Source organism: Tympanuchus pallidicinctus, unplaced genomic scaffold (assembly GCF_026119805.1).
Source record: "Tympanuchus pallidicinctus isolate F22 unplaced genomic scaffold, pur_lepc_1.0 scaffold7, whole genome shotgun sequence".
NCBI classification, from domain to species: Eukaryota; Metazoa; Chordata; class Aves; order Galliformes; family Phasianidae; genus Tympanuchus; species Tympanuchus pallidicinctus.
The window spans coordinates 13,530,573-13,587,688 of NW_026294791.1; the positions used below are offsets into that span (position 1 = coordinate 13,530,573).

Sequence of the window (57,116 nt, forward strand, 5' to 3'; positions counted from 1 at the left end):
TTGCAGTAAATGCATGCATGACAGAAAAACAAACTGCACTACAGTAATATCTGTTTAGTTATCTTAACAGTAATAAAATTCATTACAACCACTGTATCTAGAACACTTGGCCAATACCTCTACCTATATTATTCTTAAATGTAAGTCTAAAATAACTTTTTTTAAAAAAGAGCCAAATTTTCTTCTAACATGCTGAAAGGTTTTAACACTCCTGTATACTACTGGCTTTTTCCTAGGCATATAGCAAGCTTTCTAATAAAAAGAAGACATGAAACAGTATTAAATAAAATGCAGGTGCTTGCAGTTTCAGAATAAGAGGCAAAAACTACACAGTTCACAGTACAATTGACACTTTATTCCATTGTGATGGGGATATATAGTATTGAAACTGCAAGAGTCAAAAAGGGAAAAAAAAGTGCAAATCTCTATTAGAACAGATTATGGAATGTGTTGATGTTTTTGGCACAGAAAGTGGGAAAATATGTACTGCAACAAGGTTTTAAGTTTAATGAAATGTAACATTTCTGTTTAGTAGTGGTATTTGTGCACTGCAGAACAATACAACATAAAACAGTGACCAACAATTCACATGCAGCTCTATACAAGTTACATCATACATCCAGTTAAACCTTTTCTGAAAATACATGAGGTCCAATTATACTTTGTTCACAATCACTTAACAAATACCATTCTTTAAGCGGTCTTATCTTTTCAGTTTCCTTATTGATAAAAACAAAAATAGCGTCTTAAAGAGTAAATTATTTTCTCCAAATAGTTCCACATGAAAGCTGGTATTTTATGTTGAAGTAATTTGGCTCTGCTTGATTAATATAATGTTCAAGAAGCTGAATGACATCAAAAACTGATTTTTCCCATATTTTATCTCCAATTTACTGTGAGCAAACAGAAAATCAGATTCGTTGTTCTGCATTTCACTGAATGTTTATTTTTAAAACTCCGCTTGGTGGTACTTATCACCTCTGTACCTATGACCTCTGGAATTCATCCAAAAACCAGAGAACAGCTTCATACAGTGGCAGCTATTTAAGACCAGAAAGGAGTGTATTAGCATGGAAACAACAAAAATGCCGAAATGGAAGCATTTGAGATTATCCTCTAAGTACAGTACACATTCACATTTTCATTGCAGAGAGAGATACTGTGTTCACATTTTGTTGAAGAGAGAAACCCACATATCACAGCTCTTCCTGCACTAGCAGTGAAGATAATATCTTTTAAAGACCTTTAATGCATATTCTAGCTCTTTCATTTGATCTAAGCTAAACTGCTTGCTCAAAATGAAAAAACCTCTGACGAGTAAATTCAAACCCCACTGCTGAGCTATTAACCACAAGATCTTCTTCACTGACCGGCTATGTCATGCAGCCTGACAGTTGTTATCAAATGTTTTCTGTGGGCAGTTCAGTGTCTCATCTCCTTTTTGTTTGGTTTGGGATTTCATTTTATTATTTCTATCAGTCAAGGATGATGATTTACATCTGACATCTGAGAAATGTCCTAGTGACAGGATGCATAGGGTACCCATTAAATACGTACGTGTTACAGCAGGAACGTCCTTGCAAAGAAATTATTTGTTTGGACAACAGAAAAAGTAACAAACAGCAAGAAGCACCTGGCATGATTTTAGTTCTTAGTACCATACTGCAAATGCACAAACTGAAGTGCTTCAAGTGTTTTTGCTTTATTATAATGACATAATAAAGAACAATGCTACAAGCAGAGAGGTAAGGGCAATTCCACTAACCAGCTTAGGTAACTTTGGGCATCAGACTAAGATTTAATTTTGAACTTTGTTATGAGCCTATAAGACAGAGACAAAGCACGTGTGATTTAAAGCAACCAAATCCTGCCCCTAAAGTCAGAAAATTTATATACAATTTGAAATCATCACTATAGGGAATTCAGATCCCTCAGCCATTCCCCTGCTCTTTCCATATACCAAAATGCAGCCTTGAAGGCAGGGAAATCTAACTAGCAACAGGTGAAAGACCAGCCTCACCTCTCCATGCCACGGGGAAACCAAGGAAAGCCACTATCACCCATTCAGTTGCTTTCAGAGACATAAGCTATGAGCGGTGTCTACCATATTTTGTCCTAAGAAGTGTCCTCCTTGTTAATCCCTACGTATACTGACACTCATCTTTCACTCAAAGTAAGAGCAGACCCCTTAGTTCCTTCTCCCACCTGGCACCGACACAAGAAGGGAAGGAATTTAGGACAGTCTGTTATGGAGTGAACAACAAGGAGGCAGAAAAAAAACAACTGAAGTAGGAGAACTAAGGCAGCAGGAGGAAAATTTTCTTTGAGGCTGAAAGAAAAAAGCATTCATTATGCCACAAAAGTAGAAACTATACTCTGAGGAAGAGAGCTTGAGGCATAAATGGAATGGATACCCCACAGCCCAGTGGTGGCACAGGACAACTCCCACTCCTGGATGAGATGATGGAGGAATCAAGGGAAAGGGATGGGAATGAGGTGTAACCAGGCTCAGGAGCATGGACAGGGCAGGAGGGAGGGGGCATGTGGCCTTCATATGACAGCTCCCACAGATACGGATGTTTTAAGGTAAAGCTTGCCTTTAGACGGTCACAGTTAAATACTGCAGGGTTACTTTTTTGGCACAGAAACTCTGCTGAGTATCAAGTCATTTTAAAATGCAAGATGCTTTATCAGATACTTAAAGAGCACTGAAAGAAAGAGGGAAAGATTTCCCACTGCAATGTTTACATCCTTAGAGCTTGATCATGTGGGTCAGGCTGAAATCATGGTGCATGGGAATGGAGGAGACAAAGGGGAAACCTCGGGAGAATCCTTTGGGACAGCACACAGCCATAAAACCATTTTGTTTGCTCGTCCTTGTCCTCTCTCTCATGACGCTTCTTGTCACCGCAGCATGCAGACAGTGCGACACGTATCCTGGTGGCTGACAGGATGTTTGCTCCACATTACTGCTAGGTGAGGTGAGAGTCGCACTGTGGAGTACCTACGGATGTACGTACTTGTGTTTCCTCCCTTATGACAGCGTGGAAAAACACGCAGGTTTCCAAAGAATACTGAAGTATGTGCTTGGTTAGTGCTATTTGCTGTGCTACAGACTGACTCCCCCCGCTCACTTCCGACTGTACCTTAGCGCCATGTCACAAGTGGTTCAGGAAAGGTGGAGGAGGTGCCTAGGAAGTTGAAAACACGTTCTGACTGTTTGTAAGTGTCCGGAGAGTTCCCGCTGCTGTCTCTATTTGGGAATTTCTCCATCCGTAGTTTACAAATGATTTAACAAGAAGCATGTGAATACAATGGGGTATGCTCTGCTTTACTGTGGCAAAAAAAAAGTATGACTCAGTGGGTAAACATGTTGTGGAATTTGCTACAAAAATGTATTTGTTTTAACTGAATACCACACTAAATATTCATGCAATTAAAAGTTAAGATGGTCATTGTTCCAAGGAAAACTACCCCAAGGGCAAATTACACATGCCAATCTTTCAGGAAACAATAGCTTCCCTTATTCATGAGCATAATCCAGGAATAACTGTCCTTCAACTCATTCTATCAGCCTTTCCTTTTGAATTTTGCTAATATGTGGCCTTCAAAAGAGGACAAAACAACAGAAAGGAGGAACAAATTAAAAAAAAAAAAAAAAGAGCAAACGAATAATAATTTTAAAAGCCTAAAATTTTTTGATTACTTTTTATAGCTTCAACTTTACTGAAAGCATCTGAGATCTTCATTTTTGTGGTCCAAATGTTCCCCAGGACCTGGCCTTTAAAGAAAACTCTTATTCTGTTGTCACCAACGTGTAAAACAGAGCATTAGCAGCAAAATGCCACCTGAACTTGCAGGTGATGTCCTGTGTGGCTGCACTGTGAATTCTTTTTATGTCAAGTTTCCCAGGCAGGTACTGCCTTCAAATGCTCCTGTCAGAGGAGGCTTTTCCCAAAGCTGCTACCTTGCATCTGAAACTAACAATGCCCAGCCGCAGCGCTGTGATATGGCTGAGACTGAGTGAGTGTAGACTACTGCCCACTGTTTCAGCTTCCCTACCACAGGAAATACCAAGTTCATGAGTCCCCTGAACTTTTTTCCGCCCCCACTGACACTTTGCATCATTGAAAGTGAGAAGAAACAGAGGTGAAAGACTAAAGGAATCAAAAGAGTAGATCAAGGAAGAGAAAGAAAAAACACAGGAGAAGGGAGCAGTGCAAAGACAACAGAGGTGCTTGAAGTGTTGAGAATTAGTCGGTCTTCTTAAAAATTTCACACAGGTAAGTTAGATTGCTAAAGCTTGGGGTTAGCCATTGTGATTTTCTTCTGCCAGCCCACAGGACTAACACACTTCAGAGTTATGTTCCCTCAATGAGAGCATACATCCACCTTAAATACCATCTGCAAGGACATCATAAAAATACACAAAGCAAAAAATTTGTAAACAAGGGTTAGTAGCACAGTGGTACAGTAGATTGTCAATAAAAACAATAAAAGTGTGGATACAGATTCGTCTACCTTGTGTGTAACATTATTGCCAGTTACAAGGGAGGGACTTCTGTAAACTCATAATTCTGAAGTTTTGTTAATAAGCACAGAGCAACAGGTGAGTGCCCCATCTACTTTCTCCAGTTCTGTGTTGGCTATTGGGATCAGCATGTGGTCCTTCAGTTTTTCAAAAACCTGTTTAGGAAAGGAAACGGCACAGAAACAATTACTTTTTACACCTCCTTATTTTCCCTTTTCCCTGTATTCGGAGTAGTCACGGATTGATCAGTGGGTGCCATGCTTCTCACTGTAATTCAAGCTAACATTTACAGTTTATGTGGCCATTTGGCTGCGGCTCTCAGAGGGTTGCAAACATTAGTACCATTACTGCTTCCAGTTGGGCAGAAGAAGCACAAGGGGCACACAAAACCAGTGGGGACACACACAGAGCCCAGACCTCCCACCTTTTGAGAGCTTTCACCATCTGATATTTCCCATGGCAGGATGTCACTCTGTAAAGCACTGAATTTCAGTTCCCAGCCACTTCCCGGTGATGCTGGGATGCTGGCAGTCTCCCAGCTGCCCCCAGCACATCCCTCACCTTTGCACTCTCTGGGTACTCCTCAGGGGCTCGGTGCAGCAGGACGTGCCCTTTGCTGGGAATGTTTAAGTAGATGCAGTTTGCGGCGGCATCGTCGGGCACCGTCAGCTTGTCGTAGCGGTGGTCGCTCATCTGTTGCATGGTCTGTTGGGAGACACAAAGCACAACTATTGACCAAACACTGTAGTGGGCCCAAATAAATGCAAGAATAGAGTCTTCAAAAAACACTCTAAGTACGATTGCCAAGCCAGCCAAGAGACATTTTGCTATGCAGCAAGGAGACCTGCTTTTATCTCTGCCTTCAAGGAAGAATCCACTAACCCTACCCAAGAACAGCAGTAGAAAACCTGTCAAATGGTTCCTGCAAGTGGCAGGATTAAGCAGGCTGCCCAACGGACAGTCAGCGGGGTCTTTTCCTTAAGTAGCACACATTGAGTATGCAAACCTCCTGCTCACATTGATGAAAACTAGAGGTGCTCAGCCACCTTTGAAAAAAGCAGCCATCATTCAACACTCATCAAACGAGTATGAATTAGCACAAACAGGACAAGAATGGTTCCCAACTTGGATATCAGCCCAATCTTAACTCTTTTCAAGGACCTCGTTTTTGCTTTCCAAGCAGTTACTCTGTCACCAAGCACCTGTGCTGGGGAGCGAGATGACATGTCCGAGTTAATCCTCGTTCCCAAGGGGACAACACAATAACCTTGTCAGAACAGCAGAGCTGGTGGTTTTCAGAAGGTTGGTTTATAAATATAAGGCTCATACACAAATTTGGACCCTGGCTGGAATTTCAGAGACAGAGACTGTCAGCACACGAGAAGCCTGAGATCCCAAGTTTTGGATTAGGCTCAACTTTTTAGTAAAGATGGAAAAAGCCTGGAGACAAGAAGCCTGACTCTCCATTGTATCATTCCAGCTTTACACCAGCTTCTCTGACAGAGACCTAAAATAAAGCAGAAGTGAACAAAGCCCAAAGCTTTGGCTCTGCCCAAAGCCTAAGCAAACTCAAGTGCTTCAGTTTCCCTCCTAGCTCTCCTTCGTTCCCACACACATTACAAAGATCCGAACAGAAATAAAAGCCTTTTTTTTTTTTTTCAACTTAGAAGTACTCACATTAACATTACGTTAAAAACAAATCACTATTCTGTTTACAAAATTCTTCAAGGGAATTTACCCTTCTCAGCAAAACCCCACAGATCTACACCACAGAGCAGACTTTGATCTGTGGCACAGTTAAATTTATCTTCAAATTATCAGCAGGGTCATTTGTACTACTACTCATTCATGAGAAATACCATGTGGAACCTAATTATAATAACTACATCTAAAACATATTGTGAAGTACCAAAGCAGTACATACACACGTACTGCTACAGTAATTCCTTTCTAGGTCTGGATGCATTTTTCATGTCACAGTCTGAGTCATGCACATCCCATGGAGAACGTGAAACTGGTAATGAAGGATGCCACGCATTCTTGAGGAAGCCTTATCATTTCTTGTTCTTTCTTCAATTGTGAAACTCTCCTCAGTTCCCAAGGTCGCAACTACCTCCATAAAAGGTTGCTGTGCTTTGCTGAGAAGCAATCCTTGCATCTTAACTTCACCGGATGTGTTTTTATTACTGTATTCCATGTGTTTGACTTCCCTGTTTATGCATTTGCTTCCGTTACATTGTCGTGATGCATTTGTTCAAGCTCTCCTCGATGTTGCAGGCATACAGCAGCAGGTGACATGCCAGCAGAGCTGCTGTTGCTCTCCCTGGTAACAGCCTGCAGACTTGTCTTCTGCCCGCAGCCTCCTTCTCCTTCCTAACATAATCTGTTTAAGTCTGGATTAAGGGTTGTTGTTATTAAACTTGCACTGAAATATATGCAGCAGCAGAAGAAAAGCTACCACCTGGATTTCACTCAACTCCCAGAAAGTTGTGCTTTGTCCAGACCTCGGTGCTGCAGGTTTTCTACAGAAAACAGCTCATTCATCAGAAATGTACTGACTCACTGGGTAACATTTCCATAATAAATTACAAATGAATTCTCAAATGGAAGGGTATGGACACATCTCCCATTCACTTCCTTCCATAAAATGCTTCAGTTAGGAACACTCACAGCAAATTGAAACGAAGACCAAATGCAAGGCCCTAACTGTGCTGCAGGAAACACAAACCAGCTTCAGGAAAACTGAGCAGATGATGGCAAGGCATGCTAGAAGGATTGCTTTCAAGACTAAAAAGCTGGAAAGTGGTGGCTGAATTCATTTAGAAAGAAACAAAGAAAAAACGAGCGAGAAAACAAGACACAGAATCATGGAATCTTAAGTCCACAGCTGCAGCAGTGGGGATGGGATCTGTTCACTACAGTATCAGCCTAAGAAAGCAGAACTAGCATTCTGACAACACAAAATTGCTCTCTCTTCCTCACCTTTTAAAATAAGAAGAAAATCATATATGCAAGCTTTCATCTGTTTTAACAATGTCTGCATATTGAAGTAAAATTTAAAAAATCAATCTGTTGAGAGTGCGCAAAGGCAATAAACCCCAGACCTGTGCCACAAGGAGTCTATGAACAAAGCAGAAATGTGCAGAAATGATGCAACCAGGCTATTTTAAAGACTCGTGCTCTTGTATATTTCTATGGCAAAAAGTCACTGAGCACGTACAGCTGGCCAGACAGGGCTCCAGGGCAGAGAAAGAGATAAAAGCAAGGCTCTTATTTTTTATCAGGTACTCCTGCAGAATACACATTTTTGGGAAATGAGCAGTTTACAAAGCCTGTAGCCCTTGCACAGTGCATCAGTGGAAGGCTGGCTTTCTGCCCACATGCATTGTATGACCAGCTATGTTAACAGTCAGGCATTTCCCGCATGCCTAGTTTTCTGGGAATTTTCTTCAGCCCGGAGAGGGTAATTTTCATTGCACATTCTCTCAGCCCTTAGTCATGCTTTCCTTATGTTGAAGTCATTCTCATAGCCTAAAATGCCTTTCCTATAGTTGGTTTTTTTTTTAGTGTGTCCTCAGACAACTGAGGTAATGGATAAGCTAAATAATCCTAAATATGAAGCAGCATTATGAATGAAGGAAAAATGTGTATGTGTTCAGGGCCTATTATCTCAGCAGAGCTGAGATGACCACATGCACTTTTAAGGCAAGCCAGGCTCCACCATGCACTCTGCCCCCTCACTGCCATGCAGGGCCTCACTGCCATGCTTGGGTGAGGGATGCAGTGATCCCCCATATCCACACCCCCCCAGGCCAAGCCCAACACACAGCATCTGCTATTCTTTGCAATGTCACAGCAAGCCCTGTGCCATAAACCAGAGATGCCTGGTTTAATGGGCATCTCTCGCCCCTTCGTAGCTGTCTCTTTTCCAGGTGACAGCCATAGCTTGCTTAGCTTATCTCTTTATCCAATACAAGGTATTTTACAGGCTACAGGTATTAGTTCACCTACTCCTCTTTCCTGAGCCTCTCCATCTCTGCTCTATCTTTCTTTGGACGAAGGGATTGTGCATGCAAAGGGCATGTGGCAGCCAACATACAGACACATCACAGCTTTAATTAGTGGCATAATGATGTTTTCTGCCTGGCTCTCAGCTTAGCTGACAGTCTCAGTGAGTAGCATCTTATTTCTGTGGTAACCATCAGTCAGGGCACATTATTTCATACGTGAAGTTCACTTCATCATTCTCCCAGCCCATGCTGGTCATCATTTTACATTTATCTACACTGACTTTCATTCACTGCTTTATTGCCCTGTCTCTGCTTCTTCAGTTCCTCAAGTTTGCCTCTTCATGTCTGGAGAAATCATCAATAGCAGAGAAGGAAAACAGCATTGTAGAGATGAAGAGGGGCCAGAGGGCCACGCTGCTGTTATGCCAGCCTGCCCATGCACTATGGCTCTACAGAGCACACGGCTTTCCAGCATATGGAGACAACAGTGATGGCAAGCAGGCAGAGGGGCAGACCAGAGGGCAGAGCTGGAAGAGCCTGATCTGCTCACATGTCAGACCTGTCAGAGGAACACATATGCCCTGCCAACCAGCAGCTGCCCAGGCTGCACTGTGTCACTGGCAGTGACAAAGACGTGCTTAAAGGGACACCTGCCTCACCTTGTTAAGAAACACAAACAACCTAATACAGCACAGTCTATTCTATAAATATACTTTCGAGTCTGGAACTTCCAAAAGACTCAATTCTCCAGCCTGTTTGCAAACTGAACAATGCTGATACTCAATTATACAGAAGAAATTCATTACAACACCCGACCTTAATTAAAAGAACCCACAAAGAGTTGTCTTATAAAGCAGCAGGCCATGCGGTGTGAAGACCTGTGTCCCCTGGGACACCCTACGCCCTTCACTTGTGAAGTAATGGAAAGTCAGAAGGAGCTGAAAGTATGCAGCGTCTCACAGGACCTGATCCAGAGTGAGCAACTATGAGCTAAAGGAAAGTGTTCAGAATCTTAAACATTGACTAATTTTCCTATCTATAAGGCTGGGAGCAGCAAATGACGTCTCTGTTTCTGAATTATACTAAGGAGCAGGTTGACAGCTGTTCTCTGGATTTTATTACCTTCTTTGCTGCAGCATTACATAGATGTCCACACTCATCTGTACTTTCTGCTAATCCCCTACCTGAAGTTGTCCTCTTTGGATTATTAATATTAGCAATCATTTCCACAGCAACCCTTTGTGATATCATAAATAGAGGATGATGACTTCATATGGGGAATAAGCAGAGGTACAAATGATGAATTCTTAAGAAATAAGAGACAATATGTTTGTTCTAACTTTTGCATTACTAGAAAAGAAAGCCCCTGTACAGACAAGTGGTTGGACTTGATGATCTTTAAGATCTTTTCCATCCTGAGCAATTCCATGATTCTATGACAATAGCAAAAGCAGCTCTTCTGAGCCTTTCTGTTCTGCCCAGGGGTAGAGGATGCGTTGTAAGCACATGGGATATATGATGCTTTCCCCTAGTTGCCCATTCCAGAGGCTCTTCTGCAGCTGGGACAGAAATTCCATAGCTTGTATGCAGGCACTGCACCCCTGTTGCAATGCAGGCTAACAGCACTCTGCTTCTTAAAGCTGGCACACTGCAGGGACTAGGGTTAGCCAAGCCACAGTGAGAACAAAAGGCATTTAATCATGGGGATGGGGTAACTGCCAACACTCTAGCAACTTCTTGCACCCAAGTCATTAAAAGCCCTGCTGTGATCACAGCTTTGGATACGGACCAAGGGCCCAGTTGCCCAAAAGAGACTTCCTTCTTTATGCTTACAATGTGGTTTTGGTAGGCCTCCCTTGGCCTCTGTCAAAACAGTGGAGTTGTTTTTAAATAGTGTTCTCCGGGGAATACATCAGGAGATGAATGAACAGCACTGCTCCCAGCAGGAGATACTGCATCAGGGAACCTCTCAGGTACTCTGGGATCGCTACTGAGCTACTTGTGAGGGGACAGGGTGGCCTGGCCATAGACAAGTTCCTAAGCTAAAAGTGGTGCCCATCAGCACCATCCAAGTCCTCGCTCACCAGGGAAAGCAGAGGGACCTGTGCTCTGTGCCATCCAACAGGACTATGTGAGGGACACAAACACAGCCTTTCTAGTTCACAGCAGATGCTGGGTCACCGTTCTCCATGCAATCCTATAATTTGCCTTTGCTGCTGACCTGACTGGCCGGCTCCCATCTCCTGTCATCTGGGCCAGAATCTGGGTTGTGCCCCATGATGGGCAGCAGGGCACCAAGCCGTGCTGACAGCACTGTGCCCACTGCCCGGCCCCTCCAGCACCACAAGACTGGAGCCCAGAGATGACACTTCTGGAAAGCTCTTGGCCCCATCGACGGTACAGAACCCTCCCCAAGGCATTATCTGCCCAACAGCCTTGGCAAGCATTCAGCTACAGAATTACAGATGGGGTTAACTGCAAGAAAGAAATGTGCCCTGCGTATAGCAGAGGGAAGCTAATGTTTCAGATGTGGAAGCAAGGCAGGCCACGGTACTTTCTGTAGTTAATTTGCCTCTCTCTTTCACCAAGTTTCCTCGAGTGCCGCTTTTCAGCTGCAGCCCAAATAAATATTCTATACTTGCCAGAGCCTGAAGAGGATTTCATGGTAAGAACGTCACTTGTGATTTATTGCCTGCTCCTAGCATGTGCTCTATAATCCTAAACTCTGTGCACTCATTTTATAGTTCATTGGCAGTGCTCTCTGTTACACACACTACACTAAGCTCATGATAAACTGCGCTCTGCAATAAGCACCAGATTTCATTTATTCTCTTATTTTTAAGGAATTGTGTGGACATCAGTTGCAATGGCAAATGGCAAAGAACAATCAAGAAAAACTGCTGCCTTTCAAACAAAAAAACCCTATTTTAAGTATAAATGTTAGCCTAGCCTAGCACTACAGCTCACTTGTTGGCCACCAAGACACACTGGAGGACAAAATGCCTTGGGGAGGGTGCTCAAAAGCAGCTCAATTGCTTTTTTTGCTCAACAGGATTTCCAGTGCAGAAGGCAGCCACCAAGGAGAGGCTCCCAACAGCAATCTCCTACAGCAGCCACACTGAGAGCTGCCTCAGGCAGGTGACCCAGAGGGAGCCCAGGGACAGTGGGGCCACACAGGGCTGGAGGAGAGGTGGACAGGCACTGCTATCACTCCATTCACTGGCCAAAAGCCAGGCAGCAGCTGTTAATTCTCAGTATCAACACTTTATAGAAATTGCAGTTTTATTTCCACAAGGTTGCAAGACATTGATCACTTACTGCAATATTTTTTCATCAGAGGTAAGTGAACAAACACAAAATTCACTTGGGTCAAAAAGCAGGAATTCAACAATTGGACAAAGCTGCAATACGCAGCACTACCACTGCTAGCATTTCCAAGGGAGACGTATTACTTACATGTTTTCAGACAATTTCTCTGAGAGCTCCAGCTCGCAGCATGTGAGCAGATGTAATTGCACACGTGAACATGCTACTCAGTCTTTGATTCACAGAAATACACTGAAAACTGGCATAACTGATATATTTTTTTAAACGACAGACTGCTAGTTTATCTTGTCAATGAGCACATCCTCTTCAAAATAAATCTGTTTTCCACTGTGCCTTGATTAATGGTGATATCTACTTGACGGCTAGTTATCAGCATCATTTCATCAGTTTATCCAAAAAATATTTTTGGCTACAACAGCTACATTTATGCACTGCAACATGATTAGCCGAGCTGGGCAAAAAGCCTTAATCAGAACGATGAGTTCTCAGATTAGTGCTGGCTCAGGTTCAAATTGCAGCTCTGAGCAACCAGTATTGTACTTGAATTTTGCTCATGTTTATAAACACTCTATACAAGAGTAGGGTTGTCTGGATATCTGCAAACTTCATCAGGCTGCTGCTCACGAGGTGTTTTGAGCCTGAGCCTGAATATCTGGGATTGTGCATATTTCACAGAGAAAGATGCAGGGCACTTTCCACCCCAGACTAAATCAATCTCACAGCATCAGGAACATCAGACCTTTTCAACCAAAGCCATTTGTCATAAATTCCTCAGGGCAGAGCAGAGGCTGGGAATGTACTCCTAGAGCTTCGTGCAGCAATTTCTAATGAGACAGTAACTTCCACAGCACGTTCAAGTGAACAAACAGACTTGCAGCTACTGCAAGCCACGCGGGGATCCACAGGACTGTCCTCCTGTTTCCTCCTGTTTGAGAGGAAGCTCCCTACCTCCGCTCACACTCACTGCTCATCAGAGCAATCAGGCTGCTATCCTATTCCCTCATAGCCCTCAGGCTGCAAATCTAAGGCAGCCAGGATCACACTTTCCCCTCCTCCATAATTCAAGCAGCATCCTGCAGGGGAGATCCTGAGCAGATTTGAAAAGTTGGTTTTATCTCAGCAGGGCACTAAGATATTTTAAATCCTCAACTGTCACAAGAGAGAGAAGGAAAAACAAACAACAAGTCTCTGCTGAGCTCTGATGGAATAAATGATGCTGTTGGGAAATGTAAAGTCCTAGGATTATGCCCATGAAGGGAATTCATAAACATTGGTAGGTAAATATGCAAGAAGAAATAGCTGCACAGTAATAAGAAAGTTTTCAGGCTTCCATCTTGCAGACAATTACAGACGTATCAAAGTAATAAGTAGTTTGCAGAAGCCAAGGAGGTGTATGCACCACAAATGCAGGATCGGTTCCAAAGCTCTTTAGGATGAAGTGATGTTAATATCAGAGCTACATGTTACTCCCATAGTACATATTCTGTGTGGCACAGATTCAGATTGGTAGCCTTGGGCACCGATAGCATTGCTGTTTTTTAAAATAAATTTTGTATAATTAGAGCAAGAGACATAAGTCAGGTTGAGTAAGGTGCCTTTCAACTGAGGACTGCAGAGGACTTTCTCACTCCAGCTAAGCAGAGCTACTTCCACTCCTCCCCACGTACAGCTGATTTTGTCCATGCATTAGTGATGACACTGCATCACTGAGGCTTCTGCAAAACTGAAGAACAATGCATGCACTTATGTTCTTATTTAGTGGCAAAGTAATAAGTGTAATCAGAAGCTGAAAATGTGGGACTTGCTGTCATCACCAATAAGTAAATTTTGGTTAAATCTTTAAAGGCAAGTACTGATTAAAAAAAAAAGCTCCAGTGCTTTCAGACACGCTCTGATTTACCTGCATATCAAAACAAAGAGCACAGGATGGCAGGATCCAGTCTGTATCACAGAGACAAACTCCCTCAAGCTTCACATCAGGTAAAGCCATGGCTACGCTTTGCTGTTTTGGTGCTTTGGCACAAGCTTCTGCTGCAAAGCATCAGTGCCTGCAGCTGTGCTATCAGGCAGGAGCAGAGATGCTAATCTCTCAGGTTACCTACACATGTAACGAGATTCATGGCCTCAGGCACCTCTGTGCCCACATCTCCAAAACGCTCTGAACACATGCAGGGGAAGCCACTGAGCTCAGTACAAACCACAGCAGCAACTTCCCATGAACCATGACAGTGGTAGCGCAGTGCTGACCTGCTGCACAGTGTGTTACTGGCTAGCAAGCCTGTCAGCAAAGAGATCCAGATTCACAACCTCACTTCAAACTGAACTGTTCAAAGCCTTGAGAGAAGGGCAAGGCTCAGGTGAACAGCTCTCCCTACTTTCTGCTGGAGCCTCACTGCTATGACATGACATCCTGATGGGATCCGATAGGAAAAAGCAAAATGAAAGGACCTTGACTCTGCAGCCACCTGGTGGAGGGATGGGGAGCTCTGGCCCTCAAGCCCTGTGGGTGCAGTGACAGAATTATTTTACCCTGTGAAAAATGCACACATGGGCCATTCGTACAACTGGGTCTATTCCCCTCTCCCTCCTCCTGCTATATCTTTTACATCTTCTCTGGCAATTTTAAAAGTCACATGTTCTCACAGCAACACCTGAAGTAAAGACAGAACCACAGAGTGGTTTGGCTTGCAAAGGACCACGGGCTTCACTTTCCGCTGGAGCAGGTGACTCTAATGTCTCCTACTGCTCTGATATCTTCTTCCTCCCTCCTATCAACAAATTGTCACTTTCAGACAATAGAAGTGTAAATAATAACCCACGTATTCCATTTTATAAACTAATGTACGTAGCTTGAGCTAAATTAATATCACTGTTCTCTTATCCAGTATAAACATACTCTCTGGCTTGTATATACAAGGCAGGCACCGATTTCCTCTTTCATTGATGTGCACATATTTAAAACAGAGATTAAAAATCCTTGAGCAGAGATTAAAAACTAACCAACCAAAGTTTGCCGTTTAAAGAAAATTTTCATACGCTCTTTACCTTGAGGGCTTTCTGTGCAGCTTCACTTGACCCGATAGCAATCAGATTTGGCCCAGCCATGCTGCAAAAACTCTTCAGATGCAAAGAATCATGAACAGGGACTGTGGAGACAGCATAATCCTGTGTGGGAGCAGAAAATGGGTACTATAAATATTTTTAAGCTGTCCTATTTCCTTAATTATATTGAGACATTCCATAATTAATCGTATTCTCTACAAATTAACAATAGCAACGTATCCCAGAGCATAGTGTCAACTGCTTATGTATGACATACCCCTCTGGACCAGCTTGCCTGATCTTGTGAACTGGAGTAAAATCCAGAGCACATTTCAAACAATACTGTTATTGCAGCTGTGAAGCAATACGTTACAATGTGCAATCAGACGGTACGTACATAAAAACTCTCCAGGGACCTGCATTAAGAACAAGGAGCTGACAGATGAGAACACTAAGAACATGTCAATATCCTTTCATTCTCCTACTACCCAAGTTACTTTTATGCAATGATTCCCCATTTCAGATGCAACTACAGTATACTAAGTCAGAGGATGCTTACACTTTTTCATTTTTTTCATTAATTTCTACTTTTTAAAAAGAAATTGTAAGAAAACCATTTACAAGTATGACAAGCATCTTAGCCAGTACAATTTTTCAGAGGACAACTTATACTTCCTGTAGCACAGGTCAACCTACAGACCTTAAATGTGTCAGCCAGAATTTCTGCCCCACGTTGATTTGTCCGCTTGGAAAGGCCTACAAAAAATTCTCTGCCTAGAATGAAAAAAAAAGGAATGAAACAATTACAGATTTTATTTTTTAGCAGCTCCAGTCAAACAAACCACTTTCAAAACCAATCAAACAAAATCAATTTCAAAACCAGGCCAACTTTAGAGACAATCTGAGGCAACCATTAATGGATGTAATTTCCTATCTTGCCCTTCTTAAGCCGAACCATAAAACTCAGTTCAGGAGTACACAACCTACAATCCCAAGCTGATAATGCAAATCAATTATCTTCTTCCACACAACAAGTTTTGCTGGAAACACAAACAGCTTCCCCTCCTAACGAAGTGCTCATGGAGCCAGGCAGGAGAACAGCTGGGCTGGATTAGCACAGCTCTGATGGGCGCTTCCCCTTTCCTCTGAGGTCTCCTCTGGCCTCCAGACAGCTCTGCAGGCACTGACTCCAGGGGAAATGGGCCAGCACAGGACCTGCACCATATTAGGAAGGCCTTCCTCCTCGGCCCGCCACTTCTGGGACCCTTCCTGTCCCCTTGTGACCTAAGACAAGCAGCCAGCCTGCTGTGATGCTGATCAGAATGAACAGGCTCATTCGGCACAGGTGGGAGCAAGCGTACATGCAGCTGATGTGAGAAAATGCCTAATGGGTTTAGTGACATAAAAAACACTGTCAGTATCTTCACCCTTGAAGTCAACCATGCATAAGAGTTGTCTAGCACATGACATCTGGCAGGCAACTCTGCCGCTTTCTCCATAAACTAAAAGGCGTTTTTTGTATTTGATTCACTGAACCAGCGACAACTGCCTGCATCAAGCTTCACAATTCCTGAAAATGAGTCCGTGTGAGCATAGCTGCTTGTAATAAGAAATATGAAACAACTGCAGGCAGCTGACTATTGAAAGCATGTTTCTTATTGGCACTTTACAAGCTAAAATAAAATTTGTATGCACAGTACCGTTCTTTGTACTGTGTGTACTGCTGCTTCATTTATTCAGGCATTAGACAGGACACTGAGGGCTGCACTGAAAATTAATCTCTCCGCTACCTACGTGACATTTAGCAAACAACTGATTTAACAAGCCATACGAACAACACTTTATTATGCAGACAACAGATAACATGCTGTCTTCTAAGCAGAATATTTAAACAGCAAATTTACTACACTGTACCTGTAAATAAGACGTCTCCACCATCCAAGGTTGCATTTTCATCTGCCATCTCTACCATGTTGAGGTTAAGACTTTCTAGTACTCTCTTCATGGCTTCAACCTGTTCAAGAAAAAGTTGTTTAGAACACACTTTGCTTGTATCATTGAAAAACTTAAAATAACCTACATGAAATATTAATCTTTAGTAAAAACAAAGTTCTGTAACAAACCAATAGCCAGCTTGACAGCAGAGCCCCTCATCCCTCACCCACCACAGCTCCCAGACCTCGCGAATGGGGTGCCAAGCAGCCAGGGTTGGGCCATCACCTTTGCAGAGAAACCACATCCAGTGGCACACATGGTCCAAAATTTATGTTAACTCCAGTTCTCTCCTGCATAGCAATGCTCTCTCTCACAAATGCTTGTCCCTTAGATTTGAGCAGGAAAGAGTGGTGCCAGAGAAGTGATATTCTCTCCTTCTGCCACACTCAGGCACAAGACACAGCTCTGTCAGCCACAGAAGCAGAAGCTCTACCCTAGGTCTCCCCCGTCAGCCAGTGAAAGAAACTGGCGTCAGTAAATATTCATTTTCCTTATAGTTTTCCAACTCTACTGAGTGCCCGTTCTCTCTGCATCATGGAGCTACTACACCAGAGAACTTCAAGACTTTCCATTTCTGTGCGCTCTTTGTGTGTATTTCACTTCTGCATGTTGTCTGTGCAGTTGTTTGCTGCTTTGCAAGCTGCTGTCAGGAGGTAAGGAATGCTCCAGGGACACCATCTTATCTTGGATTTAATTTGATCTCTGAAGCTGACTCTTTACCGCATTCATATTTCACAGTTGCTCTATAGGCAAAGCCCAGGACAGCCTGAGGTTGAGCAGGATGAAGGCAGGTCTGTGGGCCACCTGTAGAATGCCGATGAGTTACACTGAAGGCAGAACCACGTGTTCTCTCTCTGGCACCAGCAAGATTTCTTTTTCTGATAGCAGAAGACCACAAGAGAAAGCACCATGCAGCTGCCAAGCCAGAGGTTGCCCTGGCCCCTGCCCATTGCCTGCACGTGGGCTATGCAGCCTTTCCTGCACTCAGAGGATGCAGCAGGCATTTCAGCCTCCCGCCATAGACCACCACAATGCGTTGCCCTGCAGAACGAGTGACCACATGCCTTGGCTATTCCTGGTTACCAACACAAACAAAAAGGAAAGACTGCTTCATTCTCTGCACCACCCACTACTATAGGTGGATGTGGAGAACGCGCAGCCGCGTCTGTCTGTACCAGGCCTTCATCACCTGTCCGAGGCACCTACAGACCACAGCATTGCAACAATGTGAAACAGCCATGCTGCCTTAAGAAGTGACCCGGATGCAGTCAGCAGTGCACCTCAGCAGAGGTAAGGGGGGGAGGAAGCAGTGAGAGAACAGGAAGGTGGGTACAGTCGGCAGGGCTGGAGCGCATCTCCAGGCAGGTGCTGCACACAAAGGTGCCTGCAGCTCCCTGGGCACGCAGCACTCAGCCACACACCGTTAGCAGCCCCTATCTTGGAGAACCAATTGAGCAAAGCACCCAGCAGATGAGGATAATGGAAGGTAAATGCTGACTTGGTGTTTGTCGTTTCAGCCATACGTTTTAATTACCAGATGCTGATTACAATTTAACCACCAGGCTACGTCAGAAATGCCTTGAATTGTTTCCTTATTTAATTTGCAGAGGTTGATGCAGCTGCGGCACAGACATTAGGGAAAGTTATCGCATCTAAAAAGTTGCCCAGAATCACAGAAAACTGCTTTAATTTGCTCAGTGATTGTTCCAAGTTTTGAAGATATACATACACATGATGCTCAAGATGATTTTCTCCAACAGTTGAGCTCATTTTAACTTCTGAAACCGCATTTAAATTAAAAAAAATGACTGCCACATAAATAGTTGGATCTTTTTTCCACCATGGGTGTTAATGCATTCATGTCTATGGCTCCACGTTTTGTAGAGCTTTTAAGCAACCCGCAGAAATACTGGGAGACTTAATTGGAAAGTAACGTTCACACGGTTGGTGACATATGCTAAGAATATCTTTCAATATCCACAGCTTGTGTAAAATAAAAGTCTCAAGTTACTGGGGGTTTTTTGTTTGTTTGTTTTCTTTCTATGAGCAGCACCAGGATCTTCATTCAGTAGAAGCAGAAATGAAAAAAGAAGCACAAAGAAGACAGAAGGGAAGACCTGACATTAATGAAAAGTCTGCCAAGAAAAGAGAATTTGTAAATATAGAATTCTGGAAGAATAAAACCAAAACTTACAGCCCTTCTGCCTTTGCAAACAGCTGAGTCACCTGCACAGGGAGAGCACAAACAGGCATCATCCCTACCATGACATTTTCAGAGCAATACTGCAGCCTTGCATAGGTTCTCCCATGCAGCATGTTCAAGGTAAATGTTAGCGATCAAGGACACGTGGCTGTCTTGGAGACCAAGCATACCGCATCACTGAATGACTGAGCTGATAGCTACTGCAGTCCACACAAGCTGCTTGTTTGTATCTCGTTACTACAAAAGGGAACTGAGAGCATGGCTCCATCCCTAAGCCTTCGTGAGAGCACTCCCAAACCAGGAAGGATTGCTGTCACTTTTAACACAGCTCCTACCCAGAGAAAGCATTAGGATGCCATCTCTGGCTAATGAGGGACAATTGATTGCTACCCTGAAGTTAAAAATAGGGAGGCAGGGAACAGGTTTGATTTATCTTCCTTGCATTTCATTCTCCCAAAACAAGTGATACCAGTTTTTATGAAACATGGACCCTTAAGGCATATGGGTGTGATTTTATAAGAAAGACAAAGTCACAGAGTTAGCTTTGATTTTGAACAAACCACCACCTCTTGCTTTTTTTCCCAGGAGAAAAGTGAAAAAGGTGGATGGACAAAGTTCTCTGTGAAGCCACACTACCCAGAAGACAACAGTAAAATACCTTCAGAATTTAGAAATGAACTGACTACAAGCATATTCACAATGAGGAAGACTTGGCATTTTTTTTTTCTTTTTCAAAGCAGACGAGAAGAAAAGTCACCTTCCCTTACTCTGTCTCCTTTATTTGAAAAATAAAACCCCAGGTAGTCAGAGTTGTAGCACACAAAGAAAACACTCATCTGTACCGTTTAAGATTTCTGTATCATATTATCTCAGGTCAGCTTAAGGTTTGTAACACAATATTGGGTTTTATTGTAAATGTACCCATTAGTACATCAGTTGAGTGTTAAAGCTTGTATGCTTTGTGTAGTGATATTTTTTCTAATAAGCACATTCCTGGTGTGAGACGGGATGTGTCTAATCCATAACAAAGCTGATGGAGAGACAATGGACTTCAGCCAGCTCAGTTCTGTTTCAAGGAAAGAGGACAATAACTGCATTTGACATTTATAAGAATCTAATTTCCTCGTGCTTTACAAATGGAGCTCATTACTCTCCAGACTGCTGGTTCCACCAATTATTGTAACTGATGTGCCGGGATTTTTCCTTCTCTATATTAGTATTTGATGCACTCTCACTGAAGGCTGTTTCCTTAATTATTTACTGGTATTCTGTGCACTAACCACATTATGAGATTCATGCAACTGACAATAAGAAGGATCTTTTCTAAGGATGGTGGAGACAAGGAAATGACTTTGCAAGAGGGGCCTGAACCCAGCGCTGAGCTACAAAGCATGGGCTCATTCCAGCAAGAGCACCTCAGCAGGAAAGCTGCCCAGTTAACACCTGGGCTGGCTGCTGGGACATAGGCATGGCTTCCCCAAGGTTCCAAAATGCTACTGAGTGCAGGGGTACCACTGGATGCGGGCAGAAGCTGCGTGTGGTACAAAGGAAGTATTCCTTAATGACTGCAATTACCCATCTGCCTTTGTCTCTGAGCCTCTGAGCTTTTGGTGAAAGGGGGAAGATGTCTACAGATCTGTTTCAAACGAAAAGATGCAGAGAGATTCCAGGGCTGCAGATCATCCAGTGAACTACTTATTAAATTAGGTTTCTAAAATAGCACAGTTCAGCTTTAAGTGCTAACAGCTTGGTTCTCTGGAGACCACAGCCTTCACTAAAAGGCCTCACAGCCCAAGAAACACTACTTCACTGTCTCCTGTAATTTTACATCCACCATCATTTTCTCTGGTGTGGTAAATTACAATTACTGGGTTTCAGTCTCCACTTCATTGTCTTTTAAACTATTATTTATAGCTATGCCAAGCAAACGTCAGACTCAATATATTCAAAAGTCATATTTTGATATCTCTGAGGTGACCGTTTCGGGAGCCATTAGTTCTGAGTTCACAAAGTTCCGCTGTCAATATATAAAGCATTTTTCAGCAAGTCTCTGAGTGAGAAATATAAATAGAGATGGACAAATCTGGAGCCAGGAAAGGGTAGACTTCAGCTCTGCAAAACCAGATACCAGTGTTGGTCACAATCCAGATCCTAGCCTGTCTGCATCTGCTCAGCTGGGAGGTGAGAGAAGTATGTCTCCTGCTGATGATAAGCACTGTCATTCCGGGTTTGCAGAGAATAAAGAAAATAAAGCAGCACTGTAATAGTTTTGAGCTTTTTTGAAAAGAGAAACCCACCACCAGTTGTTTTCTCACTTTAAGTAAGTGAGATACATACCGTAGTGTATACTGATCTCAGAAATCAGTGGGATGCAGGTTATGGAAGAGTTTCCAACTCCTGCTTCCAGCTTTGGTCCCTTCTCTGCTGACACCAGAAATGGCCCTGGCTCTTGAGATCTTAGCTAGGAAACACAGGAACAAGATGATGCTCCAGTGCATCCTCTAAGCAGATCAAACCATAAAAGCACTACATGCTGGATAAGTAACATCAGCTCAGTCCCAGCAAGCAGGACCCAGCACTGCATGATAAGGACATCCTGTAGCTGTTACCACCTGTGCCAGTTGAACTGCAGTTTGCTTTGACAAGTGATTCAGGGATCTCCTAGAAAGTGGAAGGTAACAAAGATGATAAAGGGCCTGAAGCACCTCCTGCATGAGGAAAGGCTGAGAGATCTGGGGGATGTTCAGCCTAGAGAAGACTGAGGGGATCTGATCAATATTTACAAAAATCTGAAGTGCAGGAGGCAATTGGGTGAGATCAGACTGTTTTCAGGTGTGTAGTGATAGGATAAGGAGCAATGGCCAAAAAACAGAATGTAGGAAGTTCCGCTTAAACATATGCAAGAACTTCTTTACAGTGGCAGCGATAGAGCACTAGAACAGGCTGCCCAGAGAGGTTGCAGAGTCTCCTTCTTTGGAGATATTCAAGACCCATCTGGACACCTACCTGTGTGACCTGCTATAGAAAACCTGCTATAGAGGGGGACTGGACTCTATGATCTCTAGAGGTCCCTTCCAACCCCTGCAATTCTGTGATTCCCCTTTCCACGCAAACATCACATCTCTGACAGCTCTTTGGCAGCACAGGAGGAGAGCTCCAGCCTGGCACATTTCAGGAGGTCCTATGACCATCCCCTCCCCCAGGTGCCCTAAGTGCTGGTGCCACATCTGCTTGCACATATACTTGCATGCACCAATGCAGCAGGCACCTCTAATCTCATGCCCACTCTCTGGCAAAGAAACTGCAACAGGATGACTCCATAGGAAAAAATACATAATATGGATATTTCTCATGAGTGATATTACAGGATTTCAAATCTTTATTAAAAAAACTGCATTTGGAACCTGGTTGTTTTAAGTGCTTTTTCATGACAGCCATGAAAATAGATTTATGTAGATATAAGATGCAAGCAAAATGACCAAAAGTAATCCAGCAAGTTTCTACAGTCATCAGATGGAACACGTTGTGGAAGAGCTCTACCCTTGGTCACTGTCACTCCATTAATTTGCAGCATCTTCAATGTAGTTACATTTGTACATACAGTAAAAAACACAACTAAATTGGATGCCCTTGATGTCGTGCTTTCACAGTTTAGCAGAATTGAAGTGCATGAGAAAACAGTACATAGCTCACCAGAACTAAAGTATGTCTGTCTCTGCCCTTTCTCTTAGAACACTTTGAAATGTAGAGACACCACTTCCCACAAGGCAGGAGCCAGCAAGCTGCTTACTTACTAGAAAAAGGCTGAAATTTCAACCCACAGCAAGTAGAAATAATTTCAATCAGAAGTAAATTGTTAACAGTGAAAGAATGCTTAAAAAGATTGAGATTTAAAATCACTAGAAAAAAAAAAAAGGCTCACTAAGATAGGCATAAAATGAGGTTAGTGGAAAAGTTTCAGCAGCGTGAATGCATTGTCAGAGAAAAACAGCGAAGATTTTGCTGGATAAAGATGATGACATGAAATTTAAGTCGTACGCTGGCATGCTGAGAAAGTAACGTTCTAAATACTTTCTGCTTACGATTACAAAATGATCAATTGTTAAAGGTTGCACGGAGAAATATCTTCCACTCTGCCTGGACATGCACAGTGGGCCAAGAATGCACCTGGATAAGCCAAGCATTCATTATCTCCCAGACACTCAATATCCCATAATACCCACAGTGGCTGCCAGCTCCTTGTCCACTGTTGACCACACGCCATGTGCCCCATTTCACAGCTGAAAAGTATTTAAAATTCATGAAGCTTGTTGAAAGCTCGACTGTCACATTCTGCTCATTCCACAGGGTATGGGAAAGCCGAGCAGAAGGGACATTTCAGCTGGGGCTATTATGGCTCCTGAATAACCAATATTCTATTAAATTGCTAATAAACCCACTTGAAGATAAGTTGATCACAATCAAACCATACAGTAGCATTCCTTTCCTTTAACGCAGAGTTGTCAGGTTTCACTCTGTACTGTACTCCTGTTTCTGTGCCGTTTGTTCACGACTTGACACCGAGCATTCATGATGCTTACTTTGTCCCAGGCCATCTAAATGCCCTATTCTAAGGAGGCTGAAAGATCTTTGGCAAGGATAATACTCTGCTTATTTTAAGGTAGCAAGCTCTTTTTAAAGGAAAATCTACACTAAAGAAGTAAAAAATAATTATACCTCAACCAGGATTTTTTTTTTTTTGTGTGTGTGTGTGTAACCTCTTGAAGAGGTGCTCACAGCCTGAATGCAGCAGTAAATACCACTGGGGCTTTCTGCAGAGGAGCAGCTTCTGGGGCTCCCATGCACCCGGTCAGCTTGGGTCTCGTCTGCATTTTCATTTCAGCGATTCATTTCCTTCCATCTTCACTGAATCTTAATTTTAACAAAGAAAATAAATATAAAAGACTTCTTCTAAAGACCCTGTAAGAGTGTTTGTTTTGCATTAAGATAGATTTTGCTGAGATTCCTCAGTTAATTGCCAAAATACTGGCAAAGCCCACTACCACCTTCTGATCTTGCTGTGAACGTACCATTTTGCCAAGAGGACTCCAAATCTTGTAACTTCTAACAGTAAAAAGCATATCCATCTCCTTCTGGAAAGTGGATTTATAAGTTTCCATTTCTATTAAGTAATGCTGCTCTGCTGAGAAGCAGCTCCCACCCAGCTCCAGCCTGGCAGGGCCTGGTGGCAGTTGTTCCCATTCAGCTCTGAGCCCTCCTGCAATCCAAGGATTTCAGCTGCACGAATGGCAGAGGACCATCATCAGGAAGATCTGTCCTACCTCGTTTGTCAGCTGGGGAGCCACAGAGAACACCCAGCGGTTGCTACCAGGCCCGTGCTGCCATATGCCAAGGAGGGCAGTGAGGAGAAGCAGAGTCCCAGAAGCCAGCCCAGCTGTAGGAACAGCGACCATCTTCACAGGCAAAGAAAACGTTTTTGTTCACCTCCTATTCACTCAATAACTGGCCTTTCACCGAGAAACATCCCTTGTTATTTTATAACGAGGCCACAGGCAGAGGTTATACTAACACAGAGCTTTTCCCCCCTCTAATACAAGGTTTCATTCATGCTTTTAGAGAAGCTGACAGTCTTATTTTAGCAATGCTAACGTATCTTGTAATGTGCCTGAAGCATCAAGACAAACATAACAGCAACTGCAGAAAATGCAAATTCTGACCATTTTCCTTCTCTCAACTAGTTCCAGTAATGTCCTACTGACTAGAAATAAAAGCAACATCTGAGTAGGAATACAGAAATTTGCTGATATTCATAAAGTGGAATCAAATCCTAGAAGACATACCAACCAGTCAGAGAAATCAAAATTAGTACATCTCAGTGCCAATAAGCAAACTAGAAGTCATCCACTGAACAAATTGGCCATCACAGCGCAAACAGTGAAACTTCAACCTGAAAATAACCTCTAGAGATGTTATACAATAGTGACAAGCTTCAACAAATTCTTCAGCTTCAGAAGAAAATCCGCAGCAAGCAAAACTGATTACCCATTTCTGTCTGCTCTTCCTTGAGCTCAGACTGACAGAGGCAGTGGAAGGGCCTCATACGTGCTGCTCTTACATAAACTGCCTATCAGAAGCTTACAACAATTGAAAGGAAATGAAAGTAAAGAACAAGCACTGAAACAAAGAGCACATAAGAACACCCAGTAGTTGGTACATTCCCCCTGTAACTGTGTATTTTTATGAGGTAGAAACCCTCCCCCCATGCACAACTCCCCAGGGATCCCCAAAGCCACCACCAGCCTCGGCCACCAGCACTCTCACCACCTGCTCCCACAATCAAGGGTTAACTGCACACACAGGCAACAAAACATCCAGATCTCTACACACTTGAAAAAAGGAAGTTGCCACCTTTCACTGACACAAACCAGAATGCAGGACTCAAACCCTGGGCAAGCAGCAGAGGATGAAAGCCTGACCCAACGAGGTCAAAATTCCCCCAAGATGCACCTTTCCATAGTGTATCATAACTGAAAAAATGCCAATATCAGTGATCCTGCAAGGAAGCCACTTCCAAGGCATGAGCAGGCACTCCGTTCTCCACCAAACAAGCTCTTACCTACTTTCTTGCATCCTGAGGCCATATTCTTTAATAGTGCTAACCACCATGCTCAGCTGAAAGTGCAGGACATCAGGAAGGGGGTTGTTATGTTTTGAAAGGAACACATTTCTTTGACACATCTGCAACTGAGTTACTACTGTCCTACTGTATAAACATATTTGCCTTTCCCAAACATAAAATACTAATGGATTTTAAACAACGGGAAACCACCATGCTTGCTATATATGTACAGAGACAGTAGAAAAAAATGAAGAAAAGCAAGACAAGAGCTATGTAAAGGGCAACTTTTTAAAGATTCTACTTAATAAAAGCTCTTTCAGATATCAGACTCCTGATCCAGTCATGCTCCTTCAGAGAGAGCAAAGCTATCTCCCTTCACGTATATAATTCTGTTCGTTGTGCACATTGTAAGAGATGCAGCTTCACTGACATCCCACCACTCAGTCTTGAAAACAGTTACTTTGGGAAATATCTTCCTACAGACTTTTAAATACACATTAGAGATTAGGGTTTAAGCTATGATATTACTCAATAAGAGCTACTTTAAAAGAGGAGCAGATTGAAAAAGAACATAACCAAACTGTACAGGGTTAATCGAATGTGATGACCCACACTTCCTAATCACACCACCTGTACCTGAGGCAGCAGCTGCCTGAGTCTCACCACATCCGTGCTGGCATGCTTTGCAGAGTGGCTGTGATGCTGCTGATGAGTTGGGTGCCAGCACACCTCAGCTCTGGGGACACGTTCCCTGCTCAGAGCTGTGCCATGAGACTGCGTAGAGCCCACTGCCGCAGCACGACTGAGGAGAGGTGGAATAGGAGGCAACAGCCAGGAGGCAATGATGCAGGCAGCCAGCCTGCCTGATGGCTTTTCCTTTCCTCCTGCTGTGCTACATAACCTCAACGCCATGTAGAAATAAAGGGAAAAACTGAGATGTATAAAATCATAACAAAATGGAAACGATTAGCTCACCAGCTGCTATCAAACTCGCCCGAGGTGTGGCAGTAACCTAACAGCTTGTAACAGCAGTGCTTCCAGACAAAGGCAATGCCAGAGCCCACACATACCTGCAGAACCCAGTGCAAATAAAAAAAGCAAACTTCCTGCTGGAGTAGGGTAATTTGTGGAAAAGTTAGATAAAAACCACTCCATGTATTTCTGCCACTGAGAAGCTGAACAGCATATTTCCTTGGTGACTGGTTTTGGTTTCAACTACAGGGCTGGGCGTGACTGTTGCTCCAGGGGAGGATGACACTGCTGTGTTGGACAGCTGAGCCCGTGAGGACAACCTAGCCTGGGAGGAGGGAAACAACACCTGCACCACAGGGCAAGCAACTGGAGACTGCTGGCAGCAACTGGTGTAAGGATGACTGCACATGACTGCAGCATAGAGCCCCTAGCATGACTGCTGCCAGCATCCTGGAGATGGAGGAGCCTTTAAACTTCCTCATTACATGCCACCAAGAAAGGCAAAAAGGTTGAAAGCTCCACTTTCACTCTTCACCATCACTGGATTACTCTCAGGAAGAACCACGGAGAAGCAGATGTCATGCAGCAAAGGCTTCAGTTTCTTCAGTACGAGGGACCTGGATCTTCTGCTGCTGCAACTCCGTATCACACGTGTGCGGATCTGCGTGTTAAGCAGTGAAGTGCAAACTTGGAAAAATAACAATGGCTAAATTCTTTCTAAATTCTAGAGTATTTTTTAAGACTCATATCTACCTACTGCTGAATGCTTCTGATGCACTACCAGTGGTAAGTGCTTGAGGGGAAAGGTAGGAAGCCTGCTTTCTTATCTATTTTGGTTGGCAAAAAGAGGTCTAAGCATAGTTACACAACAGTGAAGAGAAAAGGCTGCAGAAGTGTGTGCAGTCTGCAGGGTCAGAGCAGGAAGATTATAATCTTCTCTTTAGCCTGTTTATCTTGTGCTTCAGCAGCTTATCAAGTTAAAAAGAAGGTGAAGGCAAAAAGCAAGGCTGCATCATGCTCCAGATGTTTTCAATACTAACTTCAGCCTAGGGGGGACAAACACAGCTTCTCCGTCAGCAACCACTCACTGCAGCAACTAGGAAGATGATGCTCCTGGAAAAACTAACACATAGTTTGCAGATACTAATTTATGAAGGCATATTATCTTGTTCAAAATACAGATAATTCTCTGTGTTCTTACAGTTACATGTAAAGTGGTGAAGCAAAATTCACCAAAAAAGTGACAGATTTAATAGACCAGAAAGATGTCCCTAATAAGCAAAATCAGTTACATAACGAAGACACAATTTTCACAAACACTATTTTCTCAAAGCTGAAATCATTATATGCCAGATCATTAAGCAGCAAATTTGCAAGCTAGAAATTAGTGGTGCCCAGGAGCAGTTCTACAAAAATGTCACTAAATGTCCAGAAATACTGCATTCACATGTCAGAAAGAACACCACACAATTATAGAATGGTTTAGGTTGGAAGGGATCTTAAAGATTAACTGGCTCTAAGCCCTATCTTGGGCAGGGATCCCTCCCACTAGCCCAGGTCACCTACAGCCCCATCCAGCCTGGCCTTGAGCGACTTCAGGGAGGGGGCATCCACAGCTTATCTAGGATATGCCAGTGCCTCACCATGCTTATAGTGAAGAATTTGGTCCTAACATTTTATCTAAATCTCTCCTCTTTAATTTAAAAGCATTATCCCTTGTCCTATCATTACACTCCCCGAGTAAAGACTCCCTTTCCAGGCTTCTTTTAAGAAGCAAATATAACAGATAATTACAGTTAGTGTAGAAAAGAAATTAAAGTTGGATATGAAAGCCAAAATAACTGCATGAAACACATTTTAGTGCAATATATCAGAAACCAAAGGAAATTGTAAAAGCAAAAGGAGCTAGTGAAAGTCTCTGGACAACAGAATCAAGATACAGAAGGACATTTTTTTCTGCTGTTTCTCTGTCTGAGGAACAACATCAGTGATGCTAATACATTACTAGCTGAAAAGGATGAAATTTTCAATTTTCACTACAACAAAGAACAAACAACATACGCTTGCTCGGTATTTGGGAAAAAGCCACTCAAATATTCAGACTGCATCATGGATAGCAGCTTTCATTCCAGCCATATATAGAGAAGAGACCTTCAAGCTGGATGGGCAGGGAGTACAGCACAGGACTGGGGGAAACCAGCCAGCTCTGTGCCTGCTATGCCACCACCACATGCCAGGACTGTGTCTGTGTGCATGGAGATTGGCCAGCCGGTGCCAAGGGCTCACAGAGCAACCACAGGCAGGAAGGCATCATTTCCAAAACCTCACTCAGTGCAGGATTCTCAGGGCTCAATCTATTTTACTGACCAGCGGTAGGACTGAAAGAAGGTTTCAATGGTGCTTGCAAAGCCCTACACAAGGAAGAGAAATTCAATAATAAGGTTTGACGAAACACAGTATCTATAAGAGGAACACAGATGAGTAGCAGTGGTTGAGGCATGGTTGGTGTTCTTGCTTTGAGAAGGAAGGTGATTCAGCATTGAGGTAACTCACAGCAGGCAGCCCGGCCCACAAAGGATGCTGGGCAAAGGGCTGGAGCCAGGAGCCTGTCATGAAGCAAGAGCAGCCAACCCATTGCTCTGCTGCCCATTCAGCGAGCAGCAGGGAGAGAGCAGTGAAGAACCGAGGCGATCCTTCATTCATGGCAAACAATGGTGCCAATTATGTGATTTAGAGTCTGAGCATCCCAATTTCTTTTACAACTTTTTCAATTGCTGCCACACAGCCACACACATGCAGACATACATTCAGAGAAACCGACAGAGTGCTAGGTTTACTACGGAGGGGATGAGTTTTCTCTTTGTGGACACTAAAAGGGCTCCTTGAGGGTACACAGGCCAGGCAGGTGCTTACAAACATGTGATGCACTGCCTACCTGGCACTTCTGCTGGCACCCAGGGACGCTGCACGGTGTGACCTGGAAGCAGGAAAAGCTGCTGAACACGAAGTTCACTCTGGAGGGGCGGGGGCAAGGCAGCCTGGGAAACACTGACGTATTGTCTTTCCATTACTGAAAATTACACTTTGTGAAATAGCATTAGATCATTTTAAGAGGTTTATACAAGGACACTGAAAAACAAGTCCTTTGTAAAACTTTAAAAAAAAAAAACAAACAAAAAAACAAAAACCATCTCCCTATTTCCACTCTGCACCAAGATGTGAAAACCCAGCACTCCCAGACAGAAGAGGCCAACCTCAGCTCGAGTTAAATCTTCCAGCTGTTCCCAGCTCCTTCTCTCCATCAGACAGGCTCACAGTGCTGCCTTAATTACTTGTTTAGGAAGGATGTGACATGTTCCAATTTAATACATTTAGCTCTTCTTAGAGAAAATGTAGAATTAAGCCACAGTATGCACTTGACAGATCTCTTAGCAACTAGCGTGCAATCAGCCAACAATGGATGATTCACAGTTTTAGCAAGAGTGTGCAGAACTGCCTGCCAAAAATCTGAATAAACGCACATTGCTAGACACTATGGTAAAATGTACCCTGATCTCTTTTAAACTATTATATCATAGAGGAAAGTTAAACGGCACACATTCCAGCAGCTCATCAGAGTCTGGAAATACAACCGAACTGTAACATCTTGATTTTACGATAACTGATACTTTTCTGCAGTTATTTTCGCTTAATTAGAATAATGGTACCTTTCAAAGAGAACCACTAAAGTCCATCTGTTCATGTAAATAGGAACTGCCATTTCCGTTCCCATTGCTCTGAAATAGGAAGAGGAGAGCTTGGAGGACACCAAATAGGTTATTTATTCCAGGTCCTGCTGCAGGGCCGACCATCCTCTCAGTTCCGTAAAGAGCTGCACAACTCTTCGGTAGCAGCGCAAGGTGGATGGGGTGTGCTGGGGCACAGCTATTTTGCTTCACTGCCCATAAAAGCATGCTGAGAATTAGGCCCACTCCCTGGTGAGGATTGCTGCTGCTACAAAAGCAAGCCTGTTACCATTTCTACATACAGATTTCTGCCTTTGCTGTCCAGTTTCACTCCACATTTTATACCTTGCTTTGGGACAGTTTTCTTCATGCACTCCATGTGGGCATCATAATACACAAAAACGGACTCAAACAAAGCCTGCAGAAAATCAAGAGCAAACAAAACAGGAGGGGGGCTGTTAGGATTACTTCTATGCTGCAAGAGCACCAAGGACACATTGCAGCCCATTCCCTTTCTGCTCCAGCCACAATCAGCGAGTGCAGAAGACATCTCCACACCTCCCTTCTCCCTCACCTGCCCCACAGCCCCAGGTTAGCTGAGCTGGGCACCAGCCCTTAGCTCAGCACACGTGTGACAGTCCTCTCCAGACAGGCTCTGGCTGCAGCCCAGAAACCCACTCACCACCCACCCAGGGTCCTCACACTGCAGGCGGCCACCTCTTCCAGGTAAAGCAGATGTGCTTGGCAAAATAAGTGGCTTTCTTTGGCACAGGAGAGCGGAGCACCCAGGCTGGTTGGCAGAACTCACCTCTAGAAGGAGAGCTGTGGTCAGGGGAAGGAATGTGAGCACAGTGCTCCATGTTGCCTTAACACTGGGATAGTTGCAGGCTTCCGCCTGTGAGGCTGACAGCCCTGCAGAGCAAGGCAAAGGCAGCAGGGGGGTGCAGCAAGCATTAAGAAGGTGCATTAAGTGCAGAAGCACCACAGCTGAGAGTTTCTGTAAATGCATAAGGATGTAAATAGGGCATATTGAAGAGAGGAGCAGGTACAAAATAGAAGGTTTATTGCTCTGTATCAAAGTTTCCCACTGACACTCAGTGAGAGAACACTTGATAGACAAGTCAGAGCCCAGGAGGTTTTTCCATCTGCTTCCACAGCACTGAAAAGAATGGGAGCAGTTGGGCTGAAGGAGGGCTGGGCACTATGGCTGGGAGTGGCAGTGCGTGACCTCTGCCTGCACAGCCAGCATCGTCATGTGCTCAACAGCACATCCCTGCACCTGGAAACCAAACACTGATTTTGCCTACAAGCAAGTGAACCTCTGTAGGAAGGGAGGCAGAGGGATGTAACTTTTCAACCCATCAGGGCTGCAGTCGAGGAGCTGCAATGAAGCATGTCGCTGATGTGAGACCCGTGTAGCAGGAGGCAGCAGAGCTGGAGCGGCGCACTCCTCTCTGGCCGTACAAAGGCAGTGGGTGACGGCGCCGTGAACCCACACCTTCCCCCAGATTTTCTACAGCTGTTGGAGCACTGCAAAGCCAGGACCGAGCCTGGATTCTTGCATGTTGTGATAATCAGCTGGGGTTCGGAAAATCCTTCGAAAAATCTAATGTCCTGGCAACTTCGCAAGGCTTCTGAAAAAATAACAGTTTAACATCTGGAACAAAAACACTCCTAGGAAGTCCAAGAGCAACATGGTGCAGAACATTTTCCCCCCTTAGCTATTGCTGTACAGCACTTCCTTGTCCCCAGCTTGCTAAAACTGGAATGTTTGCAGCAAGATGCTGAAACATTTCGTTGGAAGCCACGCAGGAAGGTGGAAAGATAAAGAGCTATTCAGGCACTTGAACATTTTTTAATTTTCTGAGCTTTGTTTATTTTTCTTCCTGTCCCATGAATTTCCTCAGTCATTTAATGCATCTTAATCTTCATCAATATTTAACTCTGCAGCAGGAATACTGCATACCTTATGTTTTCCCATTTAACTTGAGAGAGAGGCCGGGGGGAGGTGGGGAGTGCAGAATGGTCTACAAGAAGAAAAACAGCCAGTTCTAAAGGAAACTGCCTTTCCTTTTTCCACAAGATGTCCTGGAATGGAGTCAGGGAGAAGGATGAAAGAGAAAGGTGGGCAGCAAACACATGGTGCTGCTCAGAGCTCACTGGTGTCATGATTTAGGGCACTCTCCTTCCTGCCTCTGGAGGCCCACGTTTCAACCCGGCTACACCGAGACTGGAAATATTTCTCAGGGATGAACTCAGCCCTCAGCAGAAATTAGTGAGCAAGGGCTGTTCTCTGCAATAATAAAAAAAAAATGCAGCATCATTCGCAATGAGCTAGTAGCTTTCATAAATTGTATAAGCAACTTAAAACATAGTTACATACTAAGCATACATACATATACAAGCATATGAAATGCTTTCCTTTCAATTGAGGACATGCACGTTTAGCAAAGCTTTGCAATCTAAGGGAAATCCCATCAATGTTAGCATTTTCTGCAATGGCAACTTCATACTGCCCGTAGCAGGCAGGTCTGTCTGAAACCCCAGGCAGAGCAGGGCTGTGGCAGCCCTGTGTCAGCAGAGAAGCTCTGCAGGATGCAGTACTGCACCCAAGGCACCAGCAGCAGGTGAGCGATGGCAACAGGACCCACGTGCTCACTGCTGCAGGTTAAAGACAGCACAGAGCATATTGTACAGCGGTTCCAAGACCCTAAGGCCCCTGAAGAAGTTGTGTGTGTCTTCAGCTCAGTCAGAGAAACCAGAGAGAACTACACTATACCTTGGACAACAGGAGTCAAATTAGATCTGAAATATATCTCATTCCAGTGCACTGTCTGGAGGATTTATAGAATGAATCTCAGTACAGTAAGCTTTCCTGCAAAGGGAACTCAGACTTTATAGAGCACATGGGATTATTTCCAAGGAATGCCGCTAACGTGACAGGACAGCAGAATCAGGCCTTGCGGTGTTTCCAGCAGCAAGTGCACTCGGATGTGAGCAACGCCATACAGTGCCCATAGTGCAGCCCCAGCCACCTTCAGGTCCAAGTCAGAGCCAGACAAACCCGCCTAGCAGTTCTCATGTACCAGTGTGCCGCAAAAACATGGAAAGGAGAGAAGAGCTCTGACAGAGCTGCTGGTGGAGGGCTCAGATTGCAGGACCAAGATTTAATTACGTCCCTCTTCCTGCTGGAAATCTAGAGTGGCATCAACAAATACTGGGCACATGGACAACAGCTTTCAAGCACTCTTGCAGAAGTTCTCAACTCCTCCCTCCCCCTGCATGGCATAGGGCTTTGTTGTGCAGCATGAGCACATATCCCTTCCCAAAGGGAGCCCAGCCATGGCTGAGAGCCAGGGCCACGCAATAAGAATCTCAGCCATAAAAGACCGAACGCGAGACACAGCTCACACTGGAGAAGGATCCGAGCTCAGCCCTTCATTGCTCTGCAAACAGAAAACTCTACCCAATGAAGCAAAAACAGAACCTGAACTCAGACCAGAAATAAAGCAAGCACCGGCTTTCAGCAGGCTCCCAGCAGAGCTCCGAGCAGAGATGCTAGATTTTCTGATGGTTTATTTGTTCATTTAAGACAACCTCTTTCAATCAGAGCAAACAAGATAAACAGGCACTTCAGAAAGAGTGCAAAAACGCTTTTCAAATTTAGCCTGGAATGTTTTCACTCATGAGATTTGCCTCAAGTTTTTATCTCCTCTCTTCCCAGAAATACAAGCCAAAAAACCACCAAATCTATTTACTTGTTTCAAGCAAAAGTAATAAGAAGAAATGTTTTTTTGAATAAATCAATACACAGCTCTTGATCTCTGCCATGAAACAGAAGTCAGAGCTGCAACCTGGTCAGTTGGATGCTCCAGTGGCACTGCTGTGTGACACAAGGGAATCTTACAGAGCTTATCCACCTTTGGGCTGACCCCCACTGAGGATCCCAGCATTAGAATTTTTTGGGGCGGTCTTTGAAAGTGTTTTCTTCAACATAACTGTGTATATGCACACTGAGCCAGTTTCTCCAGTGGATGCTCAGCAACAAAAGAAGTACATAAGTCATTTTATTTTTCAGCGTATTTCACTGTGACATTACATTCCATAAGAGGTAAGTAAAAGTCCCTTAATGTAATCTAATAGAAATGTCCACTCTGGACAACATTCAGCAGCATCCAAATTGTATCTGCCTCATTTTAGTCCTCCTAGATTTCTGAGAGTTTCCTTCAGCCCTGGACTAGCCAGTACCTATTGCCATGGCTTAGTGCCCTCCATCCTTTCACAGAACCCGGACACCCTGCGGCAGATGAGATAAGCTGATGTATCACTTCATGGACCTCACCCACAGACACACACCTGCCCTGTTCTGGACACCCTAGACATGCAGAGAGCACATTCTAGCCCCTTGCTATTCCTTCCATCTTCCCCCAGTATTGAACTGGGATCTTGCCTACTTCATTTTCATCCCATATCATCCTACCCCATGTGCTGTAGTTAATCCCCCTCTTTTGGCAGCTGGCTGCCCAGGGGATACCTCTGCATTTTCACTGTTGGACTATATAGAATGTAATGAATCTTTAATTAAATGGGCTTGATGAGTAAAGTCATTCAAATTAGGCTTCATCAGCAAGACAAAACCCCAGCTGTCTTTCCTAAAGGATATAACAAAGCACAGTTTAAAATACCTGGAATCTAATTTTAGCACTGCAGAACAAGTTAGCAAAATGAATCTCTGAGGTAAGTAGGGAATAGCTGAAAGAGAAAAAAATCTTTAAGATCTTAAACAACTGGGCAAGTTTTAATCAATGCAGCTTTTACAGAGACTCCGTCATATATAAGATATTTCAAACAGTCCAACAGGCTCAATGCAGCCAGTAGCAAGGTTGCAGCTGGTTTCACAGAGGTTATCACTGTATGTTCAGTGTACTAAAGAAAAAAAGTGCAAGAGGCTTAGAAAAGAACCTCCAGGAAGCTCATTGTAGCTTCATGGAAACGGAGTAAACAAAGCATGCATCATCAGCACATCCTCAGCATGCTTCTCATCTCTTCTGAATGACAGCAATACCAGGAGCTTCTCTTGTTTAATCTGCAGGAGAGATTGCACTTGGTGCTGAATGACACTTCACATTGACTTCAGTGGGAATAAACTAACCCGGATTTCAGGAGGAAAAAAAAGCACTAACAGAAAGTTAATGAGGTACAAACCGAGTTATGAATGGACCAAAGAAAAACTCTCCCAAAGCTACTTCCTGCCCTGCTGTGACAGAATGCATGCCTTTTAAGGCCTTCCCCTCTCCCCTTCCCTTCCTTGGGCAAGGCATTATTGTACCCCAAGACTTTCTGCATTTTTCTAATCAGTTTCCATTATGTCCTTTTCCTTTAAAGTTCCCCACTGTTACAGCTCCATCAGGAGCAATAATGCTGAAAACGGCAGCACAGGCTGGATATGGCTTTTAAAACTGTCTTGAAACAGAGCCAAGGTTGAGTAAGTCTGCTGGACAGGGGTTAATGCTCGGCTCCCTGCCTCCATTGTGGGCATCTCTGCTTTTGCCCAGGCAGCTCTGCACAAGACAAAATGGAAAGTTTTAGAGCAGAGTCTACTCAGGTTAACGAAAAAATTCCTAACCAGCAAGTTTAGAAAAGGATGTTATGAACCAGGGGGCTGGGTTTGGCCCTCTTCAAATCATGGGGAGACTCCAAGGCAGAGCAGAGACAGCCCAGCTCCAGCACAGGGAGCTTCCCCCATGTCCTCCTCCACTAGAAGAAGGAATACGATGCAAGTTTGCTTTGTGTATTCATTGTGTTGCTTTTATGTTCTATGTAAAGAAGGCCACTGCCTTCCCCAGATGCACACATTTTACTGTCTAACTGTCATTTTACTCATCTTCAGATACTTCCCTCAGCTGCATCCCCACCTCACAACTTTGCACTAGCAGCAAGCACCAGGCCAGCCTTGGAGCTGGCTGGCAATCTCATGAGACAGGCTCTCACAAGAATTTCCTGCTTCTGGTTCGGCCAGACATACTGCAACAACAGACGCTCTCGCAGTATTTTGGCACTCCCATTCCTCCTTCGGGCCAAGACCCAGGAATGCAAGTAAAGAAAACTTCTAATTTTTAGAATTTTAAAATAACTCAGCTCTTCTCTCTGCTGCAGTGGCCGTCTAGGTGGCTTCCCCAGAGATGAGCTGAATTGGAAGCTGTTAGGTATCACCAGGAAATTGGCTTCCCAGAAAACCCCTTGGTCAGATACCATCACAGTGGGATGTCCAAGCAGTTTAGTCCACAGACAGAACTGTTATGGAAAGAACAAATGACTCTGATTCACCCAGCACAATGAAATGGGTTTTCATGAGTCTTACGGTGCATCCAGTAAGCACTTCTATCAAGATGAGCTAGTTGGTGAGAACTGAGTAGGAGCATCAAGCAAGACCTAAAGATCTTTCATGCACATTCCTAAAGTGCAACCCATGAGGGAATTGAGAAAGCTGGTTTCCACATTTTCCACTCTCCCTGAATTACAGTGCAAGCCCGCACTGCACTTGGACAAGGCTGTTTCTGTGCAACTAATGGTTTAGTAAATATTTCAAATACTTGCAAACTGTTACAGCCCACATCTGCACCTCAGGAAGCATCTTTCTAAGCATCAGTGCTGGGTCAATACAGTTCCCACCCACTGATCAGCTTTAGAAAAAGCCTTGCTGGAAATGCAGAACTCAGACCAAATACAAATACCTTCAGGAACATCTCCTCTTCTCATGTTAAGCATTACTTTTCAGGGTAGACAAAGCACATGCCCATGCTTCTGGCAAGAAAAAAACTACCATGCTGGAGATTGGAGAGGCTGGCCATGTGAAGGGCACTCCCAGCACACTGACAGCTCAAGTTTTAGGGATTGGTTTGGAAACTGCAGCCAAAAATTCTCAATACAAGCTCCTAAAGCTGGGTTGGGTCTCTAAGTCATGTTTAGGTTCAGAAGCAAAGGGAGATGCTGCACCTGGACTTCCCATTCTGGGCTTTGGCTGGGGGTCGCAGGATGCTTTCCACGGCATTTTCAAGCATGTTAAAACACTTTAAAAAAGACCACGCTGCTGATCTCATCTATGAGTTATCATCCACACTGCTGTGTGCTTGGGGATGAGGGTAATGCCTTGCAGCAGGCAGCATGTTAGATGAGCTCTGCCTCTGAAGGAAACCCCTTTGGAGTTTACAGCAGCAGTAGCAGTCCCCACACCTTCAGCCCCTTCAGACTCTGGTGCAGTCCCCCAAAAGCTACACAACTGCATCTCTCCTCTGCTAGGTATGAAGGAAGCCTACAGGAAATCTTATTACTAAAGCAAGCAACACACATGGCAGACACATCAGGTGCTTTATGCATCAGCAACAAAGAGATGGGCTTTTCCATCCCTGTAGGAACATGTACAAAGCAAGACACAAAAACTAAGTGTTCTTTAAAGTATATGGTACACACTAATTGCAGGATATATTAAATATTACTACACACTATTTAATATTATTATGCACACAAGTTCTATTGTGTTACTAACCACACTCACAAGTGCTGTGTGATACAGTTTTAAGTCTCCTAGTCAATATCTAAGGCTAAGAAACACTTTCAAGCTAAAACCATGTCATTTTGACAAATGCTACATTACACCAGACTTTCCACTACAGAAAAACATGATCGTGAGATCAGCTTAGAGAGATGGTAAGCAGATAAAGCAGGAAAGAGTTCAAGCATTTTAAGCTGAGGGGAGCGACTACAGTCTCTGTGTTAAGCACTGGCACCTTGCAGGACTGAGCCCTCTATAATTAAGTGCTTACATTGCAGAACAAGACACAGGTCTTAATTTTTTTTTTTAATTTATTTTTTTAAAGCTCCTTGAATGTTAACATCGCATATAGACAAGAAGTTGGTTTTGTTACCAGTACAGTACCTCACGTGCAATGATGTGGGTGAATTTGCTTTCAGGAATGCAAAACAGAGCACTATTTTTAGACAAGAACTTTGTATTTACACAATCTCAGTGAGACCATACACACTATTTTATTAACAGCTCTTTGTTTACATTCCATCCCTGAGCAATACAGATCCATTTCTTAAGATGTTCTGCAAGTAATGATGGCCACTAGAAGGGCTTGCAGTTCTTTAGGAGCTCCCATTACGCTTCTGGTTGGGTGTAGCCATCTTCTAAAGATAGTAAGGAAACCCAGCAAAGTGGAAATCAGGTTAAAATTAGAGAAGTCTGGTGCAGAAATACAAGTAGTGACTTTAGTCCTTAAAAATCAAGCATGGATAGAGTGGACAAAAAACTGCTCAAAAGCTTTCTGCCATTTCTCATGTCTGCTGACAACTGTGCTGAGTCTCCCTTAAGTATGAAAAATGAGAAAGATCAAGTCACATTCAGGAAATATCAAAGCCATAACAAGAAAGAGCAAGTCCAGAGAGGGAGAGGACATGCTCACCCCAGATGGAAGCTGCTCACAGCTTGTGGAGCAGGACAGTCACAGAAGCACTTTCCCCACCGGTACTGCAAACTCGCTCTTAAGTCAGAGCACAGATAGTAGCACTGTTCTTCGTACCTTCCCTGGCATTTACTTTTGCTCCTCTTCAATCATCCTGCATTACTGTGAAACAGTGCAATGGCAATCTGGACTGAAGAGAAGCCGCAGCTCCAGCTACTGGGTCAGGCAAGCCCACTGGGAGTGTGACTGCAGCCAAAACAATCAAATCCAAAGCAGAAGGAGATACAGCTTGAACCCTCCCTCCCTGCCCAGCAGGGCCAGGTTACAAGCCACCAGGCCTCAGACGCATGCAGCCTATATCTTCAGAAGCCTGCCATCAAGGTCATGGGTTCATACCAGGTTTCTACACAAAGGACTCACTACTGGGAGGAGTTTTTGGACACGTGGCCACAGACAAATGCTTACCACCCATTGCCAGCAGCATCACTTCTAGTCCTGCTCCTGTAAAAAGCATTTCACAGTTGGCAGTGGAGACACTGCGATGCACACCAGGCTTGATTAGACTTCTGTCAGAAAGGGCTCTCGGGCTGCTTGTGGCCTTATCTCAGATAACAAGATGGATGCCACTCCTGGCAGTCTGCCACTCATCAGACCCACCTGAAAATGACTCCTGCATGCAGACGAAAGAAGATCAGCAGCTCTGTTTTGCAGATTTTTACTGATTTGATTAGCTGTGAAGCAGGGGTGTAAGGGCAGAAAAGAGCAGTACCTCTTCCAAAAGGCTCCTTGTGCTCTGAAAAAACCAAACAACTGTTTTATACCACCAGTACTGGTATTTTCAGACTCAGTCTACACCAGGCTATACAGGAAAGCCTACCCATAATCTCCACAGTCAGTACTGGCAGATTATCAATAGCCATCAGATTCCCCACGACAATGTTGACCTCAGGGGCTGCGAGAGACCGCCCTTCCCACAACACCTTTCTGCCAAACCTCCTCAAGGACACTCTCTTCCACAGCACTAAGCCTGGCTCTCAATACATCAAACCTCTGTATGCCAAGTATTCATTGCTTGGCCTTTCTAAGAATCATTTTGCAAAGCTTGGATGGCAATATGTTTTCACAGCTGATGTGGAAAAGCTAGAAACAACATTTCCCAATGAGAAATCTGTGTTACAAAGTGTGCTCTGTTTCTTAGGGTTAATCTGACTTGCTAGAGGGAGGAAAAAATAAAATCCTTTCATACTGTTGACATAAAATATCTCAGCTTTTCTTTTCTTAATAAGAGAGCCATTCCATTTTCTAGTTTCTGTGCTAGGATAGATACATGGAAGCAGAGAAGGAAAAATTAACATCTGACCTCAGAGCATCCATTTGTGGTGCTACAATGGCCCACCTTATGCCACCTGACACCCTAATTAAGCCTGAATGAAGGATTCTACAGCCCAGCAGGTCAGAAACTGGCAAGATGTCCACAGTAGAGAAGAGCCTCCCCAAGTGCAGCTCAGCTCTTGGACCACTTGTGACCTTCAGGATCACAGTGAGTGACTCATTATAAGGCTGCTAAAGAGCTATCAGTATTACAGCTTATTCATAATACATCAGCTGCTTAAGTGGGTCACAGAGACCTGGATATTCAAGTAGCCTGACTCAAGCAGCAGTCAGTGCTGGCAGCTTATGGAAAGATAACAAAGAGAGGACAAATATGGTGTGATTTTGTCTTGGTATAATTTTGCCTCACTTATTGTAAGAGGCAGGGTACACATTTTCAAAGCCAGATATTGCATCTGGATCAGAGTGCTGAACAGCTATTGAAGGATCTCTTTTGTAAACTTGCACCCAGCTGCACTTTTGAACCCCACAACATCCTGGCAATGAAGCTGACAGCTCGGTTGTGCACTGCATGACAAAGTATTTCCTTCTGCTTGAGTCTGCTGCCTGGGTGTTTCTCTGGACGTCATCAAATTCTGTGCTATCATCCCATTTCATTTTCACTGTACCATTTGCAATAAAGAGCTTTTCTATTTCTCTCCTCCTCTTGCCTAAAACAGCTTTTCTGGACAAAGGCATTTATTTAATTGGCCTTACTTCACACAACTCTGTATTGCAGCAAGATCTTCTTGATCTTCAAGACCCGTACCTTTTCTGCTTACGGTATGTTTCCAGCAGCTAGAACTTCAAACAGCATTTCAGGTGAATAATTAATCTAAAATCCATTTAAGAAAAACAACAGTAATACTGCATGTACACAGTTTTTAAAAAAGCTTTGGCAGTGCTCATCTAAGAAGGAATGTCCTAACGCAGTACCCTGTGGTCAAGGAAATCTGGAAAAAATTAGTTATCTAATTCGTATCTTTCTCCATCAGGATCTTTACACACTTTGTACTTGCCTCCAAACAACACTGCTCACTTCAGCTCTACATACCACACCTTGTGAGCACAGGCACTAGTATTTGCATCTTTTCACGTCTTTTGAAGAGCCAAGAACTAGCATTAAACCTCAGGAAAGCCTACTGGCTAGCAATAGCCACAGCTCCACTTCTCTGTGCAGTCATCACTGGAAGAACATGAAATGCATGCATGAGAGTCATTATCCTTACCATTTCAATCACAGAGATATCACATGTTCAGACAACCGGGTAGGTGAAACTCTCCAAATCACTTGAATTATCTGGAAAACGATCTCCTGTAGGACTAGTAAATGTCTCTCTCACCTCTACAAAGAGGTATAGTTTGGAATTTACTGCTAAACATTTAAAGTACACTTAAAAAAAACAGTGTGCTACTTCTGGACACACCAAAGCCTGGCTCCATCTCTAAACCATTGACTTTTCCAGTTAGCTGAACACAAGGGTTTGCACGGAGATGACCATCTCCGTAACTGCTGGACCACAACACAAAAGACACCAACCACACAGCAGTGCAGAGGAGGAGGTATATGCAGGACTCCTGGCCAGGAAGATCATTCTGTGGCCAAGGGAGTTAAAAAGACAGCTCTCATATTATACTTCTTTCCAGAGAAGACAAGACAAATCCAGAAAAATATCACAATGCTGCCATTAACATCCAATTGTGTGGCAGGTTTTGTTTAAGCTTGCTATGGTGGCCAGCTGGGGCTGAGCTGAGAAACAGGATTTGATCTTGCCAGAGAACTTCTGCTAACACTCAGAGACAGATGCAGAGAGCCAGCTCCTTTACTATTAACACATGTAACCCTTCCAGAAACAAATTATCACAATTATTTTTTGAAGACAGTGCCAAGCACTGACCTTCTACTGAAGTGAAAATGAATTCTGCAAGTCTCAAACAAGCTATTTTTGATGTATGCTCTTGCTTTTGCCGTTGACTCAAGGTAACAGAAAAGTAATAGAGCAACTAACTTGTTTACGATCAGTCGCTTTGGATGAATGCAAGACCTGATTTGGGTACATCTCAGCCATAAAATAGTACATTTGTTTCATTTGTTTTCTTTGAAGGAAATGCTAATATTACTACAAAAGAAGTAGCAAAAAAAGATGACAGCTGGTGCTGTGGTCTCATCACTCAATCTCACCTCAGAAACGAGGCTGACCAGCACTTAGTGCTGGCCAGATCACAGACCAACAGAGTGAAGCTTCCTCTCAGCATATACCTTGACTGAATAGAGGATATGCCTCTGTACTTAAATACAACACTTAACCAATTAATGCTCAGAAGTTATACCAGCCATAATAATCAATCTCATAATAGGAACACACTATCTGCAGGCACTAACTCATGCAAGCCTTCCAAAAGCAGTGGTTGCTACACAGAAATCACTGTGCTCTGAGATAACTTCTGGGCAGTGAAGATTCTTGCTTTGCACAGGTGACACACATTTCAGATTAGACATCTAAAAACCCAGTCTGCATCTCTGATCCAGTATTACTTACCAGGAGACTTATGATAAAGACAAAAAATCCTCTGAAAACTGAACAATGCAGAAGCACTGACGACATGCCCTTAGGCTAATTTGTACCACAAACTCACTGGATGCTCCTTATGAATGGAATAACAAGTGCAAACCGCATCTGCGGCCAAGATTGAGTACCACACCAACTATCCAGAATCAGTCCAAAAAAAAAAAAAAAGAAAGAAAAAAGAGCACTAAGGGAACAGGAACAATATTGGCAGAAATTAAAATGTGCTTATTTTGATTTAAAAAGTCAGTGTTTAGACCAGCAGTGCCTATGCACTGTATGCCCCAGGGAACTCTCCAAGAAGGACAACTGGAAGCACTGAGTTGTTTTCTTTTTTTAAAAGGGCAGCTCAATTTGTTACTTCCAAAATCCCACTTAACCAAACCAGAGCTTTTTACCTTTGCCACATGGATACTTCTACATCAGCAGTAAGTATGCTTTACAATTAAGCCAGAAGCTTTTCAAGCTTTATCAAAACGACAGGCAACTACCTGAGCTGCAGGCCAGACACTCCACACGTATTATCAGCAAACTGGAACTGAATTTGCAAAGGATAGATTGCGAGAGGCAGAGGGGGAGATGAAGATCTGCACTCTTTCCTGTGTGTGTGTCCTGACATTCTGGGCCAGCCCAGGAAGCTCATCCAGGGATCTGCCTCTCCATAGCACATTTCAGCAGACAGCAGCAGAGCCCCTGTGCAGCAGCTCCTCTGCACACTTCACCACTCTCAGGAGGTGCTGGCAGATCCACCCATGAGCAAGAGATCACTGCAGCTTCCATATGAATGCCCTCCTTTGCAGGGCGTGTGAGGTGCTGCAGGACTGCAGGGAGAGCAGGACTGAAAAACCCATCAAGCAGCTTACACTGGGGATAGCACAAACCCACCTTTAAAACCCCAAAGCAGAACTCTGGTGGTGACCGTGGTTAAACTAGTTTTTATGACGCTTTAAGTGAGGGGGTTGCCAAAGAAAAAGATTTAGCTTCAATTTGACAGTCTGGTCAGAATTCTCTTGGGGAAGCAGCGAGGTAGCTCCAAGCCATCTGTCTAAGTCAGAACAGCAGAAAAGGCGCTTTTCATTCTTCTAAGGAAATGCTTAAGGTTATTCAGAACCTTTAAGCACTTAGCATTTGCGCTGAACCGTGAGCTCACCAAGGACTATTTATCACAGTCAGAGGAGCAGTGATTAAGAAAGGTACAAAAGCTGACATCAAGGCTTGCAAAATAATAATAGGTGTCCAGAGGAGATTAAAAACAGGCACTTAAAGGCCAAATTATTTTGAATCTTTTGGTCAGCACTTCAGATATTGCTGAGATGTAGCAATTTAATAACAAAGTCTAAATGCTGCCTCTGTTAGAAAAGTACGAGAGTTAAGTTGCTCCTAGACCATCCTGCGAGACTGTTTTACAGTTTTATAGATAGAAACCAATTATAATGAATACAGTCCAGTTATATTGATTTGACTAGAAGCTACTTCCTAGTATTTTCATTAAACCTGTAATCACAGTAGCAAAATTGAAAATGAAAGAATGTAATTCTTGGCATGGCTCATTTGCCTAAAGTGCCAGCCCTATTAATATAGGGTCAGAGCTACACCAGCAGTGAACTCTGTGACCAAAGAAGAATCTCCCCAAACCATAAGGCAATGCTCCAACCACAAAGCAGATGGAAGGGCAGGGCCACAGAAACAATTCAACCTGCTTTTGAAGAAGACAGCTTAAAGAGGCTAAAATACTCCTTCCACACATCTACTGAGATTCCAATTACATAGGCTCCTGACACTGGTTTATCTGATACCACCAAAATGTTCTTTTTTTTCCAAGTTGCCTCAAGTACTATTGAAGAGGAGATTTTAATATTAAGACAAAACTTCTCTACTGGTTACTTTTCATGTAACCAAGGTATATGCTAATACCAAGACACTGACGTGAAAGCTAATAAAACATATTGAAGAAAACACTGCTATAAATTCTGATGAAAGCCACTTGGCTGCTTTCTGTGCACCATGATGAGCAGCAGAAAGCTGCACCAGCCCCAGCACACCTGTCCAAGTGACAAGCACTTTGAGGAAGATCATTACATTCGGTTCTGTCAATTATATACTCTCAACGTTCTCCATACAATATCTCTACAGAAGACAACTAAAACCTAGGTATCCAGAAAAATCATCTTAACCTACATTTGACTGGGACTTCTCCATTTGTTTTCAGTACACCTAAAAATAGCTGTGACAACCAAAGACAGCGTCTTTTACACTTTTGCTTTGGTTTTGAAGTTAGAATGAGAGCATGGCGAAGAGGCCAAAAGATCATGAGCAAAATGGGAAAGATACTCAAGCCAAAATAGTCTGAATAGAAGGGTGCCAAACACTATTTCTAATTTACTTCTGGCATCTTTCACATAAAGTTTCTGATTATGTTTACTCTCCAACTGGTTTAAGCACCAAGCAATGGCAGAGAGGTACTCCTGAGGTTCCTACCAAACTTTCTAGATAGAACACCAAATTAATCAGTAACATCACAGCTGAGGTGCAATAAAAGCATGCAAAGGGTTCAGAGCAAATGAACAAGGCCTCCAGTGCCTATTATGATAGTTTACAGAACTACAAATTATTTAAAGTGGTATTCATTTTATTTTGTCTACCTCTTGCCTCTCTAGTGAGGAGAAAGCACTAATCTTCCAATGGGAATGAGACAGGCATTTGCCACTTATGCAGAGAAATGCTGCTTTAAATGATTAGTCAGCAGATACAGGTTCTCGTGCACTAGCATGTACTATAAAATAAAACCCCCATAGCCTAATTAAGTTCAGGAGCTAGCAGAGCCTTGAATCCATTTCTCCTGAGCTAAGCTTTTCTATTAACAATTATTCTACAGAACCATCTAGGTCTACAGAGAAGATGCCTATCATTTAGCAGCAGCAATATAACCTTACCTGCCTGAGCTATATATAACTCCTTACCCCTGACAGCTTTTTCTACCTGGCTGCTTCTCTGCAGGCTTTCTCAGAGGCCTCGGCCACCTGGGCTGAGAAGCATTCCTGCCAGCACCAGCATTCAATCTCGAGGACCAAAGCCCTGCCACTCAGCAAGCAGATGTAGGAAGAACCCAGAGATGCTGAAGGGGCCACCAGGAGGCTCTTCCAATGCTTGCTGAGATGATAGCACTTAATAAACATTCTGTTGCTGCTCATAACCTGTCCTCCCTCCCTCTATGCTGCAGCAGTGCTGCTTCACAGCTTGTCCCCTGGAGGTTTTCTGTGGAAGAAAAGAGGCTCTTGGGTGGGCATTTCCTTTCTTGACCAACACTGGAGGATTTGCTCACCACCATCACTTCTGCAGCAACTACTCTTCCTTGCCTGTGCAGCAGCTGAAAAGAAGCCATGTTACTGGGGATCTTTTCTGCTGAGCTTTTGGATTTCCATCTGCCTGCATAAGTGCTGAAATGGTGCAAGTGCTATTTGCGCCATCCCAAGCACATTAAGACAACTTAGACAGTAAGCGCAATGTGCTGATCACGGCTCATCTACACATCTAACCCTGGTGCATTCAGAAGGTGACACGAATAACTTATACCAGCAGAACAATTGAGAACACACTTCCTGGACAAAAGGTACTGGAACTTGATCACAATGTTTTCATTAGAGTTACTCAACTCAAACATCAAGTGTGTTGGTGACTGCACACAGCTAAACAAAACATTATCCAAATTAGCCATCCATCTCTGGTTTACTTTTTACTTTTACCTTCATACTAAATCTCAAAGTCCCCAGAAACTATGAATTTTAAAATAAGTTCAGAAGTTGATAGCACAGAAACATAATGCTGTGAAATAAGCCTCTGCTTCTTGCAAACAAATCATTAAATGCATGACTGATTTTTCTACTTTACTAAATATATATACACACACACACACTGGGCTGTTTCCCAGTAGTCACTGAACATGACCAAATTGAATTCAACTCTTTTTTTTTTTTTTTTTTAAACCCTACAATAACTTGGAGCAAGAACAAACAGCCTCAGCAGCTGTTCTTTTCTTTTTTTTCCCCCCAGCAGACAACCAGTAAAGAATGCAACAATGCTGGAGGGGTAACCTATATTGTATCTGTAAAGCATAGAAGCTCAGTCAGTGCTATTAAAGATTGCTGCAGAAGTTTTCCTGCTACATACAGCATTACAGTAATTTGATGACAAGCCTTCTTAATAAGGAGTCTAGCCAGTGAAAGAACATGCTGCAATGGTTCTTAAATATTGCATTATGGTTTTTGGCAACCTGAAATGGGGAAGGATGGAGACAGAGCAGCTCAGTTCACACATCTGGCAGGCAGCTTATCAGGAGGCACTATGTGCCTGAAGCAGAACTGCTCCAGCTGCACATTCGGCCAGGCTGCTGTCTTTGGGATGCATTTTGAGTGTCCCCATGTCCTTCATCTTCCACGGCTCCGATCAGACTACAGAGCCTGACCTACCACAAGCCTGTTGGCAAGCTGCCTGGACACAAGCCCTTTATTAACATACCACAGGAGCAGCAAGTAACCTACAGCCCATGGAGGTAAAAGAAGGGACAAGTGAGCCCTGACTGGTTGCAGCACCAGCTGGAACAGCTCTCCTGCACTGCAGGAGGTTCAGGGCAGGAACACGTATTCAGTGGACGGGCTTCATATTAACTGGGTTAAACCAAGCGTGTGTCAACCACTCTCTTGAAGTATTCATGGGTTATGCTTGTGTTACATAAAAAGAATAAGAAACTGCTCTTTGAGAAACTGGTGCTGTACGTGGATTGCAACCACCTGCCTCCCCTCTGACAGCCAGTGTCAGCGTGAGTGACAAGGCACTAAAGCAGCCCCATGCACAATCACACCAGGCTGGCTAACCAGCTGGGCTAGCAGTGAAGACCTCCAGAAGCAGCATGCAGAAATCGGTTTCATGAGGTTTTGTCCTTATGATTCTCTAGCAGTGATTGATCAGACCAGGAGCCAACTTCCTCTCTAAGCAGGACCAGCTATCAGAATAGACCATGCTGGTCTGGGCTTTATCCAGTCAGGTCTTGAAAGCCTCCGCAAACGATGGCAGAGCTTTTCCAGGCCCTCATTTCACTGCTTGGCTGTCCCCACTTCCCCATTGCAAAAAAAGAAAAGAAAAGAAAACAAAACGAAAAAAACCTTCTTCCTATCCCATTAAACCATCAATTTACACCCACTGGCTCATCATCCTGCCACACATGACGAAACACTCTCTCTCTGTTCTTGATAACCCATGTAGGTACTGGGGTGCTGCTCTTAGGCCCCCTAAGCCACCTCTTCTCCAAGTGGAGCAGGTCCTGTTGCCTCAGGCTATGCTTCAGCCCCTGAGCAGCTTTCCAGCCAGTGTGTTCAGTTGTCAATCTCTCCCCAATCAACGTTAAGAGGAACCAAGATTGAACACGGCTGTTAACAAGGGCTGAGCAGAGCGCTTTCCTCAGCCTACTGGTTCTGCTGATTGCTACAGCCTGGGATGCTGTACCTTCTCTACCACAGGGGCACATGCTGCAGGCTCACATTCAGCCTGCTGCCCACTAGACCCACACTGTTCCTCTGCAAAGCTGTCCTCAACATGTGTGTCAGCCAGGCCTTCCCTTAGCAGGAGAGCAGCCCCAGATGTGTATGGCTTGCTGCTGCCCGCCATCTTCTCCCCATCTCTCCAAAAGCACTGCAGTAGCAGTGCTCCCCGGAGAGCCAACTGTTGTAAATAATTAAGTTACATGTTCAGACAAGCACTACACTGCATTGTTAGTTTTAAGAGGATGTTTGTTCAATTTTTTATTTTTTATTTTTTTTTCAACTCATAGAAAGCTCATGGGAATGATTGCCCCATCATTCAAAGAAACTAATAAGGTTCAAATTATGCTTCAGAGCTTTTTCTCTTATCTTGATTTATGACTGTGCCTGGACAAGTCACCCATGGAAAGAAGTAAATCTGTTCTGCCATTTCTAGTATGAAATTTGAACATAGTAGATTTATTTCATATCACATCTGAAATGCTACTTCATGAAAGTAGTTAGCACTATCAATAAGACTACTCATATCAGTCCCAGCAGGCATGGGCCAAGCAAAAAAGAATCAACAAAAACAAAAAAAAAACAACCAAAAACCAACAAACAAGAACAGAAGCAGAATAGATTTTCTGTTATTCTCAAATTGACAATAAACTGCATAATTCAATGATAAATTGCTACCATATGCAACCCCTCCAGCACAATCATTTTAAGTTTTTTTACGTGGATGCTGGAGGAAGAACATCTAATTATGATTTAAAAGAATTTAACATTACATAGTAAAGATCAGATCTTGATTTTTTTTTATTGTTGTTGTTAAGGAAGGAAAAAAAAAAAACACAAACATTTTTACAACACCAGTAATTACAATAAGTCAGATATAACTGATGTATGGCTTAGCGTGCTGCTGTTAACCACAGGAGAGAGCTAATGCTATCAGGCACTCACATTTAAGTGCTCATTCAAGGGCTCTGCAGCCTTCTCCCTCTCTCAAGCACCACCAGCTCTTCCCCACTACTCCTGCAGACTTGACTTGTCTTTGTCCACTACCTCTACTGAACCAGAACAGCCAATGAAGTTGAAGAGAAAACAACTTAATTCCCTGTAGGAAGGTGTACCCTACACCGTTTTATTCCTTGTTTTATATATATATATTTAATTTCCTTACACCACCTCAAATGATACAGCAAAGTTGCAGCCAGTAGCCCATTCAGTTCTGCTGCCCTATCTTGTCTCTTTGTGTTCCCTCTGTGTTGGCAGAACATGAAACCTCAAAGTGGACAAAGAAATACTGCCTCTTGAATTCTGCTGGTGCTCTGGTTGCACGTGTCCCACCTCCCACCAGCTGCATAACATAACCCAGCACCCCTTACTGCCCAAACACTTCTGGGCTCCCAATCAGAGCCAACACCACTCTGCAGAGACACTTCTGTGTTAGTACAGAGTGCAGTCAATAATGGAGTAATTTCTCCTGAAGACTCTCACAGCACACATCACTGACTCACAGCAAAAGACCTGCACAAGTCCCCTTGGGCCTTGACAGCTCCTGGAAGCAGTATGTGGCTGTATGCACACTTGGCTCTAGTGCTGCTCCCTCTAAGAGCATCCAAGTGTGTTTGAAGAAGCAGGTACGCATGTATGCATAGGGAAAAGCATATGTGTAAGAGCTGTGCAATATCTCCAACTCACTGTTGGACAAAATTCAGGTGAACTTTATTACTAGGGCATCACATCAAAGCCTCAGAGCCATACAGACCATTACACACTGCATTGTAGCTCAAGGAAGCCTCCCTTCAGCCCCAGGCATGCCAGTGAGTGGCTGTGTATCCTACGGCCACAGCAGTGGCACCCCAGGAACAAGCACGGGGGCAGACAAAGAGGGTCACTCCCACAGCCTGCTAGCAGAGAGAACAGTCAGCACAGCAGTCCTGCAGCCTGAAGACAGGCAAGCTGCTTGACTTTCTACTCTGCTCCTCGAGGAAGTAGATGGATGGGTGGCACTTCACTGCCTGCCAGACCATCTTTCGGGTGGGTAGGATGCATAGAGGGTCCTGAGAACACTCGAGGCGGACCGAGTAGCTGTAACCGCTCAGCACGCGGGGCCCGTAAAGGGGCTGCAGGCACGAGGTCCAGCGCAGAGGAACAGATCCTCGGGCAGGGACCGGGTGAGGCCCTCCGGCACCTGTAGCACCACCCGCAGCACGGCCGCAGCACGGCGCGCCACGAAGATGGGTTCGGGGCCGAAAGGAGCGGCGGCGGTGCCGGACACCCACACCGCTTCGCGGTGACCCACGCGAAGGACGCGGCTCCGCCACCGGAGCCCACGCGGCCGCGAAGGACCGAGATGAGTCACGGCTCACAGAGGCGCTGACCATAGCCGCGCTCCGGGCACCTGCGGGCCGGAGCCTCGGGGGGGCGGCGGGGCCGGGAGGAGCCCCGTGGTGCCGCCTCAGCAGGGACGGTCGGTCCCCGTCGCGCCCCAGCACAGCTCGGGCACCCGCACGGCACCGCACCGCACCGCGACCGTACCGTACCTCCTTCCTGCGGCTGGGCGCGCCCGGGCGGGTGAGCAGCGCCGTCTCCTCGCAGACTACGGCCGCGTCCTCCACGAAGACGCAGTCGGGGAGGCTCTCGTCAGCAGGCAGCTCCAGCACCTGCAGCCCCAGCTTGCCCCGCAGCACGCCCACGTACAGCTGATGCTCCCGCTCCGCGCGAGCGAAGTCCACTTCGGGGCCCGCCGTGCTGCGCAGCGCCTGCCGGCAGAGCGACTCGGGCAGCGCCCGCACCACGGCGTGCGTGCAGCGCCCGAAGGCGGCAGGGCCACCGCCCAGCCCGGCCATGCTGCGCGGGGACGCGGGAGGATCCGAGCGACCCGGCTCCGCGCGGCTGCCGCCACCGCCGGCCCTGGCAGCTGATAAAGCGCCGCCCGCGGCCCGGCCGCGCCCCATTGGCTCCCCACCAGGCACATTTCCATGGGGCCGCCGCCGAGCGCGTTCCAATTGGCTGGCGGAGGCGGCCGGGCCGCGCCATTGGCCGCCCCCCGCGGGGCGCCGCTTACCTGGGCGGCGGGCGGCGGCGCCGTGACCCTCGCAGCTTTGAGGAGCCGCGCCCTGCTGCGCTCGGTGGTCGCTGCGGCTCGGTCGGAGGTGAAGCTCGGTCCCGGGCGTCGTCGCTGGCGGGGCAACTGGGGCTGCTCCGGTTTCACAGCATTAGGGCTTCGGGTGCCACGTGCCCGGCCCCGGCGTCACGGCATCAACGGGCGGGCATCGACTTTCGGGCGCTCTGTGTGCCTCGTGACACCGCCTGCGCGGGTGCCTCCCTGAGGCCGGGAGGCGAGGGCAGGGGGCAGCGGGCAGCGGGGTGGCAGCACGCCGTTCACCGTACGCACCTGGGGCTGCTCTCCCACTGAAGGAGCCGGCCTCAGAGCTGTAGTCATCGTGCTGCGCTCCTCGGTCCGTCCCGGCATGTGGGAGGTACTGGGAGAGAGCTCCATCTGTCCCAGAAGCAGTATGAGGTCATTCTGGTTATCAGCCTGAAGGCCACGATGTTTTTCTGCTTTATATTCCTGTCAGAGGCAAAGCTCTGGCTTTGTTTCAGAGAGTTCTAGCAATTACTTGGGCATAAGGTCATTTCTGTAACAGTATCTCCCAGACTATCTGCACAATGATTGCCATAACCATGTAATCACATCCACAAAATTCAGACACCTGCATCTCCCCATGCTTTTACACCTGATCCTGGCATGGGCAGTGTGGCATGGCACTAGCCCCGTGGTGCCTGCCTGCAGCAGTCTGCTCCTCTGTGGCCAGTGGTTTGTCCCTAACTGCACATGGAAGGTCTCCCACAAAGGAAGGCACTTCTAAATGCAACCTGGAACAAATGAACACAGTCAATTCAAAACAACCCTTTGTGCTTCTACAGGACTGTTGGTCAAGAGAGCTCGTTGCGTTCTTTCATTCCTTTAAGGTACTGAATTTTCTACCTCTGCAGGGCAAAGTAGCTAATAGGGACACCAGCTTCTCACTCCACCCCTGTGCTGGGGACTGAAACAATAGGGATTTTCCACCTCTTCCCCTATAAGAAACCCTTACCTCCTCCCAAGAGATTTTCCTCATGCCCCTGCCTGATTCAAGGCTGTCCTGGCTGAGGGCAGCCCTCACTCAACTCTCCACATCTCTGGCTCCCCATAGAAGCAACTTTGGTTTTCCACCAGACCTCACTCCACAGGAGATATCCCCAGCACCAGCTCTGGTGATGACAACAATGCTGCTGCCCTCCCAAGTGCCTCAGCAATCTCTCCTCACCAGAGCAGATGGGAAGAGAGGAATACGGGCATTCCTTCCAGCCATTTTTACTGGCAGGTATCCCCTGGTCATAGAGGGGAAGCTTAGAGAGGACTGCCCGCACACAGCTCTGCTCCCCTTCAGTGCTCAGACAGAAGCCAGGCAAGCTGTCTCAGCCATGTCACAGGCACGTGTTCAGAGTTTTGGGATATAACAAATGGATAACATGAAGGAAATATCAGTGTGCTTCTAAAATGGCAGATGTCTTGATGTTCATCTGCATTTCTTACACATTCTCCATACGCCCCGTAACGGCTGTCTTTATGTAGCGTGCTGAGGCGCAGTTGTTTGAATAACTGTGATTCACTGAATAATGTGCAAATATTATTCTCTTTAAACAAATGGGCAGGCAATTGAGCTGCCATCATTTTGGAGGCTTGAAATTTTTGAGAAACAACTATAGATGGTATTATACTGCTTGTGGTATATGGTATTCAGCTTGTGGAGTGTAACGTGTGGTTCTTGCACAGCCACTAGGGCCTATTTCTACCCATTACAGATTTGGGATGTGGCTATTGGCAATCTCTGGTTTGTTTTTTTGTTAGAATGACTTTTAGGCAGAAGAGAAAGTGCTACTATCTGCAATTTTAAAACATGCTAGGGTACCTCCTTGAGAAAGTGCTGAAAATTGTTCCTGCAGCCATTTAATTGAGAAGTTCCATTCAGTACTGAGTTTTTGACTTTCATAAATACCTTTTAAATTTATATGCTCCAAGTTTCAAATCTTACTGAGATTACAGCAATATGCCATGCAGTCACCTCATGCGCATATCAGACGTCACAGCCTCAGGCTGTGCCAGGAGGTTTAGGTGGGATGCTGGGAAGAATGTCCTCACAGACAGGTGGTCAGACCTTGGTATGGGCTGTGCAGGAGGTGGGGAGCTCCCTTCCACAGAGGTACTGAAGAGCAGCATGGATGAAGCATTTGAAGACTTATGGTGGACTTGTAGAGTTTAGTGGAGAATTGGACCTAATGATCTTGGAGGTCTTTCCCAACCTAAATGATTCTGCACTTCTATGATAGGACAACGTGGTTTGCCCTGGAAGCACTGCCACTGACCGGGTCTTAGGTGGCCCGTGGCAGCTGGCCAAGCACCACCTGTAGCATCTCCTGCACACCCTGCCATGGGAGATAAGGCCAGTTGAAGGGGAAATGTTGTATGGACAAAGGCATGCAAGGAACATCACATATTTTGGAAATACAGTGTTATCTATTTAGAGCAATGTTGCAGAAATAATTACTACGGTAAAAAATCCTGTCTAGTTTCACAAATTTATAAAAAGGTGCAGTGTACATACAAATGAAGAACTGTTTGCTGATTGTGATTGTTCTGTTATTTCTGTTGAATAGAGAGGCATCATTAGCAATTTAGGAACAGATGCAGCCTGAGGAAAATTGCGTGTATTTATAATAAGATTAACAAAATATCAGTTTACTCACAATTAGCATTACACAATAAAATGTGTTCACACAGTCTTGCAAGAGTTATTTTAAAATGGCTCAGCTTCACTCATCTACAGACTATTTTCTGTGCACCTTGCTATATATTCAGCATGCTCTCAGTAACTTTGTCCTACTGGAGCTACTGCTGTAATAGAGCAAAGCTGCCTCCCAGCAAGAAAAAAGCTGTGTTGCTGTGTGGAATTCATGCAAAATCATGGAAATGGTTCTCATATCAGAAAATATAATGCAGACCACTCAAGCAGTATCATAGAAAACTGTATGTGGAAGAACACTTTATACAGAAAATAGAGAAAAAAGAAGCAAACCTTTTTTTTTTTTTTGACTGACACTACACAGAGTCATCTGCTGGCACTGACAGTGACAAGAAAATTGCTTTGCAAAATGCATTTGCAGAGGCATATGTGAACAGTGCATTCACTTTCAGGAGAATGCAACAGACACTAAAAGAGAAGACACGGCTTAAAACATATGACAGAGGAGTCATCAATAAGCAGAGTGAAATTCATTCATTTGACAGAATCACCAGCAGCATATTGATATGATTTTTTTTCACAACCATGTCTTGAGAACAGTCTGCAGCTTTGTACAAAGCTGCTGCGAAGACTCAAGGAATAATTTGTCCTCCTTATCCACCAGGTTGAAGATAAGCATGAAACTTAGACTACTGCAATGAAAACTAGAGAAAACATCCCAACAGCAGGGAACTGAAGGAAAGATTGCTGGGAACAACAGGCAGCCCCCATACCAAGTGTTTTAAGTAATTTAAAAAACTGTCTGTCAGGAGCAGAGAGCTGGAGATGGGGAAGAAGGATGGATAAAGGAAGGTCTCTTCCAGTCCCGTGCTTCTATTGTCATTGTTACACTGGAAATAACTGATAATTTTAGTGAAATCAGCTCTGTAATGATGATTCTGAAGTCCCCTAATGTCTAGCAAATGCACAAGCCTCTAGTACAATGCTAGGTGAATGGTCACAGCTGGCCACAGCTGGTCACAGCTGTTGAACAGTCTAAGGGACAATGACAAGAGAATTTAGATCACTGCTGAGCACAGAGGTATACCACACAGCTGATTGCTCAGACGTGCTACAAGGCCACCTTGAACATCACTTCCCATTGCTTGCAGATGCAGGAACAGCACCTCTGGCCCTAAAGCCTTACTGAACATGTCTCACACCATAATGAAATGCTGACCGAAACTTGAGGCATTGAAGACCATGGGCAAGAAGGCCACCAAGCACCCGGTGCTTCTCACTGTGGTGGCTGAATCTGTACCAGGCAGAAGAGACATCGAGTTTCACATTTTTAAAGAAGTAGAAATTTTAAAGGACCAGAAATTTGAGAGATTCTTCATCTCAGTACAAGGCTTCATAGTCAAATGCTATTATAACAGAAGCAGACACTTTGCAGGAAAATCTCCCGTTAAGATCAATTGGTCTTTCATTCTGATAGTAAGGGTACAGGATTGAGTCTTGCTTACAGCCATAAAAGAGAAAAGCTTATTTTAATCCTGCTTTAGATACATGAAAAGTAACTCAAAGAACACCAAGGTAATTGACAGTATAATGTTCAATTTCTGCTCTCTAATACAAAATAACACTGTGCCTCTATTGAACAGTATTTTTACTAAATAAGTAGTTGGGTTCCTCATTTAGAGGAGGTAAAGATCAGCAATATAGACAACATGTCACCTCACTTAACTTTACCCTGGTGTATGAAGCATGGACAGGCTCCAGAGCATTTTACATATTCCAAATGCTGGACATCGTTAGCTTGGCATGTAACAGGCTGCTCTTGGGTGACCAGTCCCTTCTGGATGGTGTAAATCAGCAGTGCGTCTGCCAGAGCACAAAGAAATCTTTTTGGGGAGCAGCATTTTCCCTTGCCTGAGCTGAACCCAAGCTATCTCACAGAGTCTAATAAGGGTCAGATTAATTCTATATCTAGCTGGTCCACAGTATTTGTTTTGTCTGATGTGGGATAAAGAACTGGACCTCAGCTGGCATTTTGCATACTCCAGAGAAGGAGGAATTTCCCTGAGCTGGCAGCTAAGCAATTGTTGGGAGACAGTACTGTCAAAGGGTTATTCTTTAAAAGTCAGCTTTGGCAGCATTGTTGCCATGACTTATGGCACCAGGGAGCCTGGGCAAAACTCAGAGGCTCAGGGCATTCTTGGCATTTATAGTCTTCCCACATGTTTTGCTACAATAGGTTGCACTGCTTCCAATAGGATCAGCTTTTGGATTTACTTGGCTGAGCAAACAGATCATTTGAGGGAGAGCTGTGGAATTTTGATGATTTCTGTGCTATGCTCATGTCTCCACATCTGCACCATGCCTTATGTGCACCTCTGCCATTCTTTCTCTGAAGGGGGAAGAATCTCCTGTTCAATTAAACAAACAAGCAAAAAAATAGCCTGCGTCAGGCACTTCTGACAATCAGAACTAAAAAGCGAGACTGGTAATCTGTGGGAATTTGTGCTGAACTACAGTATCTGGCATCCCTGTTACAGAAAAGAACAACACCATTTGTTTCCCTGAAGGATATACTTCCCAGCAACACATCACACATACTGTGCCACCCACAAGAGAAAGAGGAGACAGTTAGAGTAAGTGCTTTGTAATTTGCTCTTATTGTGGCTGCCCTGGGAAAATCAGCCAGTAAAACTTTTTTTTCCTGGTATTGGACAGCATTTTTAATAAAGTATGCTGTTTTATCAGCTTGGCAAGGAAATACCAGTACCAGCAGTAAAAAGAGGTGGCTCATGCAATTTGCATTTATGCAGCTGTTTTTCAATGGGTCTCAAGAATGCGAAGCTGGCTGCTGTGAGGTGATGCAGAGGTACTGCCCAGATAGTGCTGCAGGTGCCCCTGTGGACAGGGAAGGGCACAAAGATTCCTGGAGGTATGGGTGGGAGGTACTCTTTGGAAAGTCACAGCCTCTGAAACAAGGA

The 57,116-nt window shown here is 44.4% G+C and overlaps 1 protein-coding gene across 2 annotated transcripts; it reads right to left on the reverse strand.

The window, feature by feature from the left end:
- Positions 1 to 333: 333 nt before the first annotated feature.
- Positions 334 to 51,284, reverse strand: DDAH1 (dimethylarginine dimethylaminohydrolase 1). 2 transcript variants are annotated; one of them, XM_052666522.1, is made up of 6 exons: positions 50,893 to 51,284; positions 16,825 to 16,924; positions 15,611 to 15,684; positions 14,914 to 15,033; positions 5,093 to 5,236; positions 334 to 4,686 (listed from the first exon to the last, which is right to left on the reverse strand). In XM_052666522.1, the coding sequence occupies exons 1-6, from the start codon at positions 51,196 to 51,198 to the stop codon at positions 4,570 to 4,572; spliced, it is 861 nt and encodes a 286-aa protein (XP_052522482.1). In that variant the 5' UTR covers positions 51,199 to 51,284; the 3' UTR covers positions 334 to 4,569. The 2 variants fall into 2 exon arrangements, with proteins under 2 accessions (XP_052522482.1, XP_052522483.1); XM_052666523.1 differs by lacking the exon at positions 50,893 to 51,284 and adding an exon at positions 39,007 to 39,033.
- Positions 51,285 to 57,116: the final 5,832 nt, after the last annotated feature.

Bases quoted from the DNA above. Each gene is read 5' to 3' on its own strand.
- DDAH1 (XM_052666522.1), bottom strand. From the start codon at position 51,198: ATGGCCGGGCTGGGCGGTGGCCCTGCCGCCTTCGGGCGCTGCACGCAC. The intron at 16,925-50,892 runs GTACGGTACGGT...TTTCTTGAACAG, and splicing joins CGCCCAGCCGCAGGAAGGAG to GTTGAAGCCATGAAGAGAGT. The intron at 15,034-15,610 runs GTCTGTAGGTTG...GCTCCCACACAG, and splicing joins TTCTGGCTGACACATTTAAG to GATTATGCTGTCTCCACAGT.